This window comes from Barbus barbus (assembly GCF_936440315.1).
Source record: "Barbus barbus genome assembly, chromosome: 9".
Taxonomy (NCBI): domain Eukaryota; kingdom Metazoa; phylum Chordata; class Actinopteri; order Cypriniformes; family Cyprinidae; genus Barbus; species Barbus barbus.
Window position 1 is genome coordinate 31,699,310 of NC_136737.1, and position 72,089 is coordinate 31,771,398.

General features: G+C 39.9%; 1 protein-coding gene across 1 annotated transcript; it reads right to left on the reverse strand.

Annotated features, from left to right (window-relative positions):
• Window positions 1–5,336: 5,336 nt before the first annotated feature.
• LOC306875541 (voltage-gated delayed rectifier potassium channel KCNH1-like) lies at window positions 5,337–58,476 on the reverse strand. Its single transcript, XM_079426190.1, has 11 exons — window positions 58,325–58,476; window positions 56,839–56,962; window positions 54,603–54,709; window positions 54,390–54,518; window positions 53,965–54,083; window positions 52,141–52,533; window positions 43,847–44,276; window positions 24,832–25,031; window positions 24,261–24,513; window positions 19,953–20,149; window positions 5,337–8,247 (listed from the first exon to the last, which is right to left on the reverse strand). The coding sequence occupies exons 1-11, from the start codon at window positions 58,395–58,397 to the stop codon at window positions 7,453–7,455; spliced, it is 2,820 nt and encodes a 939-aa protein (XP_079282316.1). The 5' UTR covers window positions 58,398–58,476; the 3' UTR covers window positions 5,337–7,452.
• Window positions 58,477–72,089: the final 13,613 nt, after the last annotated feature.

Genomic DNA, 72,089 nt, shown 5'->3' on the forward strand with positions numbered 1-72,089 from the left:
TTCTTCCACTAAAAATAATGTTCTTCTTCTTCTTCTTCTTCTTCTTTAATTAAACTAAAAACGTGACACTGAGATTTCTGTTCTCTGGAATACTTTGTCAGTCACCAATGAGTTTTGACCCAATGTCCAAATGTCCAATGGACCAAATTTCCCCACAAGGATAGCAATACCAGTCATTTTTGACCTTGCAAGGACATTTCTTTTTTATTTATTTTCTTGTCCCCATGAGGAAAACAGTTTGTACATCGTTATTTGAACAATGCCTGAGACTTGGTATTACGAGCACTTCCTCTATCTGTTTGCCTCTATAAGATGAATCTTTTTAAGTATTCGGTAACACTTTAGAATACTGATCCTTTGTTAATGAATAGCTACACAGGAACAAGTGACTAATGCACTATTAACATTGTAGTAACTACTATTACCTAACAAGAACCTCTGATTATTGATTTAGTAAGTAATAGTGCTCATTTGAAACTGGTAGTTCACTATTAGCTAATCACTTCTATTTTATATATATTTGCACTTTTTCACACAGGGCCATGTGGGTTTGGATTTTGTTTTCCCTTCATAATAAAAAAAAACTCTTCATTTATAAACTGCATGTTGTGTTTACTTGTGTTACTTTTGATTAATATTTAAATTTGTTTGATGATCTGAAACATTAAAGTGTGACAAACATGCAAAAAAATTAAGAAATAATGTCTTATTATTTTATTTCAGTTGATTTCATCTGTGGCTGAAGTCAGTTGTAGTTCTTATGTTTCTCTTTTTCTTCAGGGATTCTGCTTGTTAACAGCAGGTGTTCATCACTAATGATCAATCACCATTTAATTAGTCACTTAATTATCTCATTAACTTTAACTCTGCTTCAGTGTTACTTTAACTCTATTTAGAGTGGGACCAAATGTTCTCTGAATAGAGTTAATTTTACTCTGGAGAGTTTACTGTGTAGTAGTTACTAGCGTGCTAATATTGCGTTGCTCATGTGTTCTTGTGTAGTTATTCATTAATGATGGAACAGTATTCTAAAGTGTTACCATATTCCTCAATTGTAAGGTGGTTTATGAGGACACTGCCTATGTCCCCGTAATTCAAAAGGCTTAAAAAACATACTAAATGGTGTTTTTTTGAAAATCTAAAAATGCACAAAGTCTCCTGTGAGGGATAAGTTTAGGTGTAGGGTTGGTGTAGGGCAATAGCACACACAGTTTGTTCAGAATAAAAACCATTACGCCTATGGAGAGTCCCCATAAACCACAAAAACCAACGTGTGTGTGTGTGTGTGTGTGTGTGTCTCTCTGTGTGTGTGTGTGTGTGTGTGTGTGTGTGTGTGAGTGTGTGTGTGTGTGTGTGTGTGTGTGCACTTGGATGGGTTAAATGCAGAGCACAAACTCCGTGTATGGGACACCATACTTGGCCACACATCACATCCTTTCCTTACCTTTCCTTTATATATATATATTAAAATGATTTACTGAAGTCCAAGTTCTCCAAGGGGAATATCTACTACAGTCGGCTAGCATATGTAGTCATAATTTGGCACTAGCCTGTTGTGAAAAAAGAAAAGGCAACCCAATTTTCACAAGATAACACAAGTAGGCTATTTTATGAGGCTATTGTATCTGACAAAATTTGAAGCAGTTTTTACCAGATTGAACAAATGATATTGTATGAATTCAATACGAGAGTGTGTTAGTGTGTTAACCAGCACAGCTATGTCAAATGTAGTTCAGCACTCATTACACACACACACACACACACACACTAACACACGCAGCCAACAGTGCTGTATGTCACAAGGCTATTAGCTCCGACTAAAACATCTGTTTTAAGAAGACAAATGAAAGGACACAATGATTTGGAAGTAAAATATGTAAATATGAAATATTATATAAATTAACACTGTGGATTGCTTGTCTTATATGTTGAGTTAATCTACATGCAAGATAAAATCATTTTAAAGTAGAATAATTCTTTATTTATTTTAATCTTCATTTGTTTGTGATAAGCATGCAGGATATAGGTTATTAACACAAAATAAATCCCCTCACAGCTGCTGAAGACCTGTCCTGACTCCTAATCACCCTTATGGGGTTTATTTTGTACATTATTACTTACATAGAAAATTCCCTCCAGAAGTAGGACTTCCCTCTAGAGAGAAGAAGTGAAAATGAATGTCTGGTTCAGCTGCAGAAACTGGTGAATATTTTGGTTTGACATTGAGAGTGGAAACTGGCCTCTTCCTCTTTTCAAATCTTGCAGGTTAAAGTCTTGCAAGTGGAAGTAATTACTAATTTTCCGATGTTACCACACTTTCACATGTTAGCATGTATGTGTTTGTATAGGCATTCTCCGTTATTAACAATTATTAACTTTGAGTAATATATAAAGTACCCAAGGTCCAAAATGTACCCCGCCAGACAAATTGAGTAGATTTATTAGGGATAAAATTATACACAGTTTGGAGTCAATTTTTTATTTTTTTCCCAGCATAATGTAAACTGAATTTGGGTGAAGATCCCATGAACATTGCAAGAAGAGTTGGCAATACAACCATGTGTAAATTGGTATCATTATTCTGTGATTCGAGTTATCTAGGGACATTACACCAAAAAAGTCACTTCATCAGTGTTATATTTCGTTCCCCTAAACTCTCTCAGGTTTTGTCACAATACATTAAAAAAGACCCCATTTTATGTCAATATGGGTGATTGATGTACATTTGATATCACTGTACTTGTTATGCTGAGGAATCTGTAGAAACTTCAAGATATCTAAAGAGTCTCATGATTTCAGCAAATCTCAATACCCTGAAAAATCTAGAAAAACATTGAAGCCTAAGTATAACTTTGACCTATAGGTGGCATTAGACGGTTAAAGCTAGAGACCACACATTTGTCACCAGCAATCTCCCCATTACTGTGCAAAAACCTCTTTCCATGCAGTTCAAAGAGCTTCTAAGTAATATTCAGTACAGCACTTGTCACAATGCATTTCAAAACAGCTTTACAGAATCTCATGCATGCATATATTATGCCTTGAAACAGCTCCCAAAGCAGCCAAAGGTGACAGTGACAAAGCAAAAACAACACAAGATAAAACTCCACAAGATAGCGGAAGCAGACTCAGGATGAGCCCATCCTCCTCCAACATTACATTACTTGCACTTAAATATTATATAGTGTGTGTATTACAATAATGTTTTAATACAATAAATTAAACTGATTTTATTTGATTTCATTTGTCAATATGCTAATATGGAAAACACAGACTGTAAGATCGACAGCAGTAGCTAGTCTGGCTGGTATAAACTGTAGTTGGTAGGTGTATGTTAACTCATAATCTTTGAGATCCACTCTAAATGACTGGAATGACTCCAGCGATAGGACTCGCAGTAGTAAATGGTTTTTGGAGTCCAGACTGGAGTGATGCATGCGGTGGTCAGTGAAGACCCTCGCTGTCTGGCCAAAGTTGGCTGTGGTTTGCAGTCGTCCCTCAGCAGCACAGAAGGGGAGGCAGTGGGATGCGAGGCGAAGCCTGGAATACAGAATACGGTGACCTTGGGATGGGTGTCCAGAGGTGGAAACATGGAAAAAAACAAATAGAAGGTATTCTGATGTGGAAACATAAAAGAAAATTGCCAAGCAACACAGTACCAGTCAATAGTTAGGAATAATTATAATCGCTCTCTCTCTCTCTCTCTCTCTCTCTCTCTCTCTCTCTCTCTCTATATATATATAGGTAATATAAATATATAACCTATATAAGAAGACTCTTATGTTCACCAAGGCTGTTTTCTATGTGAATATATAATAAAATGTAATATATTTCAGCATCATTACTCCAGTCTTCAATGTCACATGATCCTTCAGAAATCATTCTAATATGCTGATTTGCTGCTCAAGAAACATTTCTGATTATTATCAGTGTTGAAAACATTTGTGCTGCTCAATATTTTTGAGGGGGAAAAACAAAGAAATGAATATGTTTCTTCAGCAAGGACACATGAAATTGATCAAAAGTACCTATAAAGACATTAATATTGTTACAAAAGCTCTATGTTTCAAATAAATGGTGTTCTTTTGGACTTTTTATTCATAAAGGATTCCAGGGAAAATGTGTCATGATGTCCACAAAAATATTAAGCAGCATAATCTGTTCTCAAAGGATCAAGTGACACTGAAGACTAGAATAATGACTCCTGAAGATTCAGCTTTGATCACAGTAATAAATTACATAATTTTAAATATATTATTTATTTTTTCTTTAATTGTTACAGTATTTCACAATATTACTGTTGTAGCTTTGGTGAGAATAAGATACCTCTTTCTATAACAAACAAACAAAAAAATCTTAATCACAACTTTTCACTGATTACCAAAGACAATTTAAAAAATTTTTTTATTTTGTAGCCATTATAATTTTAGTACTCTCATATGCAGAAAAAAAAGCTAAAATATGTAAAAATATGTAAAATATGTATCATGTTCATGGATGAGATAATGTTAGCGTATTTGTCCTTGGCAGATCTGATCTGATGTTGCTGTTTTAAAACAAGCGTCGGCTTGCTACTGCCAATACATACACAGAGCATGCAAGACATGCTGCTGCTGCATGAATAGGCATAGCTAAATCCCATAGCAGATCTAGACAGGTGGAGCTGGGGAGGGGGAGGATTTCAGAGGAACTCTGATAGCAGACCGCAGGACCAGCTTACAGTGAACACTTGAGCCAGACTATATAAATGTTGAGCGATCAAGCTCATTGGCTGCAGAATCAGCAGAGGCCAATCAGCTTGCGCCGTGTTGTAAATGACGTGATTGCTAGTAGATTGAATGTCTATTGCAATAGCCTGCACCATGTGATTCCTGACTGAACTGGAAATGTGTACTCGACAGGTTAAAGCTAGCATTAGCTTAATCTGATACTAGCATGTGTAAAATTCTGACATCAAATGGTCCTTTGTGTAATAAATATTAATTGTGCATGTAATTTACCTATCAAGGAATTGAATTAAAGGTCCTGTAACTCAGCTTTAGTTGTGGAGAGAGCATTTTGGAGGTGATTAGCATAAGACATCAACTCGCACTTTAATTAAATATCTGTCCCAGAATGCTCTGAGGATCAGACGGGCTCTGTGGCCCTAATCAGATTATGAGACCCATCAGAGAAAGTAGACGTTTTTAATTGCGGCTGTCTGAAGGAGTCTGAGCAATAAAGGCAAAGCAAACCCATGAAGAACAGTGGCAGGATTCAACAGGCTATCATGAGCTACTGCCGCTTGTGCTGTGCTTGATGAGAGAATATGTTTCAGAAAATACACACTACCATTTAAAGATATAAATACTTTTATTCAGCAAGGATGCATTAAATTGATTTTAATTTCCTATTCATCAAAGAGTGCTGAAAGAAAAAAAAAATCATCATGGTTTCCCCAAAAAATGTGAAGCAGCACAACTGTTTTCAACATTAATAATTAGAAATGTGTCTTGAGCAGCAAATCAGCATATTAGAATGATTTCTGAAGGATCGTGTGAGTAAGACTGGAGTAATGATGCTGAAAATACAGCTTTGATCACAGGAATAAATTACAGTTTAACATATGAAGAGTTCATTTGCAAAAACAGACTCAAAAATCATGTTTTTTTGTTTGTGTTTTATCCTGAATTCCAATTAATATCTATCAAACTGCAGTTGCGTTGTTTCGATTAAATAATGATAACTAAAAACAAATTCAGCTAACTAACACAATAAAAAAATATGATTTATGAAAATTAAAAAACGGAATTATCTGTTTTTGCAAATAAACTCTTCATATATTCAAACAGAAAAAAGTTATTTTAAATTATAATAACTGTTTTTGACTACTGTAAATCACATAAATGCAGCCTTGGTGAGCAGAAGATAGTTCAAAAATATTGTTTAAATAACACTGTGTATCACAAACATACTTCAGTAAAATTGATTTTAGCAAGTTGAGAATTTAAAGTTTTGAATATGAATAATATTAATAAATGATTTCATATGAACATTTGAATCAACAGTTTAATTTCTTGTGCTTTCAAGTTATGCATTTATATAGATCAACAGGACACAATAAAAAATAAAAATAAGTACAAATACTGTAATTTAAATTCCTTTTAAGATAAGAAAATTGAGACCTTATCTTTGTGTTAAGGCCCATGACCTGATATGAGTGATTTTACATGAAGAACTCTGTGTGTGTGTGTGTGTGTGCGTGTGTGTGTGTGTGTGTGTGTGTGTGCGTATTCAAGTGGCTGTACTAGATTTTCCATCATACTTTAATAATCAAGTATTGTCCTCTACTTTAGATAAACTTGGATCTTGAAAAAAAAAATACAGTGATTGTTAATAGCTTATGTGAAGGTAAGACAACTAATATCAGCTTTAAAATATTTAGCAGTTCCATTTTTCTGATTATCTTCAGACTAAAATCAGAGTAAAAATAAAAGTACAATCAGTAAGTCCCATCAAGTCAGATTCACAGTGATTCACTGATTCACTCTGCATACAGGATATACATTGAATCAAACATTAAAGCTGTGCAGTGCAAATTTTTCAAAACAAGCGTTTAACACTTCATTGGGTTGGACACGCTATGATATACCTTTCTCCATCAGTTTCTTGGAAATGACATTTACAAAACAAAATGGACTTAACACTTTATAAAAGATGATAGATTTGTGGAAAGATTGCTAAAAATCACATAATAAATAACACTGCTCCTCCTTCATTTGTTCTCATATCACTCCAGACAATGACCTATGTCTCAGAGTTATGAAGCTGTTAAAAAAAACAAAAAACAAGTGCAACATATTTAACGTCCACCAAGGATTCACGGACAGGGGAATTTTGGTTCTTTTGAAATTGTTACTATTGCTATATTGCATATTGTCACATTATTAAGAGCACAGCATTTAGTCACATAAACAGACTACAGTATTTTATAGAATGATGACAAAATGAAAACTTATATTCATCATACAGTACGTTTTATCAGTCATACAATAACAGGTTGATGATTTTTAGTAAGACTTTTTGAAATGTGGCTTCAACAGTATGTGCATGTGCAAGGTAGCAAAATTGGCCTATCCATAAAACAAGAGCTGAGGAAATCATTCATAAATGGTCACATTTTGCTTGACTGACTTACAAATGATCAGACATATGATTTAACAATAAAAACTGAAGTTGATTTAGATGATCATACAAAAATGTCAACCATTGTACAAAAAAATTGACAATTGATTATAGTGAAATATTCCATAATATGTAAGTTCCATATATCCATATATTTATGTGTTGATTATCAAAGTGTGTAATTCTTGTTCCACTGAAAGCACAAGACGCCGTTGCATCATATCACTCTGAAAAATGATGGTTCCAAAATGGATTCCTTCACCCCACCGCATCAGATATGAAGCCCAGTTAGGAGAGCATGTTGTCCTCCTTTTCTGAATCTGGAGAATCTGGTCTTGACATGTCAAACAGGTGTGAAGATCCTGAGGTCTTTCTGTCTTTGAGAAGCTCGAGCATCTCGGCAAGCTGGCCTTCAAGCGCGCTCATTCTGCTGCTGAGGGAGAGGATGTCTCCTCGCAGCTCCTGCTTCAGATCCATAAAGCAAGCCTGGAGATTCTGCTCTGGAATGGGGCAAAAGGCTCGCTTGCCCTCGGCCTGCAAGGGGCTCCGATCCTGAGGGGTTCGAGTGCTCCCTTCGCTTTTGGTGATGCCGCTGTCCCACGAGTCCCACTTAGTCCTGTCTGGAAGCATCTCCATGGACTCGGCTTTGGACACAGAACACCAGGAGAGCTCAGACTTGGCTGTGGCATCTTTAAACCGCCCCCAGCCTTTGTTTTTGGGAGGTTCTGCTGACTTGTTTCTTGTACAGTTTCCATTAGGAGTGCAGAGTTTGGCTTGACATGGCTTTCTAGACGTTGAGGAGGAGGACACAGAGGTTATGGGTGTGGCTGGACTTTCAGTGACTGTGACGACGCTGGTGGTTGCAGTGATCTCGTGTACCACGGTCTCCGTTCTGCCTCTCTCCACATCCGGTTCTCCTTGACTTGCTTGCTCTGCCGCCAGACGGGCCTCTTTCTGCTGACGGAACCGCTGGAAGAGACGCCGCACCGGGTGATCTGGAGGAAGATTCAGAGGCGCTTCGTTCTTCCGTCGCAGCATCTCCTCTTCCTCCTGTTTGACGTCACTTATTTTACGGAAGATGATCTGTGTGATTCAAACAGGAGAGTATAATTAATCATGAGGAAGAACTCAGTTTTAAAAGAATTGATTTAGTCTCATTGAATGACCATAATGCACAAGATGCATTTAAATGTGCTGAATGCAACATGAATGAGATTTGAGAGCTTGCACAGAGGACAGAGAAGATTTTAAGCAAATGACTTTTGGCCTGATTTTGGACTGCTCCTCAGATAGACCTACACTATTAGAAAACCTGACATAGAGCTGGAATTGAAAAAATATATATATAGACAAACACACACACACACACACATATATACAGTGCCGTGAAAAGATTTTTGCCCCCTTCCTGTTTTTTGCATATTTGTTACACTTAAAAGATTCAAACTAATTTTAATATTACCCAAAGATAATGCAAGTAAATACAAAATGCTGTTTTTAAATGATGATATCAATTATTAAGGGAAAAAAGCTGTCCAAACCTGCCTGGCACTACGTGAAAATGTAATTGCCCCCTAAATTTAATAACTGGTTGTACCACCCTTTGCAGCAACAACTACAATCAAGCGTTTGTGATAACTGGCAATGAGTCTTTCACATCGCTGTGGAGGAATTTTGGGCCAGTTTTAATTATGGCAAGACAGCCCCAGACCATCACACTACCACCACCATGTTCGACTGTTGGTATGATGTTCTTTTTATGAAATATTGTGTTGGTTTTACGCCAGATGTAATCGGACACACACCTTCCAAAAAGTTAAACTTTTGTCTCATCAGTCCACAGAATATTTGCCCAAAAGTCTTGGGGATAATCAAGATATTTTTTTTAGCAAATGTGAGACGAACCTTTGTGTTCTTTTTGATCAGCAGTGGCTTTTGCCTTGGAACTCTCCCATGGATGCCGTTTTTGCCCACTCCCTTTCTTACTGTTGAATCATGAACGCAGACCTGAATTGAGGCAAGTGAAGCCTGCAGTTCTTTAGATGTTGTTCTGGGTTCTTTTCTGACCTCCTGGATGATTCGTCGTTGCGCTCTTGGAGTAATTTTGGTAGGCTGGCAAACTCTTGGGAAGGTTCAACACTGTTACAAGTTTTCTCCATTTGTGGATAATGGCTCTGACTGTGGTTCGCTGGAGTCCCAAAGCCTTAGGAATGGCTTTATAACCCTTTCCAGACTGATACGTCAAACTATTTTGTTTCTCATTTGTTCTTGAATTTCTTTAGATCGTGGCATGATGTGTTGCTCTTTAAGCATGCTTCACTTTGTCAGACAGGTTCTATTTAAGTGATTTCTTGATTCAACAGGTCTGGCAGTAATCTGGCCTGGGTTTGGCTAGTGAAATTTAACTCAGTTTCTAAAATAATGTGGTTAATCACAGTTCTTTCATGATTTAACAGGAGGGGTCAATTATTTTTTCACATAGGGCCAGGTAGGTTTTAACAGCTTTTTTCCCCTTAATACATGAAATCATAATTTAAAAACTGCATTTTGTATTTACTTGCATTATCTTTGTGTAATATTAAAAATTGTTTGATGATCTGAATCTTTTAAGTGTGACAAATATGCAATAAATAAATAAATTATTAAATAATAAAAAAGAAAGGGAAAAAACTTTTCATGGCACTGTATATAGTAATTGTATATTATTTATAAATACAAAAAATAAGTGTAGATAAATAGTTTGGGCAGTTGTACCATATGCCATTTTACAACCTAAACCAGACTTTCCTTGTCAAATTATCTGTTATTTAAAGGTCCACTTTCTTTGACATAATTTCCTGTTTCAAGTTTTTTTCATGTTGGTTGCACCACATGACTTTGATTTTGTAGGCAAAAAGTTTTTTTTTTTTTTTATTATTATTTTAAACAAGCAGTAAAGCTGTTGCAGTGTTATTTTTTCAAGTATCTTATTTTTTTAATGAGGATCTTTTCTTTATTATGATATCAGAATGGTTGTATTGCCATGAATTTTTTACTTTATGTCCCCCATAAATATCATAATGAATTTTAATACAGAAATTAAAATCATGCTCATTACAGAAAATGCATTTTTAATGAATAAACTAATGGTTGGGATGACATAAATGAGCAACACATCATTGACCCAGAAATTTTCAGAGCCACTGGTCACTGTGCACTTCACTACATCTGTCTGAGCTCTTGAGCCTTGAGCATCTCGAACGATGAGAAGCGAGTCACATGGTTCATTTTGAAGTGTTGCTAGAGGGGTTAGTCACTGCTATCTTTAGCTTCATGATGCATAAAATCAGGCGTTTTACAAGCAAGTGTGTACCGATTTTTGAAAGAGCAAATCCAACTTATACAATAAGCTAATAAGCTTCTGTACAAAAAAGGTTAACATGACCCATGTGTTTGTCAGTTGCCAAAAGACCCCCTTGAGGTATGTGACTCGCATGCTGCCATTTTTGCTCTTGGTAACTCATTTCCAAATACATCACATCACAGCCAATCATATGAGCTATGAGACTACAGAAACACATAGGGTTCCAAACACAAACCCTATCTAAAGCTGCAATATGAAAGGTAAAAGACAGGTCTAACAGGTTTAACTTATTTTTGTGCAGTTCCTTGCACAATACTATGTTATGACCTTAAAACACTTTTACATGATTTGTAAACTAATACATTTTAACCTTTGTCTCACATAATCAGCTCCATATGTATAGCTTTTCTTATTTAGTAAACTTGCTCGTTAGCGCACCTGGTAAAGCTCTGTGAAGCAATCAGGAATGAATCTGTGAAACATGAGCCACGATAAAAGAGCTCTAAGACTTGTAGAAGCTAATGGTTGCTTAAGCAAATGCATTTTTATCTCATATTTCCTTTTGTTAATGCTATCAGGTTTGAAGTAGGGTTTAGTACAGATGCTGCATTATTTTCAAACCATTGAACCTTTTAGCGCTACTCATTAGGAATTTATTTTCTGGACTACTGCATTACGTACAACAACCAGCATAATAAAGCATTTCCAGATCCATGTTCATCTGTTTTGGATAAAATTGAATAGGCTTTTAGTACCACTTACTGCACATTTCACTTCAAATTGCTTTTGTGTAATTTTTTGAAAAAGCATTGTAACATAATTTTGCCGAAATGGTCCTACAGGCACTTTTTTGAGCATGAGTTGAAAAAGAAAACAGTCACTGGTAAAAACATCTATAAACATAAATAAATATCTGTGATTTACATGTTGCTTGCAATGTCAATATGCACAAATGGCCTGTTGACCTCATCATGTTTTTTTGGTTGAATCTCGCAAAGCTCAAGGTCACCCATCGACCCCCACCACCAGCACCAGGTGCTAACTGGTCAATGTTAGGTGCTAACTGGTCAATGATAACCAGGCAATCCTTAACCGTTTGGGTATTACTGTGTTTGTTTAAACAAGAATATTGTCACAGGATCAACAAAAGATGCTGATCCAGAAATATGTCTTACTTGGAAAAACCTCAGTCAGTTTCTTCAAACACATCACATTGCTCTACATCCAAGACAAATTTATCTGGGTCTACATTGTGCCTTCAGCTTCTAGACATGGTGGTAATTGTCCAAGTCAATGTGCAAATGGGAGAAGACTGTAATATCCTGCAGATATTTTATGCTGTGTTCTTACAAAATGGTGGACAACAGCTTTTCATACCCTGGGGGAAATTATTATTATTATTTTTTTTACTTAATTATGAATGAACCTGGAGGCTGAATGAAAGCAGGATCCCTGTTTTCCTTCTTTATGTTGGCTAGTGCTTCATGCATTTACTTCGATTATTGCTACAGTGTAAGTAATTCCAGTTTTTTTCCACATAAATGTGATGCGATAAGATTCATGAGATGTCCCGGTATGCCGATTGTTTACAGTTAATACTGATTCTTAATAATTTTCTCATCCTCTTATTGTTCAAGGAGTCACCGACTCCCTGAAAAGAAAACACTCCTGTCTCTAGTGAAATCTTTCACAATTGAGAGAGAAGACTATTAATTTCATTTGTCTTATTTAGATTAGATTGATCACTGAAGGTGCTGGACACTGAATGGTACTGCATTTAAATGTAATACAGATGAAAATTAAGCACAGGGCGTTTAGAACTGACAAACATTTTTTTCTGCAAACCTAATTACAAGTAATATGTTAATGGACGCGGAAGCTGTCCTAATGTGTTAATGATGTTGCTTCATTAATTCATTCCTGTCTGCAGACTGACTCAGCGAGACTTTGTTCACTTGCCAGGTCACATGAATCTGCTTCCTGATGAAGCCACTTAAATGCATTGTTAGGTTAGAGAGGTTCATAGTTTATTGCTCGAATCTGAAAACTGACTGAACACAACAACCACATATTTTTTTAATGTCAAATCTTGATCAGCCATCTGTAAAGAATTACTGGAGTTTGAGATAACATGCTACTTACTCATCTGTCTGATAGTGTTGCATGTCCAAGACAAACGTGTTTCACTAGAGCTGTCAAAAGCACATTTTACATATGAAGAGTTCATTTGCAAAAACCGATAAATGCCACTTAAAAAAATAAGCTGATTGCCACGCATTATTCTCCACATATAGTGCGATCTTATCCCTAAACACGTTTTGTCAAAAAAGCCGGCATTGTCCACTTTCAAGACATCGTGAGTTCACGTTTTACTGCAGAAGTCGACAAGCTCCCTTGTTGTATTTGAACAGAAGCCGATAAATCCATTCTAGCGAATCAGCGTGCTGTATTCAGGTCAGGTGACAAGGCTACTTTCACTTTGAAAAGACATGCTAGCTGAGAGAAGTTTCGTCAAAGTTGACTAAAAGCGATCGAGGATGGATAATTTCGATAATCTCTGTGTATTGCATGTAATCACATCCATACAGTCTATGATCACAACAACAACAACGTTTGTCAGACATCTACATTGTCATTTGAACAGATTACAAAGATTAAACAAGTGTTAAAACATGAAATGTGGAGTTACCTGCTTTTGCTATAAAACAAACTTTTAATATGTAAAAAAAACATACTTTCAATTAACTTTAATTTTGTAAATTACCTGTATTTGTTTAAGATATTAATACTTAATCAAAACAACCCAACTGCAGCTTGATTGATATTACTTGGAATGCGCAATAAAAAAACGTGATTTCTGAAAAAAATAAAAGTTAGTTAAAAAAAACAAGTTATCGGTTTTTGCAAATGAACTCTTCATATGTTTATCGATGCAGTCAATAACCTACTGGTTTCAATGAAAAAAACTTTCAAAGTTGGCATGAAATAGAAGTTGCAATTGTCTTTTCTTCCTTATTTTGTGAGTGAAACAGCTTCTCGAAAAAGAAAAAATGTAGGCCGGGAATTGATTGGATTGTTGGGTCGTTGCCATTTTCTATTGCTGCGATCTCATGTGAGTGAATGGATGTCCCTTCCTTTTGCAAGAGGGAGAAGTTATTTTGATTAAAGATAATGAGGGCACATCTATTAAAAAAAAAAAAAAAAAAAAAAAAAAAAAAAAATATATATATATATATATATATATATACACACGCACATACATATATGTGCATGGATGCATCATTTATAATGAACACTGCAATGTTCCATAGAAAATAATAAGAATAGTTAGTTTTGACTTTAAGGTGACTTTAACATTAGCCAATAAGTGCATCATTTTTTTTTTTACCAAAAATATATTTTTCAAAAATATATTTAAAATTAAGATGACTAAAATGTGTCAATGTCTCTTTTTTAGAATTTGTAGAAAATAGAGTTTTGTTTTTAGTTTTTTGCATATTTTTGTATTTTGAAAACAGTCGTGTGGATTTGGAACAACATGAATGTGAGTAAATGATGGCAGAATGTTCTATTTTGGCTGAACTGTTTCTTTAAGACATTACCAGAAGGTTTAACAGTAATGATTTTAGAGTCTTTAAAGAGACGCAGTAAGATAATTGCACTTTCAACACAAACTCCCATGAGTATGGAAATGTATCCGGCTGTTACAGTATTTCATTAAAGCGCTCTAGCACACTTCCATCTTCATTTACTCGCCCCAGTGAAGGTGACCAGTGACAGTTTACTGCTCATGATGATCAATAGAGTCACAGGACTTAAAATTGTCTTCCATTGTTCATTATTAGCATAGAGGTGACAGGAAACAGTTCATTATTAGCATAGAGGTGACAGGAAACAGCTGGATGTCTCAAAGATGGACCATTCAAAAATTGACTGTGCAACCCTCAACTGACATAACAATTTAATATTTCAGAGCGACATACTATCCCAAAGAATTGGTTATTGGATATTTTTTATTACCTATTATCTGCATGCTGTGTCATGAGGTCGTATGACCACAATGCAGTGCAGTACATATAAGTTATCATGAAATAATGCCTACTGTTTTATTTACTGATTATTTTTAAACAGTAGGTAGCAAACAGTATATACTGCACTGCAGTAATCTAGTCTTCCATTATGAACAAACCTCAACAAATCAAACTGATCATTTGTGAGATTGAAATCATTTGTGCAATTAATTAAAGTCTCATTAGAGTCATTTGTTTGTGAATCAGACTACACTGATTATGCTAAATGTTTTGCGTGCAGCAATTAAAGACAATGTTATAGATAAATGAACACTCAATAATGTGTTAGGAAATCTGTCTATTTGATCTTTATGTGATGAAGGTGAAGTAATTTGTTGGACATATATTTATTAAGTGTCATTTTTTATAAAATTACATGCTCGAGATAGTTTCCAAACTTGCCCATCAGTCGAATCTATTCACAAGGTGAACATGCTTCTGTAATATAATATTTCACAAGCAGCCACTCACCTGAAACTGGTTCAACAACCTCATTAAGCACTTTTTGTGGGCAAACAAGAGACTAGATACTTTCCCCAGGGTTGGATGTGACCTAAATTAATGGTATGAAGCCTTTTGAGAGCCATGTATCACAAAGAAAACAAGACACTGTTGTTACATGTGCACAGGGCCAGGTTTGCCTGCACATGTTTTAGCTGTGTGGTGTGATTGTCATATACAGACAGACACAGTTATAGCACAAGCCCGGCCACAGATCAATGATAAGAGAGACACAGACAGGAACAGAAAACAGAGGAGAATATAAATAAAGGATGAGTCTGTGGGAGATTGAATTAAAATACCAGTGAAGATCATGAAAAGCCTGATCCGCTTGAACAAATGCTTGACAGAAATGTCTCAGTAAGATAAGCAGCTGTTAGTGAGCGGGTGCTGTGACCAATACCAGCGTCCAGTGCTCAGATATCTGTTGTGTGCCGCCCTCGTCCAGGGGACACTGAAGGATACAGATCTGTCCATTCCAGAACACAATCAAAACCACCGATCTGTGACCGAGAGCTTTAAGAGCACCATTAAGTCACTGTCCGTAAGCACTGGTGTTCAAGGTTATAGTTATATATATAGTGTGATTTTACATCTATCTATCTATCTATCTATCTATCTATCTATCTATCTATCTATCTATCTATCTATCTATCTATCTATCTATCTATCTATCTATCTATCTATCTATCTATCTATCTATCTATCTATCTATCTATCTATCTGTCTGTCTGCCAATCTGTCTGTCTGTCAATCTGTCTGTCTATCTATCTATCTATCTATCTATCTATCTATCTATCTATCTATCTATCTATCTATCTATCTATCTATCTATCTATCTATCTATCTATCTGTCTATCTGTCTGTCTATCAGTCTGTCTATCAGTCTGTCTGTCTGTCTGTCTATCTATCTGTCTGTCTGTCTGTCTGTCTGTCTGTCTGTCTGTCTATCTGTCTGTCTGTCTGTCTGTCTGTCTGTCTGTCTGTCTGTCTATCTATCTATCTATCAGTCTGTCTGTCTGTCTGTCTTTCGGTCTGTCTTTCTGTCTGTCTGTCTGTCTATCTATCTGTCTGTCTGTCTGTCTGTCTGTCTGTCTGTCTGTCTATCTATCTATCAGTCTGTCTGTCTGTCTGTCTGTCTTAAATCATATTTCTTTACAGCATTCATCACAGAAAACAGACAGCGAGAGACGATGAGGGTGGGACTGAAGGAGGGGACTGATGATGAAGATACGCCTGTATCGGGTTTCTATTTTCTGTTCTTCTAAGGTCAGTTTGACTTTGTTCTCCATTAATTCAGCTCTTGACTCTATGGCCATTTTCTGACCGTTACAAAACTAAACGGCCAGCTTTGATCACGGCTATCTAATCTTTGCCTCTGTCTCTCTCTTCATCCTGCACTCACACAGACAGCAGAGCAACGCTTAAGATTTGAGCATTAGTTCAATAATCTGGCTCTGATTAGGCTATACCTGGATAATACAGCCAGATACACCGAGCCGCTTACGCTACAATCTCACCTGAGCGAATAAGGCCATTACTCTGATGATAGCCATGCAATCACTCAAACACGCACACACACAGCACACACGAGATGATTGCTTTAGCCCTCAAACTGTTTCACATGCTGAAGCAAGACTTTAGGTTTCATAAATCACACCTATAATGTCAAACTAGACCAAAGAGAGCAACCAGTCATTCTTTATTCTTTTATGTCATTGGCTCACCTCTGATTTATCAACTGATCAATAAAATACAATCAGTTTCAATTAGGAATGACCTTGAGCAAACCTCAAAAAATAACACCTGCAATTATGATTGACCAGTATATATGAATATCATTTTTTTATTTAAATATATTTTTTTAAATATCAGCATTTTAATAATGCTGAAATTAGAATTAGAATGATTATTGAAACGTTATAGTTATAGTAATCATCCTTGTTGTGAACAGGCCTAGATAGATCATATTCTATATTGAATTTTCTCACTTTATTTATTTACGTGTCCAAACATTTACTGTAACATATGCAATCTTACATATGAAACCAAGATGTATTTATTTATTTATTATTTAAGTTTAATTGTTAATGATTTAATATGCTTTTTTATTTCTTTGTTTTTAAATACTATAGGTTTAATTTATTTTAATTTAATTTTGTATTTATTTATAGTTAGCACTTTTAATTTAAATGTATTTGTAAATATTTAATTACTTTGTTTTTAATCTAATATTGTATTTTATATTTTATAATTTTTTTTAAATGATTTATTTATTTTAGTTTAAGTTAACCATAATAACCATGCCAAAAAATGAAGGTTGACACAGTTATTTTATATATTTTTTTAGAACTATCCCTTTAAAAGTAACACATGTGAAGAGATGAAAAGGAAAGCACGGTAAGAACAGCAGTGCATTCAGTATTCAGACGTGTTCACTGTTCCTACAGCTGCCACATGAGTAATGGAGTGCTATAGGGATTGTGTCTGCCAGTGTTACGGTTGTGGTTGTAGGATAAAAGCGCACGACGAGGAGTGGAAGAAAAGGAGGTGTTTAATAATCATCAACACACTTTACCATTGACAAACTTAAGATCTGACAAAGACAGAAGGAGAACTGAGGACTTATAAAGAACAGGGAACAAAGGAGCAAACAAGATAATTAATACAACACAGGTGATGAGAATGATAAACTAACAAGGAACTTATGAGGAAAACCGGAACAAAACCAAATAAGGGCAAAACGGAAACTAAGCAGAAACCAAACCGTGACAGCCAGAGGGTATAGACCTTCCAGCTCAGTTGGCTTCATAATCACTTCACTGTAAAAAGTGCTTACACAGAGAAACAAGATGTGAATTTAAACGAAGCTGCAGCCCGGCTTCAGCCCCACCTCCACACAGACGAGACAAAAGCAGAGGAAACTGAACAGTGTTCACCCACACCAGCTTAAACATTAATGAAAAGCTGTCAAAATCATTCTCGGAAGAGCAGCAGTAAATGAAGGAAGGTCAAACATTTGACAGCCAACAGGAAAACAATACCGATGACACACAAAGCTGCAGGAATTTGATCATTCAAGTGCATTAAAACAAGGAGGTTAGATCATTTTTACAGTTTAGTCTTGACTAAACCAGCTATAGTTCAAACATGTACAGCCCTTTACGGAAAATTACCGTTTTTTATGAAAATGCATTTCAACACGTCTCCAAAATCACATGTGCAATTGAGGAAGAACAAACTTTCTTTGACTGTTAAAAAAATATGTTTAATATAGCATTAATGAATTCTGTACGTGCTACATCCAACATGTTGGGTTTGTCATGTGACCAACGGTGTCATTTACTTAAAGGTCCTGATTGACATAACAGATTTGACTAGTATTATGGTCAACCAAGGCTCATTGGTAATATGTGCTTGTGCAACATTTCTGCAATACCAATATTGCGTACCTTATTGCACGTATCGTGGCAGTTTCAAAGTGAAATGTCTAGTGAGTGGTGTTAAAATGCGCATTTAAAATGTGACCAAGCCACGCTTTTATTATGTTGGTACAGGCACATATCGCTGAGTTTTTATTATGTCGCTTCAAGTCCAGGGAGTGTGGCTAAAAGTTTAATGTGCTATCATGCTGGAAAATAACACTAACCAGTAGTGTCAATGTGATATAAACCCACATTCAGCTGATGCAACCGTGCTATTATTACTTCCTTATATGCAGGTTTGAGCTGTTTTGTCAAACCATAGTTTCACAGGATTTGAACCGGAGCTCTTCATCTTACAAGTGCAATGCCGTATCACGTGAGCTACTGAGCAAACCTACCGAGTTAGAAAACCCATACATATGAAGCGGCATATGTGACACTAACATTCAAAAGTATCAGTTTTCAAATCTTGCAGCATATAAGAATTGTGTGAAAATTAGGCTCTCTCTTTTCTCAAAATTCTGGCCCTGTAAGTGTGAAAAAGAATGAAAGTTGTTGGCATTTTACTGCCTCTAATGTTCATTTCAACTGCAGCGATTCATATGTATAGGTATGATCTGCAGGAATGTAAGTAGAGGCATGTATTTCCAATAAGCCTGGGTAGGATCTTGGTGCTGGTGGGTGAATGGTATCTTAAAGACTGGAAGACGTTGCTTGTGTGAACAGTCATACATTATGGTGCATTTACTAGAAATGTCAATCTGTAAATTTGTATAAATCAAAATAATTACCAAGTTTCATGTGTGAAAGCAGCTAGTGACTCCAGTGACTGGAGTGTAATAGAGTACCATGGTCAGTCTCAAGATATAGAGACCACTACTAATGAATTAATCAGTGTGTTATATGTGACCATGATCCACAAAACCAGTCATAAGGGTCAATTTTTCAAAACTGAGATGTACATCGTTTTACTGAATAAATATGCTTTCCATTGATGTATGGTTTGTTAGGATAGGACAATATTTGGCTGAGATACAACTATTTGAAAATCTGGAATCTGAGGGTGCAAAAAAATCTAAATATTGAGAAAATCTCCTTTAAAGTTGTTCAAATGAAGTTCTTAGCAATGCATATTACTAATAAAAAATTAAGTTTTGATATATTTACAGTAGGATGTTCACAAAATATCTTCATGGAATATGATCTTGACTTAATATCCTAATGATTTTTGGCATAAAAGTTAAATGTATAATGTTGATCCATACAATGTATTGTTGGCTATTGCTACAAATATACCTGAGCTACTCATGACTGCTTTTGTGCTCCAGGGTCACGTATAATGGTGACATCCAAAATGTGCAGAAATGGGGTTGGGATACATGAGATTATTTGTCAAACTCATTTGTAACTTTAGGGTTTAAGCTATTTTTAAAGTGTCTAGGTACCCACCCTTTTCCTCAGGTTGTAGGTGAGCACCAGGTTTCGTGAGAAGTGTCCGGCGAAGGCTGTGTAGAACTCCAGAACCTTCTGCAAGGCGTCCCGTTTGATGACGTGAAGATCGCAGTAGGTCAGCGCACGGACGTTTGCACAGGCCTGAGCTAAATTCATCTCTTTCCAGAACACATCCCCGAACACATCTCCCTTTCCTGAGAGAGAAAAATGAGAAGGGGACATTGAAGAATGAATTCCATTAGGCTTTCTAATACCTTCAGGGAAATGTCCCGGATTCGTGCATAGGTGGGCATTTTCATGGATCACAGGAAACTCAATATGCACTCCAGAATGAAACTGCTCAGGTTGAGAATGTCATTTCAGAGGAGCATTAAATAAGCTCATGCATACTGTAATTTGACTCAGAAGAGGGCAAAAGTGTAACACAAATAGCTTTGACATTATGTAACACGGTAAAAGTGCGGAGACAATTACCAATGGGAAATCGCATGAGACATGCAACGGGTTCAAGTTGGGTTCAAATTTGCAGTTTTGACAAACAGAAAGCTACTTGGTTTGAAAGCAACTTCTTTGGGATCTGTACTTCATACATCACTAAACTATTGACAATAGACTATGGACCTTTTTAGATAAAGACATTTAGCAGAAATGCCGCTAATGTAACACCGTAACTACAACCGGTGCAACATTGTGTAACATTAGACCAAAAATTAAATTCTGTCATCATATACTCAGTCTCATGTCATTCCAAAGCCGTATGTTTTTATTTTATTTTTATTTTGCTTAAATATATTTTGGGAAGTCATTTAAATCTTAATGTTTTTTTTTTTTTGTCCATACAGTGGAAGTCAGTGGGCTCCAATGTTATGTGAATGCTCTCCTTCAAAATATATTCTTGTGTGTTTTGCTGAAGAAAGACATGAAAAAAGTTTTGGATCAATATCAGGTTGGATAAATGATAACAGAATTGTAATTTTGGGGGTGAACTGTCCCTTTAACAACGAACCAATCAGCTGTGAGCTTTATGCTACTCTTTAGAAATGGTAAAATGAGTGAATTTGATTGCTTAGTCTATTTTAAACAGGAATACATGGGTATAAAAAACAGTATGGGATATTTTAAAGATAGTACACCTTATATACAATGTAGAGCTCCATATACTGTAGTGCATGTAGTTAGAAAGAAGATAATTTAAACTAAAAGAGCTGGCCAGGCACAAGATAAATCCCAAACCGACAGATTCATTGATTATAATGAAAGAAATCTGGTTCTGTTATGTTGTATTGTGCATTTCCACCTATTCAACACTGTCAAATGGTCTGTGTGATGATATGACACACAGTATTGACACATATTAATGAACATAGATATCAAGGGTTTTCATCTGCTTTAATATCTAATTACAATGATGTCACACATCTATATGCTTTATGGGATGGTGTGTTGAATCACAAAGCAGTTTAGCCAATTTAGCTGAAATGTACAACAAAAGAGATGTGTATATTTGTGGCTCAAATATCATTAAAATGTACAAAGATGACTCTTTGACAAGGCTTCAACTGCGCTTTTGCACAAAATTCACATTCCTTCATTCTTTTAAAGAACAATTCACACTCGGCTTCATGCTAGAGCAGATCTCCTCCCCGCGGATGACTCTGCTCTGTTTCTAGCTCTGCAATGACAGATTTACACCTCCAGTAAAACGGCACACTCTGCTAGAGACCTGCCGCCCCACATGGGCTGCCGTGCAAATATTTATCTCAGCATAATACTTGACCCCCACTGGACAGCAGATCTGTATCTGCCATGTCTGTCGAGATTTATACATCATCTGAAAGCTGAATAAATAACCTGTTTGTTAGGATAGGACAATATTTGTCTGAGATACAACTATTTTAAAATCTGGAATCTGAGGGGGCAAAAAAATCTAAATATTGAGAAAATCACCTTTAAAGTTGTTCAAATGAAGTTCTTAGCAGTGCATATTAAGTTTTGATATATTTATGGTAGTAGTAGAAATTTACAAAATATCTTCATGGAACATGATCTTCACTTAATATCCTAATGATGTTTGGCATAAAAGAAAAAAATATAATTTTGACCTATGTATTTTTGGCTATCGCTACAAATATATACCCCAGTGACTTAAGACTGCTTTTGTGGTCCAGGGTCACATATACATGCACACATACAGAAATGTAAGGCAGGTGCTATATAATGAAAATTTGACCAATAACTTATTATTATTGAGTGAATTTTTATGGTTTTTTGGATGTAATTACCATGTAATTACCATGTTATTACATTTACCTATATTTTATTGATTAAATACTTATTTTTCAAATCTTTTTCAAAATTTAAACTCTTCGGCCATATTGAGCTGTAGTTAATTTGTCAGTTACATATTTTGTCTGTTTATAATGTCCTTGCACATGGATATTAATTTGTTGTGTATTTTGATATTGCTAAACCATTTCCAAAGTTTAATCACCATACTAAACCTATGCATTTTTTTTCTTTTTTCTGTATCACTACTGAGACTAAACTGACCAGAATGCAGTAGGAAGGTTAAACATGGTCCTAACCCAAAGTATTAGCCTGCATGGATTGAATGCTTCCCCAAATAATGTTGCACTGAGATCAGATGTCTTCCCCCAAATCAGTGTCTTGTTGCACTGAGGTGTGCTATTACTTAACACACTGGAAAAATTGTTTTTCTCATAGCCAGGAGCTACTGTATTATCACTTCTGCTAGTAAAGACTACCAGCCATCCAAAATGGCCTGGTAACTGTGAAGTAACATGCTAACAACTATTCAGACCACCTTTGCAACTGCACAGTAATAAAAACTACTCCATATAACAGAGCAACCACTAAATAACTTTAGCAGTAGCATTTGCACACAAAAAAAAAACACACCGCAGCAAGAGTATATTGTCTGTAACGGTAGTGATGGTAATTCCAAGTAAGACAAGCTCATTATTGAATCCAGCAATCCTTTCAGACTAAACTTATCACAGGCACAATCAGACTAGACATGAGCTAAATTGAAACTCATGAAGCAGTACCCAAGAGACACCTTCACCTGAAAGCAGTACACAGAGATAGTGAGCCTAGTTTAGCCATCTAAGAGAGCAGCCCTGACTCAAGAAACACTATGAAATAATACACTAAGCCAATATCAACAGTACGAGAAACAAGGTTCATTCATTTAAAAAGATTCGATTTTAAGATTTTATTTTAAAAGTTCACATATTACATCACAGAATTTGGAAATCCAGAAAAATCACACTTACATTTATTTCCTTAGAAATTAAAAAGGAAATGCTCATCTTATTTTATAAGGACTTCACACATATCTAGATTTTGAGATATGATAAAAAAATTTAAAAAAAGATTCTCATCCAGGAGAATCTTGGAACTGAATGATTTTCATGACATTCTTCTTTGTTCTTCTGTCAACATGGATAAAACACTGTGCTAAAATACTCTGACAGCAGCATTATTCACATATAATGTCATAATTATATGTTCTATTATCAGGATTTCATCTGAGACTGTTTAAGCAGAACCCATCACGCCTAGTTTTTTCCCGATTACCCTCATTTTGTTCTGCACATTCACACCTTTACCAGCAATCGACATCTTATTCGGTGTGTGCATGTCTTGTGCACACACAATGGAAAAAAATGTAATTTATAATCTCATGAAAAACACTCTTTTCTTGCATTGTCTAGGTTTTAGAATGAGCTTGTTGATAGCTGTCATCGTATCGTATTGTTGTGCATGACTGAACTGACTGAATCAGCTGGACCAGTTCTTGATTTACTCAGTCAATACTTTCATCAAAATCAAAATGAGCCAAGAATTGCAATATCATCAGAGCTTGAATGTGCAACTGATGGACCGAAAAGTTACCAGTGCCAAATTTTTAATGGATTATTATATTATTAGGCAAAATAAAGGATCTGTGCATGAAACCATGCAGAGTAAATGCAGCATAAAAGAATCATTTTGTTGCCAAAATCTTTAAAAAAAGCATTCAAGCCAGAACCATTATCATTAAAGAATAGTTCAAAACCTATTATAAGGTAAACCAAGGCCGGCAAAACAGCAGAATTTAAATATACTGCATTATCAAATGTTCTGAAGAAATTTGCCGTTTTATTTAAGAGTGGGTAAAAATATATGAAAAAAATGACCAGCAGAAACCGATTGACTGACAAAATATTTATAATAATTCTATTCTCATGATGGGCTCTAGTCAAGTAGTAGACCTCAGAGCACTGGTAGAAATACACTCACCCAAAATAGCAACAACTTCATCGTCCTGGATGACCTCCAAAGACCCTGACACCACGAAGCAGAGACTGTCCACGCTTTCGCCCGCATGGTAGATGAGGTCTCCCGGGGCGCTGTGGATGGTCTGAAACTCCATGGCAAGCGCTCTCAAACAGCCATCGCTGGCCAGACGGAAAGCTGGGTGCTCTTTGAACACCTTCCTGTTGAGATGAACGCAGATGTCCGCTCGCATGTCTTTGGGGCAAATTTGCAACACCTGCAGTAGAATTTTAACAGTGAAAACAATAAATTTTTTCTTCATGGTGATCTAAAGCTTATTAGCATCGTGTTAAAACAAAAACTGGAGGTTCTCTGAACCTTTCAAGAATAATTTATGAGATTTTCAGAAGCTGTTGAAAGCCTTACGTAACACAGATAGACTGTGATCTTAAACATTAGAGGGACATTATTCACCAATGCTACGGATGTTATTGCAAAGACAGAACAAATGACCTTTGCAATGAATGAAGAGAATAAGCTCCCTGGATAAAGATCTTCAGTCTGCGAGACTCAGAGTGCACTCTGTGCCAAATACCTTATCTGTGTCAATTCCTCTGGACATGGACCACGTAGAGACGATATAGTCCATGACCCTCTCGCTGAGGCCCGTGGGAACCTGGTAGAGCTTCAGGAAGTCTCTCACACTGTTTAACATCTCGTGGTAGCGGTTGGTGTTGGCGTACATTTGCTGGAAGATGGTGGTTACGTTACCAAAGATGGTGGCATAAAGGAGAGCTGAAAGAACGAAAGACACTGAGTTTACATCTGTGACTCAAAACCTATTGAGCAGAAGAATTACACTTTTGCATACTTTTAAAAAAAGCCCTTCTTATGAATATATTGTACTTCATAAGAATATACTTAAGTGTAAATTTATGAAAAAATTGAATGTAAATTGCACTTAAATGAAAATGTATTTGTCAGAGAATCACAGTCACCTGCACCTTCATTAGCCAGATCCCAATCACCTGAGTACTGATTCCCCGCACCTGTCACCGGCTAATGAACAGCACTATATCCACTCACCACAAGCACTCCTTCCTCGTCCGGTCTACCGTTCACTACCCGAACCTAGCCTGACTACTAACCTTGTGTTACCTACCTGCAGACCTCCAGATTCCCCCTGTTCCAAGTCTCCACCGCTCCTAGTCTCCACCGCTCCTGTTCTCCACCGCTCCTGGCTCTTCCTGGTCCTGTTCCTCCCCGCGGCAGTGCGCACCGCCGACTTCCCTTCCTGGATCCTGTTCCCGCTCCTCCACTCAGCATTCACCCGTGCACCTTTCACAATAAACCCGGTATTGACCTTACTCCTCCGTGTCTCCTAGCCTGTTCGTGACAGAAGACCGGACCAACTACAGCACCGCGTGTCATGGAGTCCCGGCCACCCTCGGCCGTCGACACGCTGGAGGAGTTGGTCAATACTCTCCGGGCTTCCCTTCTTCCGCCACCTGTCCCACCACCTGCCTCTGAGAGTCCCGTGGCCATTCCATCCAAGTACGCGGGTGATGCGGCGGGGTGTGGCGGCTTCCTGCTCCAAGTGTCCTTGTACATCGCGGCACAACCCCGTAAGTTCACCACCGAGAGATCGAAGGTGGCTTTTCTTACCTCCCTCCTGTCCGGCAAGGCGTTGCTATGGGCGCAGGCTATCTGGGACGCGCAGAGCACCATCATCAACTCCTACGAAGCGTTCACCAGCCACTTCAAGGAGGTCTTCGGAGTCGCCGCGGGACGCATCTCTGTGCAGGATCGTCTTCTTCGCCTGCGCCAAGGAGAGGCGTCCGTGGATGACTACACCTTGGAGTTTCGCACTCTAGCGGCCACAAGCGGCTGGAACGAAGCAGCTTTACTGAGTGCCTACCGCCTCGGCTTGAATCCCCGCCTGCGCGCCCAGATGGTCATCTACGATGACAGCGTAGGACTAGAAACCTTCATGCAACGCGCTTCTCGCATCTCTCAACGCCTCACTGCCTGCCTCGAGGATGAGTCCGCCCCCCCGTCAGCTTCACCCGCTGCAAGCTCCCCAGTACCAGAACCCATGCTCGTAGACACCGCCCGCCTCTCCCGCATGGAACGTGCGCGCCGCCTCGCGGCCAACCTATGCCTCTACTGCGCGAAACAAGGACACTTCATCCGGGAATGCCCCGTCCGACCTCCACGCCCCGCGGTGAGTACCCTTCAACTTGAGCCAGATATTTCTTCATTATCACTGATGCCAGTGCAACTCCTCACCCCAGACTCCTCTCTTACAGTCTCCGCCCTGGTCGACTCGGGCTCCTCGGGGAACTTCATTTCCCAAGCCCTACTAACCCACCTCAATCTCCCCCGGAGGCGGCAACCCCAGGAGCTCCGAGTCGAGACCATCCAGGGAAAACCGCTGGGGCGTGGTAGAGTGAGGTATCGCTCTCCTCCCGTAACACTCCGGGTCGGCTGTCTACACGAGGAGTCCATCACCTTTCTGGTACTGGAGGGGCCCACGGTGGATATCATCCTGGGACGCCCATGGCTCAATCTCCATTCTCCAGTAGTCAGATGGGATCCATGCGAAGTCACTCGCTGGAGCGAGTTTTGTTCCCAGTCCTGCCTGCAGTCAGTACAGAGGATCCCTACGAACCCCGCCCCCCTGACAGTCTGTTCCACTCTAGTAGAAAGTCCTGAGCCCCAGGTGAAGTGTACCGTCCCATCTGACTACCAGGCGTTCCAGGATGTATTCAGCAAACAGGCAGCCACTCGCCTACCACCGCACCGGCCATGGGACTGTGCCATTGACCTGCTGCCTGGGGCAAAACTTCCTAAGGGTAAGATTTACCCCCTGTCCATCCCGGAGCGCAAGGCAATGGAGGAGTACATCAAGGAGGCTCTTCAACAAGGCTTTATCCGGCAGTCAACATCCCCCGCCGCCTCGAGCTTCTTCTTCGTGGGCAAAAAGGACGGAGGCTTGAGGCCCTGTATAGATTACCGCACACTCAACGAGCAGACAGTCAAACTCCCATACCCGCTTCCCCTGGTCCCGGCCGCCCTCGAGGAACTCCGTGGGGCCCGCATCTTCTCCAAGTTGGACCTGCGAAGCGCGTACAACCTCGTGAGGATAAGGGCGGGCGATGAGTGGAAGACGGCGTTCCACACTCCATCTGGGCACTACGAGTACCGGGTTATGCCGTACGGCCTCTCCAACTCACCGTCCGTCTTTCAAGGCTTCATGAACGAGGTGTTCCGGGAGTTCCTCCACCAATTCGTGATCGTCTACATAGACGATATCCTGATTTACTCCCGGAACCTGGCCGAACATCGCCACCACGTTGAGCAGGTCCTCCAGCGGCTCCGAGAGCACCGGCTCTACCTTAAACTGGAGAAGTGCGAGTTCCATCGCTCCACGGTGCAGTTCCTCGGCTATACCATCAGTCCCGAAGGAATCCAGATGGACCAGGGGAAAGTCCAAGCCATCCTAGACTGGCCTCTACCACAAACGGTTAAGGAACTACAGCGCTTTCTGGGCTTCGCCAACTTTTACCGACGGTTCATCTGTCAATTCAGTCGACTGTCCTCACCCCTCACCTCCTTGCTCCGTGGTAAGCCCAAGTCTCTGTCCTGGAACCCCGAAGCCCACGAAGCGTTCCAACAGCTCAAGGAAGCCTTCAGCACGGCCCCTATCCTACGCCACCCGGATCCCCAGATCCCCTTCGTCGTGGAAGTCGACGCCTCTACCACGGGAGTCGGGGCCGTGCTGTCCCAACACCACGGCGAGCCTCCCCGCCTCCATCCTTGCGCTTACTTCTCGCGGAAGCTGTCCCCTGCGGAGGTAAGCTACGACATTGGCAATCGAGAGCTGCTGGCCATCAAACTAGCCTTGGAGGAGTGGCGTCACTGGCTGGAGGGAGCCACCTGCCCCTTCACCGTCATCACGGACCATAAGAACCTCCAGTATCTACGAGATGCCAAACGCTTAAACCCTCGTCAAGCACGCTGGGCCCTCTTCTTCACCCGGTTTTCCTTCTCTATCACCTACCGCCCCGGAATCCGCAACACCAAGGCCGATGCTCTCTCCCGCTTGCATGCCCCAGAAACACCCACAGACCCCGAGCCCATTCTCCCTCCAGCCCTCATAGTCAGCCCCATCCAGTGGGAACTTAACGACAACATCCGTGACGCCACTCTCACCGAACCCGCCCCGCAGGGAGGCCCAGAAGGGAAAACTTATGTGCCCCGCTCCCAGCGCCTCACCCTTCTGGGCTCAGCACATGAAGTACCGGGCTCTGGACACCCAGGCAGCCAGCGAACTCTCTCACTTCTCCAAGCTCGTTACTGGTGGCCCGGTATGACCGCGGATGTCATCAGGTACGTTCGAGGCTGCTCAGTCTGTGCCATGTCTCAGTCTCCTCGCCATCTGCCCGCAGGCAAACTGGTTCCCCTGCCAATTCCCCAGAGGCCTTGGTCCCATCTCGGTGTGGACTTCGTCACCGACCTCCCAGAGTCTGAGGGCCACACCTGTGTCCTAGTTGTGGTGGACCGTTTCTCCAAGGCTTGCAAACTCATCCCCCTCAGGGGCTTGCCCACGGCATTGGAGACCGCCGAATGCCTATTCCACCATGTGTTCCGCAACTTCGGCCTACCGGAGGACATTGTGTCGGACCGTGGCCCTCAATTTGTGTCCCGGGTCTGGAGATCCTTCTTCCGCCTCTTGGGAATCACCGTCAGCCTGTCCTCGGGCTACCACCCCCAGACCAACGGCCAGACTGAGCGTAAGATCCAGGAGCTCGGACGCTACCTCCGGTCATACTGCTCCCCCGATCAGCACAGCTGGAGCCGTTTTCTCCCATGGGCCGAGTATGCACAAAACTCCCTTCGCCAGGCCACCACCGGTCTCACCCCGTTCCAGTGCATGCTCGGCTACCAACCCCCTCTGTTCCCCTGGACGGAGGAACCAGCGGAGGTTCCAGCTGTGGACCACTGGTTCCGAGAAAGTGAGAGGGTTTGGGACTCAGCACATATCCATCTTCAGCGGGCAGTGCGGAGACATAAACGCTTTGCGGACGTCCGGAGATCCGAGACCCCCCCAATACCAGCCAGGAGATCGGGTCTGGCTGTCGACCAAGGATATCCGTCTCTGCCTGCCTTGCAAAAAGCTGAGTCCCCGCTTCATAGATCCGTTTAAGATCCAGAGGCAGGTGAACGACGTCACCTATGAGCTTCAGCTCCCCCCCAGGTATCGCATCCACCCCACCTTCCACGTCTCACTGCTCAAACCCTTCTCCCCCTCTACACCAGGAACCACGGGACCGGACGCACCCCCTCCTCCGGAGATGATCGATGGGGCTGAGGTCTACCGGGTCCGCAACATCCTGGACTCGCGGCGACGGGGCGCCCGGCTCGAGTACCTGGTGGACTGGGAGGGGTATGGCCCAGAGGAAAGATCCTGGGTGGCCAGGGACGACATCCTCGACCCCCTGCTCCTCGAAGAGTTTCACCGCAATCACCCTAGTCGTCCCGCACCCAGAGGCCGAGGCCGCCCCCGTCGCCGTGGTAGGGCGTCAGGAGCCGCCCCTGGAGGGGGGGGTAATGTCAGAGAATCACAGTCACCTGCACCTTCATTAGCCAGATCCCAATCACCTGAGTACTGATTCCCCGCACCTGTCACCGGCTAATGAACAGCACTATATCCACTCACCACAAGCACTCCTTCCTCGTCCGGTCTACCGTTCACTACCCGAACCTAGCCTGACTACTAACCTTGTGTTACCTACCTGCAGACCTCCAGATTCCCCCTGTTCCAAGTCTCCACCGCTCCTAGTCTCCACCGCTCCTGTTCTCCACCGCTCCTGGCTCTTCCTGGTCCTGTTCCTCCCCGCGGCAGTGCGCACCGCCGACTTCCCTTCCTGGATCCTGTTCCCGCTCCTCCACTCAGCATTCACCCGTGCACCTTTCACAATAAACCCGGTATTGACCTTACTCCTCCGTGTCTCCTAGCCTGTTCGTGACAGTATTATAGTTTCAACTATTCCAGTTATCTTTGAAATATAGTTAGAGTGTACTGATGAATACTGACAAGCATTAATGGAAAACTAAAGCCAAACACTAATCCAAACCCTAACTATATAGTAAGTACATATAGTTAATTAATATTACTCAGTCCTAAAATGTATTATTACACTGTAACAAGGACACCTTAAAATAAAGTGTAGCCAAACTTATTACTGCTGGGCAGGGATTAATCGCGATTAATCACATCCAAAATAAAAGTTTTCTTAAATATATACATGTATGTGTGTGTGTTTATATAAACATAATAAATAAACACAGTAAACACACATCAATTATGTACACAAAAACTTTTATTTTGGATGCAATTAATCGTTGCACTAAAACTTGTGTAATGTATTTAGATACATTTGTAGTAGCAGTTTAGTACATTTCAATATCTAGTACATCTAAGTTGTCAGACTTGTTTCATGTCTTGTGTTTTGATTTGCTCCCCATGTGCCTTCCTTGCCCTAGTTTCTCCCTCTATATACTTATTTGGGTTTTCCTATTCCTGTCCTTGTTTAGGTTGATTATTATTTCTTTAGTCCCCAGCTGTGTTTTATTAATTATCTCGTTCTCCCCTGTATACTTTAGCCCTGTGTTTCCCTGTCTCCAGCGTCAGGTCTTAAACATGTTATATGTCATTCTGTATCTCCTACGTTCCCCGTGTTTTTGGATTTCCATTAAAGACTGTGTTTTGCACTACTCCTCCTCTCCTCGCTCCCTTACTCCAGCGATTCGTGACATAAGTGTAGTACATTTTTTTTACATTTAATATAGAGAAATATATTAATGTTATGTTGAATAAAACACATTACATGTGCTTTAGTCTGTTGACTAACATACTAAACCACAAGTAAAATATATAATTTTAACTGTAGATAGTAAATATATTTTCTAAGTCCTAAATCACAACTTCACAATTACAAATGTGTAACTACAAATGTATTTATATAGGTGACATAAAATGTCGATAGAAATGACACATAAGTATATTTTAGTTTACCATAAATGCTCATCAGTGCATTCAGCAGTAACATTTTAAACATATTTCAAAGACAATAGAAGTAAATATGAATCATTTATAAAGATGTACTGAAGTGCTACTTAAGTGGGTAAAAACACTCTAAAGTTCAGCTAATTGCACTTACTTTCATTTAATAAATTTAAACTGTAAAACACACAACCTATAAAATAATGCATAAAATATTACCTATAGAAAAATGTAATGTGCTGTAAATTAATTGGCACAAAAAATAGCAATAGTGCATTCTCCTGCACTGTATACTTGCGGTACATCTGTGAATGTCTCAAATCAGCCACTTAGGAGGATTCATTTAGGTAGTAATATTGTCTCTGTAGGCAGTAGAGTGATCCTACACGCCCTGGTCAAGGACAGACAATGGCGTTGCAATCTCAGAAACCGGACACTTGCTTGCTCTGCAACCAGCTAAACCTCTGACCTTAATGATCTCAGCTGCTACGCCCCAAAGCTGCTGATGTCTCTTTCAGGTCCATTAGTATGTCATATAGACAACTATATTGATCACAGTCCTAAAGCTGCTCTAAAGTGTTTTTCCAGGTGAAGCTGAAACGCTCAGCCTCAGCATATCAAGCCGCATGTGTCTACAGTTTCTCCAATAGAGCAATGTAGTTGTGCAGCCTTTAATATAAAGGGTTTAAAAAAATACAATGAATTTAATTACATTTAGAGTGAATAACCCAGGTATACGCAGCATAGTGCCACAATAAACATTTTTATGTTTACTGGTTAGCCTGCAGCATCTCACAAACACTACAGGCTTAATAGCCATGACATGTTGTTTTTGAATATCATCACTGCAGCCAAATGCGATTGTTGAGTCCTCTCACCTCTCTCCATCAGCAATACGACTAAATTACAGCCCTGCTTTATTGGATCAGTTACATTTCAGGCAATTGGCTTTCCAGTCAGCGGTTTTTTACCAGCCCGTAAACCTCTGCCACCTCCTGAGGCCTCCCTGCTCTCCAGAGGTGATATTAATCAATCCCAGCTCCACATGTGCAGAATGTTAAAGATGATACGCGTCTGGTGACGGGAAATATCCCGTGTAAGGCAGTGGATAGTTTTGATACTAGTGGTGGGCATCTATACTGTGCATTTACCCAGAGATATAAGTATTTGATGTTAAGTATTTGCACTAATGTTTTGTACTTTACATTTACATTTAGTCATTTAGCAGACACCTTTATCCAATGTGACTTACAAATGAGGACAATGGAAGCAATCAAAATCAACAAAAGAGTAATATGCAAGTGCTATGACAAGTCTCAGTTAGCCTAACATGTAGCAAGTTTTTTTTAATAAATATTATATAATAAATAAAAAGAAAACAGATAGAATAGAAACAGAATAGAGCAAGCTAGTTACTTTATTTTGTACAGAGACTGGCTGCAATTTAAAATTGAACAACTGAAATACAGTATGTGCATTGCTGTCATTGGAAAGACTGCTGCGCTGTTACATATAAGAGCGGCATGGTGGAACATAAAGTAATGTAAAAATACAAAGTCAAAATGAGGATGTCATTATTGAGGGGCTTTGTTAGAAACATTTGCCAAGAAATTTCACAACTTGCCACTATAACCTTGCATGTCACTTCCTATTCTATTAGAATAACAAAGGAATACCGTGTTTGATCTGTATAAAATAGACCGTCCCAAAAACACTCCTTCGGATCTACAAATGCTTCATAAACTTCAGGGGCTGTATTCTTAAAGATTCTAAGAATCATCTCAGAGAGCTCCTAATTTAGCTTAAAAAGGTGTCTTACACGACAACATTTTCAGCCAAAAACGGGAAACTTTTTATGCGTTTTGCCTGTTCGTTTACATGACAATGGCATTTTGGGGACTGAAAATGCATATTTTTGAAAACGGGTTTCAAAATGCAAGTTTTTGAAAACGCCGTTGTTGTCGTTTCCCAATATGGGATTCTTTGAAAATGGTGACGTTATGTGCGTGCGTAGAATGTGTTAGGTATGTTGACATGCGCAGTACATGTCGAATTTAAAGGCAAGGACAAACAAACATACACAGCAATGGCGGAGTACATGGTACTGTTGTTTCTGCTCAAGAGTTTGTGCTTCTTCATATATATATATATATATATATATATATATATACACATTCTTTATTTTTTTATTTACCATGCTTTCATACTTAACATATTTTATAGGAAATGAAAAGTGACAAGATAAGGTTCTGAAAGTGCTGTAATTGTTTGTGTGATCACTTTGCTTATGAAAGTTTGTGACATACCCAAATCATCACTGCTGCATAGTTCAATTTTTCCAGCTGCCAAATATGTTAATGTGGTTAATGTAGTTAATGTGATTACTTCCATTTCTGGCACGATGGTATTTCTGCGTGGTGTTGGAGATGTTAGCATGTCTCTAATAAGATCGGTCACAAACAATGTGTAGCGTCTTATTAACTCACTGTCATGCATTGTGTGCGACACATTTCTTCTCCCTCTTCAAGTTTCGTCCATTTTCTCCACTGCTAAAGAAACTCGTAAGCCTCTTAAAAGTCTGTACTCCTAACAATTTTGGAACTTAAGACCTCTTTTAAGGGTTAAGATGATTTCTGAATTACTTCTTTCTTTACTAGGATTTTTTTCTTTAATTTTAAGAGAAAACACCCACATTTCTAAAAGTTTTCTTAGGAGCAACTCTTAGCAATAAGATTTTTCATGAATGTGGGCGCATATTATTAGTAGTATCCTGTACATTAAATAATTCCAATCATTCACAATTAGCACTTGCTTAAAGGGTCTTTTCAGATACCGGCGGGCTACTGGAATCGAAAACTTTCTCCTCAATAATGGCAGAGATTTTGTACATTTCCTTCAGCCTGAGGTGTATTCATTTCACTTTTTTTGTGAAAGGGCTTTTACATTTGTAAAAGAAGGACTTTTTTATATTAAAAACAAACAAGCAAGCCCTGCCCAGATTTAAAAAGTAACTCAAAAGTAACGTAACGCATTACTTTCCACAAAAAGTAACTAAGTAACGTAATTAGTTACTTTTTACGGAGTAATGCAATATTGTAATGCATTACTTTTAAAAGTAACTTTCCTCCAACACTGTTTGTTATTATACATTATTAAAGTAAATAATGTTATCAACGTTATATAAAAACACAATATGCTTAAATGTTTTTACTTGAACAATTTACACATGGTTTATCTGTATTTATATTTATTTGTATTAACATTTTGAAAATGCGATTGTTTTCATGAATCCAAAAATTTGTCAGAATTTGTCTGTGCCAATAGCCTAATGAGAAAGTGTGCTCATATATAACGCCCTTGCGTTACAGACGTCCCGAGTTTGAATCCCAGCTCGAGGACCTTTCCTCCCACTTTGCTTCCTGTCTGCTCTCCACTTTCGTAACATAATAAAAGGCAAAACAGCAAAAATAAATCTTAATCTGTACTAACTGGGTGTGTTGTAACAAATCTACTGTGACAAGTAAACTGAATGTGAAAATGTAGCATGAAGTGACACAATCTGAGCCAATCGTTTCATGTCTGATATACATTTATCTGGAGCAGAATTTTGGATGAGGTTTCATGCATGGGCACTACACTTTTCATTCTATTGACTTCCATTTATACATATGCAAATGCGGGAGACAGAAAACACTGAATCTGTATGTGTTGCCAGTAGAAGATTGGAGTGGCCTCTCAGCTGAATTAAAAGAATGCAAACTTAAATCTGCAGGAGTACAGTAAGAATATTATATTTACATTTTAGAAGCATTATGTAAAATTCTGTTTTATAAAAAGACACTGGAGAGCATGACATCAAATTACGACTGTTGCAGTTTCCGCAGAAATCTTGCGTGCTCAAAGTGTGACCACAGCTTTACTCTGCAGTCACACCTGCCTGGTGTCCTCTCAGCATATAGCCTCAGCGGTTATTTCTAGAAGTGTTTTGTATGTGAGTGTGACAGTCTGAAAGAATGGCTCTGTGTGTGGACACTGATCCCTCATCATGCAGACCGCTGAGAGGAAGGCCTGTCACTGGGACAAAAGCTAGTGTTCATCACAGCCAGAGACTGTAAACTGCATAGAGTCTAAAAGAGAACACACTAATACACCTGTGATGACAGCATGCATTCATGACACAGGACTCGGCGCTAAACATCATGATTAGTAAAAGCATGAATAAAGAAATTACTTTGTGACTGTACTTCAGTATTGTACTGTATTTTATTTTCAGAATACTTTGCTTTTACTTCAGTACATTCCAAAGCATAATATCATACTTTCACTCCAATACATTTCCTAAAAACATAGCCTATCATTCCTCGTTGTTTTGAACTGAAGAAATCGCCATGATATATCTCATTTGTGAACAAGCTGATTCTTTCCAATGACCCTGTTGAACTGGTTCACAGATCGCACTGATTCATTGGCGAATTGAACTGATCAGACTGAAGCTGTTCTCAAGTCAACAATTCACAGAATGATCTGGTCAACAGGAGGAATTCAGGTTAGATTGGATTAGATCAGATCAGATTGGTGAACTTTCTTAAAAATGATATTTTGAAGTCAAGTCACCTTTATTTATATAGCGCTTTTAACAATACAGATTGTGTCAAAGCACTTAATAGTAGGAAAATGCAAAAATGCAAATGGGCAATAGTAAACACTCAATTTTCCGTTAAAGGCAGTTCATCATTGATTCAATGTCATCATCCAGTTCAATTCAGTTCGAGTAGTATCTGTGCAATCAAGTCGACGATATCGCTGGAAATTAAAGGAAAGTATGGTGACCCATACTCAGAATTTGCGCTCTGCATTTAACCCATCCAAGTGTACACACAGTAGTGAACATACACCCGGAGCAGTGGGCAGCCAATTAAGAACATTGGGCCACACTGACATTCATTGTGTGCATTTTTAATTTTCTCAACAGATAAGAACCTCAGGCCCATTTATCAGGAAATCCCTCATGATCATTTTCAATTTACACTATTTACCACATACTGTACTTTTCTTCACCATGTGGAAATGAAAATGACTCATGAGAGAAAACCACAGCTGAAGATGAAAATGCAAGTTAAATCTGTCATCTGTTTGATGGGAAAAAAGGAACTGATTTTTTTTTTCTGGTTGAACAGAGATAAATTCAACGGCCCACTTCCCATTTTAATAATATATATCTGTTGCAAAAACCGAAAACCTCCATGCAATTACGTGGCCTCTGATTTTAACAACATTTCGGATAACTTTTCTATGTGCATGTATTGTACCAATACGATAGAAACATCACAGGCTGGTGGTTTATGTGGAAAAGTGGAACCTGCGCAGAACCCCCTGTGAATGTTCCTGATCTCCTGCTGAGTCCTGGGGTTTTCACAGCAACACAAAGGGGTTTTGAGAAACTTTTTGGACTGTAATGTCCCTTGCATTTTGATTTTTCACAGACCTTAAGGGGAAAACTTTCCCTTTGAAGCTAGTATATATTTTGTCTGGGATTCATCGCATATTCCCTTTTGAGAGTTAAATTTAAAGAGATTTGGAAAGTGTTTCAATGATATTAGAGCCATTATACAACTTGCTACAACTTGCACATGAGCATTTTTGAGTTGTCATCTCTGGTAAATAGTGATTAGCATTTCATTTTATGAAATGCAGTTAATTAAAAAGTATATTATGCTTTGGCAGTTTCCAAAAATAAAAACACTTACCGATACACTGCAGATACTTGTAGCGCAGTGTACAGTAACAAAGTACAAAAACTCACTTGTAAATGCTACTTAGTAACTGTGTACTACTGCAAAACTCTATAGATACAGTTAGTTTTACTACAGCAAACCAATGGTGGTACATGTTGGTGGATTCTAACTAGATCAATTATGCCACAATGTTTCTGCAATATCAGCACTATTTCATCAGGCTTAAAACTACTTTAAAACACAGTGACAATCAGGTTTTATAACAGAATTCAGCAGCGAATTCAAACTCTTCAAGGATCTTGCAGCTCTGTTTAATAATGGTTGTGTAACTGAGATCGGTCAGTGAGTAAATGCATCAGCTCTGAGCTTGTGCTGTGTTGTCTATTGGATAAAGCTGATAAATGGCTTGTGAAAGTGTTTCAATGACATTAGAGCCATTATACAAATTGCTACAACTTGCACATGAGACTTGTGGAGTTGTCATCTCTGGTAAATAGTGATTTGCACTATTTGTAAGTTATTTGTTCAATATTTAACAGAAAATTTAGTTTTTACTATTGTCCTTTTGCATTATTGACACACTATTTTCCTATTTAATGCTGTAAAGCTGTTTTGACACAATCTGTATTGTTAAAAGCGCTATATACTGTAAATAAAGGGGACTTGACATATTTTCCAAGTTATTTGTTAAACTTGAATCTATGAACAAATGTGAGCTATTTTAATTTGATTTAAGCTAATTCTTTTCAGTGAACCTGTTGAATCACTGCAAATCACACAGAATGAATCAGTCGTAAATTGTATACAGCAGGCTGAAATAGCTCGCTATTTTAAAGCAGACTTCACAAATAACTGGGATTTATGACCTAAATATGATGTTCATTTACAATAATCAATACTAATTCAATCAACTTTGCAGTTACACCATTGCAACCGCTAACAAACTGTAGTTGCACTGCCTAAAAAAAAAAAAAAAGATCCCAAAATGCCACTATTAATCACAGTCTGGAGTCCACATTTTTAAAGTTAAGGTGTGTTCACACTTATCATGTTTGGTTTGAACTCTGGTGTGATTGCTCTGTAAGTGCAGTTCATTTGAGTAAGTGTGAATGCTGCCATCCCTGGTGAACCCTGGTGCGCACCAAAGTGCTGCGTTCTCAAAACTCTGGCCGTTTGATAATACCTAGAATATCAAAATCAACTGCGGGCGACAGATCCTTTTTCTATTTAGCACCCAAACTCTGGACCAATCTACCTAACACTGTTCGGGAGGCAGACGCACTCTGTCAGTTTAAATCTAGATTAAATACACATTTATTTAACCTGGCTTACACAAAACACACTAATACACTTCTATTATTCAAATCCGTTAAAGGATTGTTAGGCTGCATTAATTAGATCAACCAGAACTGGGAACACTCCCCATAACACATGATGTACTCGTTACATCGTCAGAAGAATGGCATCTACGCTAATATTTGTCTGTTTCTTTCTTATTCTGTTTCTCAGTCCGTGTCCGGATCAGATGGTGGATCGGCGCCGGGAGATGATGTCTCCCCGATCGTTGGCGGAGGCAGGGACACCTGGATGAGCCCCGGGGACATATCCCCAGTGAAGACCTCGACTTAATACTATTATTGTTAGAAATTGCAACAATATAAAAATAGAAATATAATACATTTATACATTTAAAATTTTAATTAAATCAATAATTAAACAATAAGTAAACAATAATATCCTGGCCAGAGGAGAACTGCCCCCCCGACTGAGTCTGGTTTCTCCCAAGGTTTTTTTCTCCATTCTGTCACAGAGAGAGTTCTGGTTCATTTCCGCTGTCGCCTCTGGCTTGCTCAGTTGGGGACACTTAATTTCTAGCGATTATCGTCGATTTGATTTCACAGATACTATATAAACTAAACTGAGCTAGACAATGACATCACTGAATTCAATAATGAAATGTCTTTAACTGAAAATTGAGTGTTTAATCTTATTATTGTACATTACTGACACTCTATCCTCCAATTTGATACTGTTAAGTGCTTTGACACAATCTGTATTGTTAAAAGCGCTATATAAATAAAGGTGACTTGACTTGACTTGACCAAACAAGCGGACCGAGACCACAAAGATGGTCTCAGTCCGCTTCCAAACAGACTCTGGTGTGGTTCCAATGAAATATAAACGCAACACGGACCAAATACTTCTAAAAACAAACCAAAAACAGGATGTAATGACAAGATGTGACGCTATGCAGCATGATCTGATGACGCGGAATGAGTGGTGTATCCAAAAATACAAAAATTGTTGTCCTTACTTTTTTGGTCCGGACCAAATGAAGCAAGAGAACCGAACTACAAGTATGAGTATAGTCTACCCTTTTTTCATCAAAATGTGCGGCAAAGTTTCTGCAAGACGGATATGAAGTACCTCACTGAACGTTTCGTAGCAGATTCAAAGTGAAATGTTCTGTTAGCTATGTTAATGGTTAGCTATGCTAACAGAGAGAGCTGTAGGGTTGGAGAAGAGAAAGAATGTGGAAAACGAGAGCGCAGGTAAGACAAAGCAGCAGAAATTAAGTTTCTTCCAGTCAGAAAAGTGAAGAGACTGGTGCTGTTGAAGATATGAAGCCTATGTCAACAGTAGATCACCCAATGCATGCCAGGTTTGTGCTGTGAACTTGAATTAAAAGAAAATAATAAAAATGAAAAGAAAAAGAGGTTGTGCATTTTGCTGTGTCATTAGGCTATAGTTTGCATTATAGTGGGCTCTAGGTCTATGGTGTCATAATTTACCAGACTTTCATTGTCTACTTTTGTTATTCTGACAGTGATTGTGCCATGAGCCTTCTGTACCTATACATTGTTATTAGTAAGTGTAATAGTTACTGTGTAGTTACTGATATTACCACAGTCAGACACAATCGGTTACAACATTACACGTCCTGTTCTGTACTGTATAGTAGCTACAGGTCATGTGTGATCTTGTGTTTTTACTCTAACCAGTTACCAGCAGCTACTGTACAACAAGTGACGAGTGAAAATTTTTCTAGCTCTTTTGGTATTTTTGTAGTGTAGCTCTGGGTAGTCCTGTCCACAATGAAATATTACTGATCTTGCTCTATAAATAGCCATATTTGAAACATCAACATCTTCCTATTGTCATGATTGTTTGGCTGTACACATCTTTTTTTTTTCTCACTGTGAACAGACACATTTGTTCCTGAAAGCCACCAAAAATCAATAAACTTCCTCTTTTTTATTCTCTGAAGCATTTTGAGTGCTTATTTAAACAAACCAAACAGCATTAATGACACACCACCCTCTCTCAGAGGGGCTTTGTTAATGAAATAATGACCACTTTAATGGTTTCTGTGTTCTCACTCAAGTGTAACAAGCCTCCAGGGTGAGAAGAGACCAAGAAAGAAGTAACAAAGAGAAGAGAGGCTGTCAAGACCCTATGAGAGAGCTCTATCTCTTTCTCTTTATAGCTGTCTTTCTCTCTCATAACTGAAACTACAGAACTGCCAACACAGAATCAAGTCATGTATTGGCAAAAAATTGTTACACTTTATTTTAAGGTGTCGTTGTTACAGTGTAATTATACATTTACTCTAAGTACTGAGTAATATTAATTAGCTGCATGCACTTACTATATAATTAGGCTCAGGATTAGGGTTTGGGTTTTGGGTTTGGTAGGGTTACTTGCATATAATTATTGATATGGGCAGTCGTGGCCTACTGGATAGAGAGTTGTACTTGTAACCTGAAGGTCGTGGGTTCGAGTCTCGGGTCCGGCAGGGATTGTAGGTGGAGGGAGTGAATAACCAACACTCCACCCTCAATACCACGACTGAGGTGAGACCCTTGAGCAAGGCACCGACCACCCAACTGCTCCCTGAGCGCCACAGCATTGGCTGCCACTGCTCCGGGTGTATGTTCACTACTGTGTGAACATACACTACTGTGTGAACACTACACTTGGATGGGTTAAATGCAGAGCACAAATTCTGAGTATGGGACACCATACTTAGCCACACACCACTTCCCTTTCCCTTATGCATAATTTATTGTTATTATAATAGTAAGTACATGTAACGTGTAACAAGGACACCTTAAAATAGAGTGTTACCCCCAACCCTCCAAAAAATAAATAAATAATCAATCTAAATCTAAAAATACATATGTTCTTATAAATCTGTTCTTTCTTTACAAGTTTCCATATTTACCAACGGTTTTTAAATAACGGTTCAAAAATGTCAAATGGCACAAACATTAAGGAAAAAGTAGGCTAATTACATAGTGATATATTGACATATCTCGAATGTACACATCATGATAATTTGTTTTACTATTTTAATTAATTTAATTCTTTTTGACCTTGATAGTCATTGATTTACCATTACCATAGATTTGTATTTCAAGTATTTTAAATACCATGTAAAATGGTTGTTGAATGTGATATTTATACATATATAATGTGTGTGTGTGTGTGTCTGAAAGAGAGAGAGAGAGAGAGAGAGTGAGTATGTATATGTGTATGTATCCATATGTTTTAATGTCATTCTTTTAATATTACTTGTTCAAATGTTATTTCAATTGCTATATTGTTCCTAATTACACTGTTCTTCTCCTATGCATGCTTTGGCAATGCAAAATATGCCAATAAAGCTAACTGAATTGAACTGAATTGAGAGAGAGAGAGAGAGAGAGAGAGAGAGAGGTTTTAGACCTGTCCTGTATTCAGACACTTCACTCCACTTGCAGTGGCCCAAATTTTGCTGCTCCCATTTACAGACTGATCATTATAATGCGAAAGGCTTCATTTCCTTAAACTGGAGTCTAATATTATCTTCTCCCTGTGCGTGTGTGTGGCTAAAGCGCTGTCACACTGACTGAATGTGTGCCTGCTGTGTTTCCTGTGCATCAGCAGGATCACACTGTGATCTTCTGTGTTTCTGTCAGTCTCCCCCCACTTTTATGACACTCCGCATCACCGTCACCCTCAGGCGGCCAGCAGCATCACTCACGCCTCGAATGGGTCAAAACCAAAGAGACCCAACACAACCACACTAACTGGGCATGTACACACTAGCACAGACTCTCACACACACTAAACAGATTTGCAGGGTGAGCTTGTCCCAGACAACAATTTGAGAAAAACAAACATTCACCTAAGAGACTAGTACAAACATTTAGGTTTTAAGCAGGTAGAATCCAGATACAAATATGCACCTACTTCAAGAATAGCCTACAGTCTAATAGTCTTTTCTCTGTTTAGCTAATGGTGATACGATGCAGCCGCATTCACAACATATCAGTCAAATTTTGCAAGCAAAAAAGGTCACCCATTGTCAATAGTGTATCAATGCATAAAAGTGCCACTGAATTCCACTGAACAAAGGGAAGTGTGACCATACCTCAATGTGTTATATCTGTAACATGAACACTGTAAAATAAAGTATTATCAGAACTAAATGAAACATCTCTCAATTTGTATTAAAAAATGAAGACATAAGTAAATAATAAATCAAAATTTATCAACACACTATAATGGCAATTCTTCACTATTTTACCTTTTGGAGAATTGGTGGCTAGATTAATTTTTACAATGTCCTTTCTCAAATTTCGTACATTCCCACATTTTCTTACACCCTACTGACCATTAGATTTGGGCTGTGGACCTTCATGCTTACTTTTTTACAAAACATTATATGTTTCCATATGAATCACATTGTACGAATGCATCCCCATCTCGTAAAATAATTACGTTTCCTCTTTGCAACTAACTCCTATTAAAATATTAGTAGATTAGGGTTAGAGTTAGTGTTATTAGAATAATTTGACATACTTGAAAAGTTATGGTAACACTTTAGTTTAGGGACCAATTCTCACTATAAAGTAGTTGCTTATTAGCATGCCTATTATTAACATTTTGGCTGTTTATTAGTGCTTATAAAGTATATAAGCACTAATAAACATATTCTACATCCCTAACGCTACCCAATACCTAAACTTAACAACTACCATACTAACTATTAATAAGCAGCAATTTAGGAGTTTATTGAGGCAAAAGTTGTAGTTAATAGCTAGTTAATAGTAAGAATTGGTCCCCAAACTAAAATGTGACCAAAGTTACTTAGTCAGTAAAAGGTTTGTTGGGGGAGCATCACAACAAAGTGTTAACAAATATTAAGCAGAAAGTCTATTCATACTCTAATGACTGCTGGCTGACATGTACATCAAATGTCTAAAGGAGACCATCAAAATAAATTGTTACCAGTACATGTAGTTAATTAGAATTACTCTGTAATTATGTATCCGAATACATGAACACTTAAATAAAGAGTGACCTTGTATTTACTGTGGTAGTCAAGAGCATGCTACAGATGCAGCCCAGTTGTATTTAATCTGGAAAATTGCTTTGAAATCAAGCAGAGCATCTCTGAATTCTGCCAGTGCAGGAAAGTAGAGCTTTCCCAGAACTAAGCAATTATGCAATTCATCACAGTGTTCTCCAGGCCGCTGTCTGGACAGAATGCAATCTAGATCACCACTGGCTCAATATACAGTAGAACTGATATTCTACTGAGAGCGAGAGAAAACACCTGCAGACCAAACCTTTACAACAAACACAGTGACCCTCGACATCTTTTCAGGGTGTTTTTCTGAAATATAATTGATAGATTGAAATCTTTTTCTGACTGTTGTTGTTTGAGGAAATTGATTCCTAGTCTTTAGTCAGTCTTTCTTATACTAAAATATACAGGTTATGTAGTGCCACAATCAAGAAAAATGGATTTTACTCACAGCCGATCATCATCATGGCCACGGCGAAGATCTTCTCTGCATCCGTGGTGGGAGCGATGTTCCCGAAGCCGATACTGGTCAGGCTGGTCATGGTGAAGTACAATGACGTGATGTAGACTGAATCTTTGCTGGGACCACCTTCCCACTTTTCCGTGCCGGTGACATTGAAGCGATACGGTGTGCTCCCGGCTTCTCCCAGAAGATACAGCCAGCTATTCCTACGGGGCAAGTTGTTGTCTTCATCTATGACCTCATAATCACCGATGCTGTACCAGATGCAGGCCAGCCAATGGGCGGCCAAGCCGAACACACAAACCAGCAACAGCAGCACTGCCGCACCGTATTCAATGTAATGATCCAGCTTACGGGCCACACGGCCGAGACGCAACAAACGCACCACCTTCAGAGAGCTGAAGAGGCTGCTGATGCCCTGCAAGAAAGAGAATTGGTTAACAAATAGCTGATTCAGAAGATGATTTTAACCACAGTGAGTTACAGTACTGTACAATTATTGTAGGTACAGTCCATAAAGAGTCTTAAACCTTCTACAGAATGTGAAATTTCAGCAATGGAAAGATCATTTAAAGCACACTGTTCTAATGTGTTCTAAAGCACACATGGTTCTAATAGGCTAACGTGGGTACAACTGAATGACACCTAATGTTACGATGTTATTATGATGACACCTAATGTTACGATGAAAGTTAGCATAGAAGAATAAACGTCATCAGTATGCACTAGTGGAGCTAGATGAATCACACTTCTTCTTCCATGATATTTAAGATTTAGAGCCATGTTATGTTGATCAATACGTCATTTCATGTTGTCAGTAGGCTACAGATAGGTCATAGCAGCAAATACGCAGTGAGATGTTCATCCTGAATTTGCGACACTGTCAGAAAATTTTCGCAAGCAATCTTTGGTTGCAATACTGTAGCAACAATCGCATTTTAACCTCTGTACGATGTAACCACAGTATGATGTAGGACCACCGATTAGGAGTCAAGACCTAAAAAAACTGCCACGACATTGGTCATCTTTCATCTGGGACAGATCATTATCGTACAGTGTATAGCGGCATTAAAGTGATTCATGGATGGCAACCAGTTATTGGTTCTCAAAATCTTGTTCTGTCATTGTATGCTAATGCACTGTGTTCCCATTTAAAGGGATCATGAACTGAGAAACCAAAATTCCCTTGATCTTTTGACATAAGAGGTCATTGTGCTATTAAAAACATACTGTAAGTTTCAGAACTCAAAACTTTCTTGTTAGTCTAAAAACAGCTTATATTGAAGCCAATCGACAGCTTGTGGAATGTTCTACTCTATGATGTAATACTATGGATGAGCACCGCCTACACAGAAGATCAGCGCCTGCTTCCACATCACTGCCTGTTTAGGCCCGCCCACTGATTCTACATTGCTGCCTGTTTAGCCCAGCCCACCAATTATATATTGCTGCCTGCTTAGCCCCGCCCACCAATTTTACATCACTGCTTGTTTAGCCCCCAGCCACCGATTTTACATCACTGCCTTTTTAGGCCCGCCCATCGATTCTACACCGCTGTTGTTTAGCCCCTGCACACTGATTCTACATCTCTGCCTGTTTAGCCCCGCCCATTGATTCTACATCGCTGTCTGTTTAGCCCCTGCACACTGATTCTACATTGCTGCCTGTTTAGGTCCTCCCACCGATTCTACACCGCTGTCTGTTTAGCCCCTGCACACTGATTCTACATTGCTGCCTGTTTAGGTCCTCCCACCGATTCTACATCGCTGTCTGTTTAGCCCCCGCACACCGATTCTACATCTCTGCCTGTTTAGCCCCGCCCATTGATTCTACATCGCTGTCTGTTTAGCCCCTGCACACTGATTCTACATCGCTGTCTGTTTAGCCCCCGCACACAGATTCTACATCTCTGCCTGTTTAGCCCTGCCCATTGATTCTACATCGCTGTCTGTTTAGCCCCCGCACACCGATTCTACATCGCTGTCTGTTTAGCCCCCGCACACCGATTCTACATCTCTGCCTGTTTAGCCCCGCCCATTGATTCTACATCGCTGCCTGTTTGGCTCCTCCCACGATTCTACATCGCTGCCCGTTTAGATCCTCCCACTGATTCTACACCGCTGTCTGTTTAGCCCCTGCACACCGATTCTACATTGCTGCCTGTTTAGGTCCTCCCACCGATTCTACACCGCTGTCTGTTTAGCCCCTGCACACTGATTCTACATCGCTGCCTGTTTAGGTCCTCCCGCCGATTCTACATTGCTGTCTGTTTAGCCCCTGCACACTGATTCTACATCGCTGCCTGTTTAGGTCCTCCCGCCGATTCTACATTACTGTCTGTTTAGCCCCTGCACACTGATTCTACATCGCTGCCTGTTTAGGTCCTCCCGCCGATTCTACATTGCTGTCTGTTTAGCCCCCGCACACTGATTCTACATCGCTGCCCGTTTAGCTCCTCCCACGATTCTACATCGCTGCCCGTTTAGCTCCTCCCACCGATTCTACATCGCTGCCCGTTTAGCTCCTCCCATCGATTATACATCGCTACCTGTTTAGCTCCTTCCACCGATTCTACATAGCTGCCTGTTTAGATCCTCCCGCCGATTCTACATTGCTGTCTGTTTAGCCCCTGCACACTGATTCTACATCGCTGCCTGTTTAGGTCCTCCCGCCGATTCTACATTACTGTCTGTTTAGCCCCTGCACACTGATTCTACATCGCTGCCTGTTTAGGTCCTCCCGCCGATTCTACATTGCTGTCTGTTTAGCCCCCGCACACTGATTCTACATCGCTGCCCGTTTAGCTCCTCCCACGATTCTACATCGCTGCCCGTTTAGCTCCTCCCACCGATTCTACATCGCTGCCCGTTTAGCTCCTCCCATCGATTATACATCGCTACCTGTTTAGCTCCTTCCACCGATTCTACATAGCTGCCTGTTTAGATCCTCCCACCGATTCTACATAGCTGCCTGTTTAGATCCTCCCACCGATTCTACATAGCTGCCTGTTTAGATCCTCCCACCGATTCTACATCGCTGCCTGTTTAGCCCCACTCATCGATTCTACATAGCTGCCTGTTTAGCCCCACTCATCGATTCTACATAGCTGCCTGTTTAGATCCTCCCACCGATTCTACATCGCTGCCTGTTTAGCCCCACTCATCGATTCTACATCGCTGCCTGTTTAGCTCCGCCCAACGATTCTACATCCCTGCATGTTTAGCTCCTCCCACCGATTCTACATCACTGCCTCTTTAGCCCCACCCATCGATTCACGCAATTAGTGTAAATAAGGAGAGATGCGAATGCAGGTCTATGCAGAAACCAAACAATAAAGATGCTCCGAAGACAACAAGATGCTGTGCAGTGAAAAGCTGTGGAAAAAACAGTGTTTGCATTGCCTTCCTTCTGATCCCAATGTTAGGAATGAGTTTTGATGTAAAAACCTTGATAACATTAAGTGGACCTAAGAGAACAGTACAAAATAAAAACAAAGGCAGTTCATGGCCCCTTTAATAATACATAGTCTGGTAACACTTTATTTTGATGGTCCTCTTTAGACAATAAGTAACTTTGTAACTACATGTCAACTAGCAGTCATTAGAGTATTAGTAGACTATATGTTTATATATCTGCTAACACTTTATTTCCATGCTCCTCCAACAGAGATTCTACTGTCTATAAGTAACATTGCCAGTACGTCAACTTATTCTACTAAATCTAAATTATATATATATATATATATATATATATATATATATATATATATTATTATTATTTTTTTTTTTACTCTAAACCAACCAGTTCAAAAAGCTTCACTACCCTGCAGAAGCACCTCAACCCTGTTTCAAAGTGGCTGGGCTTTAACTGTACTCTGCCAGCAGCATCAGCAGAGAAAGGATGGATAACTGATGTTGATGTGCTCAGCACAGGCGTCTTCAGCCTGGGAAAGAGGACTGTGTGTGTGTGTGTGCTGTAATCTCCTGCTCTGACACTCCTGTTTCGCTGCAGGCTCTGCTACATCGGCCTGACAGCTACGTAAAGCCCCAGAAACTACAGCTCTGAGCGTGCACTTCCTACCGAGGGATTAAATGAACAAGTCTGTGCTAAATCCAAGACCAAGGACAGCACCTGACAGGTTGTGCGTGGTGCTGTGCTTAAAGTTAACATGAAATTGAAAGTGACCCAATTTACTTTCTTACTACCAGTTCCTGCTCTTAGTGTGTATGATACACCTGTGCACATTATTTTAAAGAAATGAAAAAAAATATTTTCATAAAATCTAATAACTTGCTAGAATGTCTTTTCGGGGAGCATCAAAATAAGGTGTTAGCAGATATTAAGATGACAGTCTACTAATAGTCTAATGACTGCTTGTTTACATGTAGTTACAAAGGTAGCGGTAGAACAAATAATGGTAGCACTTTATTTTACAGTACGTGTACTTCCCTGGTACATACATGGTAAATATCTTGTACCTACAGGAAAGTTAGTGGTAACACAAGGTACTTTACCTGACGTGTATGTACATGGTAACAAATAAGAAACACGGCTTTACTTAACAGTTGTACATGCATGGTAATTAGTTTGTACATACAGACAAGTGTGGCTAACAATGGTCACTTACAGTTAGAGCCCTTACATGGCTACTATTTAAATACTTTACTGTACTTACTAATGTATATACATGGTAAATATGTAGTACTTACGGACAAGTGGGTACAAACAGGCACGTCCTTACAGCACCCGTATATGGTAACTAATAAGACACATTACTGTACATAATGATATGTACATGGTAAATAGCACCTATGGAAAAATGTGCTATTATGTGGTAACAAACAAAACATATACTGTACTTGGTATACACGTGGTAAATATGTAGCACTTACAAACAAGTGTGTGTTAATGTTAAATTGTTCTCCACAACAGTGCTTACAATGTTTGATGAATGTTTATGTAAAATGGTGCACTTTTTACAGTCCTATTTCAATATACTTACTATGTACATCTACCATCAGTTACTCAATAAGTACCTTGGTCCATGTTTATACCCCCAACTTGAGTACCGCATTACTTATTCTGTACATTAACTAATAGGTACATACACCAGTACGAACATAGTAAATATATGGAAATAGGACTGTAAAATAAAGTGCACTATTTTACATAAACATTACACAGGAATTACCAGTTCTTCAAACTTTGTAAGCACTGTTGTGGAGAGCAATTTAACATTAACACACATTAACAAAAATGCATTTTTTCTATTTTTTTACAGTCCCAATATAAAAATAAATGAGTAAAATAAGACTTGCATTAAAGCTGCAAGTTTAATATTTAAAACCTAAAATCCAAACTGTCACTCGCTGTGACTTCTACAAAGCTGGATTTATTTATAGACTACTAGACTATTCTACTATTTAAAAACATGACACAACCTGTAGCTGTTAAAATGTCAGTGGCACTTAGACATTTTACAATATACAGCTGTCAGTGCAAGAGTGTCCTGTTCCAACATCTCAATGTCATTGAAGTGCTGTTTGTACAGAGCGAACACAATCCACCCACAGCCACTCCTGAAAGAATCCTTTCACTCTAAGGATCCCGGGATTATGAGAATCTCTTTTCTATTCCAGCATTCAGAAAATGTCAATGTTCAATTCCAACATTAATTACTGCGTGGCTCCATACATTTGGCGTATTTCCAGTCTTCATTTGAAACACACATGCTGTTGCTGTGGGCTTCTGTACTGAATCCCAATACACGAGCCACTAATGAGCATGACTTCTACGTGACATTTCTTCTGAGTGGGGATAATGAGCCTCGTGGCTGCTGATTTTGGCCCACAGACACAATGTTCTGATGTAAATGGGCGTACACATTAGCAATCACATATGTCTTCTCAGCTTCTTCTATAGTTAAAGAAACAGCACATATGAACCTATTAACTGTGAACGTACAGGTTTCTCTGATTACAAACCCACTAATAAATGACAAGAAAGTTTTCACGCAGCTCGCAGTGCAGCAGAAACTGGAAGTGAAGCTATGCTTGAATGATCTGGATGCAGCACAGCACTGGTAATGATGACTGCTGGGACACCATAGCCATTAACGATGATGACTTCTGAGGGGCATGAAGTTACGAACCAATGACAGATGGATGTTAGGAGGGTGTAAAGCCTATGTCTCCTGTGGTGGTTTCTTTCTGTGGTAAACTGCAGCGATTTAAAGAATCTATGCATGATGTAGCAATATCACCAGCTTCATTCACAGATGTCCCGAGGGAAATACCTGACATGCTAGGATGAAATCAATCCTGAAAACACCGCTTCAGTACGGCAAAACCATCAAGACTGACTGTGAGGCAATAATGCAATTTCAGCAGAAAGATTGAGACTGACACGGCTTGCAGACACCACTTCAATATTCCTATAGTTTTTTTTTTTTAGTAGTTTTTTTTTAAAATAGCACAGCAGCCTTGCAACTTTACAGTCTCAAAAGAAAATCTTTAGATTACTAGTACTATCCTGTCACTGTGGCAGTACCTTCAGTGACATTTTTGTACCATATTTACCCCTAAAATATTCATATTAGTACATTAAGGGTATATTATTACTCTAAATTACTAATATGTTGAGTAAAAAAAATTGTTTGTATAGTGCTTTTCACAATACACACAGTTTCAAAGCAGTTTTACAGATAGTCAGACTTATATGTCTTTAATACCTTAGTGCTTTACAATAGTGCCAGTTATGATATTACGATATATAACAATTATGTGAGTGATTCTCTGGATTTAGGTCTAGTATCCATTGTATATCAGTGTAGTATAAGTTGTATTCAACAGTGTTTAGTATAAACTGTGGGTTAAATGGGCAACTTGTCATACTTCCAAAAAGGACAAATCATGGGAGCCCATAAGCAGGAGCACCTTTAGCAGTCCAGGTTTGTTTTAAGAACAGCTTTTATGTTTATGACTGCGTGCACAAAGCATGGCAAGACTTCATTAGAGAAGAAGAATAGTGGGCAAAACCCTAAAGTGAGTGATAGAGACTGTCAAACACTAAGGAGTGTTTAAATGTTGGTTGGTTGTGTTCTACCCAAGAGTAACTATTACTCAAAAAGTGCTGATGAATATGATCTCTCTGACAGACAATTCTAAATTTTCGTTAAGGATTTTCGATCGCCTGCTGTCCCCCTGAAGTGAGGTGTTCCCCAGGGGTCCGTTCTTGGCCAATTATTATTCACAATTTACATAATACCACTTGGTCAGATTTTACAACGTCATGGTCTTAATTATCATTTTTACGCTAATGACATTCAAATTTACTCTTTGACTCTGCTCTACCTACCCAAATTGATAAAATCTCTGCTTGTGTGAAAGACATAAAAGATTGGCTTAATTTAAATTTTCTGCAACTTAACACAAACAAAACTGAGATCATTTTTATTGGAACTCCTACAGTTACCAGCAGCGTTTCTACCAATTTCACCTGTGAGATTGCAGGCTCTCCCATCAAATCTTCCAGTATTGTTAAAAATTTAGGTGTAATCTTTGACTCCACACTGTCCTTTCAGTCTCATATTAACTTCATCACTAAATCTGCATTCTTTCATTTACGCCGCATTGCCCAACTCCGTCCTTTCCTCAGTACCATAGATGCTGAAACGATTATCCATGCATTTGTTTCATCACGCCTTGATTACTGTAATGCCCTCTTCATTGGTTTACCTGCCAGCTCCATCTCTAGATTACAATACATTCAAAACTCTGCTGCTAGAATACTCACTCATACCAAACGTTCTGCTCACATCACCCCGATTTTGTATGATCTCCACTGGCTCCCAGTTGCCTACCGTATTAAATTCAAAATTCTCCTGCTCGCTTTTAAATCCTTGCATGGCTTAGCTCCCCCTTATCTGTGTAATTTGCTTGTCCCCTACACCCTGACTCGTTCACTACGTTCCTCTGACTCTGGCCTTCTCGTTGTCCCTCGGCACCGCCTTTCTTCAATGGGGGGCAGATCATTCAGTATTATTGCACCCAAACTCTGGAATTCTCTCTCTCGCTCACTTTGCTGTATTAACAATATCTCAGAATTTAAATCCCTACTCAAAACTCACTTGTTTTCTGAATGCTATACATTTGATTACTGATACCATGCTTTGTCTAATGAACTTAAACATTAACAAGAAGTGCAAACTGTATCTTTTAGGGGTAGATTTAAGGGTGTTGACCCATTGACAAGCTTTTGGTAGTGTAGAGAATTCAACTCACCTCGTCAACGTTCTCAAAGGCATTAATGACGTCGTAAGGAAGACAGGAGAGGAGGTCAATGACGAACCAGGTCTTCACATAGTTCATCCGGATGAGCTTTGGGTCTGAAATCACTTCCCCAGCAGGTCCAACAAAGGTGGTGTGGAAGTTGAGCACAATGTCCACCAGGAAAATCACATCCACAATGCTGTCTACCACCAGCCAGGTGACGTTGTTTTGCTTGGTCTTGAAGGACACGTTGTAGGGGACCATAATGGCTGTGTAGAAGGTGAGGATGAGAATCACCCAGTCCCAGGTAGTTTTGAAGGTGCAGTAGTGCAGGATGATATGAGGAGGTGTTTTTGGAGCCTCTTGTTTGTACTGCGGGAGAATGTCAGAGCCTAGCTGCAATACCTGATGGGTAATAAGAAGAAGACATAACTGTCTGAACAGAAGTTATGAACATTATGGGAGACAGCAGGAGAACATTTTCTCTTTCAACAAACTGCATCCTGATGTATTTGAACACAAACTTCTAAACAGAGAGACTGTCAGGATGTGACAGTTTCCACACTTTTGTGACAATGACAGCATGGGAATGGAGATATTCACACGCTTGCTTTCTATCCAAAAGAACTTATGCCAAGTACAAACAAGAAGACAGCCTTTCAATTCTGCCACAAAAAGCCCTAGATCGTATCCAAGTCACAGTGCACCTAATAGTCTCAGACACTAGAATACATTTAAAAATCTTCTGAAATCCAACCAGTCAGACAAGTACAAGTGTGCATACTTCTCCAACAAGAAACAGAACCACAGTGAACAAAATGCAATGAAAAGCCAGAAGTAAGAATTGCTGCATCTCCTCAATTACTGTCTCAGCAATAGCTTTGCCTGTTTTTCTATCATGGTGTTTATTGACACAATCATTTCACAGGTTGCTTGGTGTTTCTACAACTGTGAGCATTTATATGTCCCAAGGGTTGATTTTTTATTAAAACTAACAGATACAAAGGACATTTTACAGCTTTTTACTATGACTTAGTCATTTTTGCTACGTTTCGAACATTGTTTGTGTAATTCTTGTGTTCAATCTTCAGTCTCGAACGAAGACTTTCTTAAAATCTAATAAAAACATGAAACTGAAGAAGCTGAAGAAACTGTATGTGTGAGTGTGCGTGAGAAAATAGTTGCAATTGCCACACCTAACTTATGATTTCACGCAGAATTCGTACAATGGTTTAGTGAATTCGCCCCAGATTCTGGTGTGATGAGCCAGTATCATTTGCCTCAGAGCATGCAGTAGGTAATAATAGCAGTATGCTAGCCAAACGTAAAAAATACTGTAGTCTACTAAAAATTTAACTAAAGCACACCTCTGCTTCATAATCAGTCGTTGCAAGTCAAAAAACGTGCAAAAGCAACTGAAAGACTCCTAGATTCCTTAGTAATAAAACCTATGTGCTGTGATCTATCAGTTGCGCTTTTGGAACAAGAATCTTTTTATTTATTGCCACATAACTGAGCACTTGACCCGCTTCTAAAACAGAAGGTTGTATCGTCTCATAAAACCATTATAATGTTATCCACTGTTTTCTCAGAATCAGAATGTGCTGTAGATTGTAGATGTAGAAACTAAAGGGAGACGTTCATGTGGCGTGTGTTACGTGAACAGCAGCCGCACATGTTGGAGATTTATCTCAGGACTGCAGAGGGGCTTCTGGGATTACAGCAGACACTCTTGGCCGAGAGTGCTCAGGTATAAATGGATAGAGCGGTCCTTTGATGAAAGTGCTTGAACACACAGACACACATGTAGCCACACACACAAACACATTTATTTACCTCGGCCAGACGGAAGTGCTTGTGGACGTTCTCGCCTTTGTGGACAGTCGGAGCCAGCTGCTGTAAAACACCACGGCTGCTTGTCAACGCCCGTGTCAGACGAGCAAACTTACCCCAGCCTTAATTAAAAGAGAAAAATAAAGGTGAAATATAAGGTCAGTGTTTATTAAATCAATATTATAAAATGGTTTCTGTCTACAATGAACAAATTAGTCTATGCACTCTCAGAAAAAAAGGTACAAAAGTTTGTCACTGGGGTGGTATCTTTTGTAACGTTCAGGTACTAATACACTTTATACTAATATGTACCTTTAAGGTACCAGAACCTTTAGGTACAAACGTTTATCTTTTGAAACTTTCACTTTCCTGATGCAATTTACATGTAATGAAACATCTGGGGTGATGGGAAGTGTGTCACATCAAACCTTTAGATGAGTCATCTTCAATAGGCTGCTTGAATGCAGTGATATCACTGAAGGTACAGAGGAAAAGGACAACTTTGTCCTGTTCGTTTCGGATGGGAGCAATTTTGACGAAGAACCACACTGGCATCCCTGCAATATCAGCAATATTTTTTAATTAAGTTATAGATATGATAAGCATGAACTCTTTTGAATTATTGTAAATTGTAAACTTACTGTTCTTCTTGTACATGAGTATCTCAAAGGAGTTCATCTCGTAGTTCTCAAAGGTCTGGCGGACTTTCTCCCAGGTTTCTTTGTCAGTGAGTTCCCCGTACATGAAGCTGAGATAAGGACAGAGAGGCATACATAACCAAGAATCTCTATAACAATAAACTCATGCTGTGAGCCATGTTGCCTTGTCATATTGGAGACTTCAGCAAATCCATGATTTAACAGCTTGAGGTTGCAATGAGTCTGCTTCACGTGGTTTAGGGGTCCTGATTTGTTCATTGAGACTAATATAACATACAGTGCCCTCCAAAAGTATTGGAACACCAAAGACAAAATTGCTCTGTTGGCTGTGGAGTCAAGAATTTACAAATATGATTAAAAGATGAATATGAGACAAAACTACAGAATGTCACATTTTATTATTGGGTGATTCAACACATACATGTTTTACCAGCTAAGAAGTTCAGCACTTTTAGAGTTTGATCCCTCTATCTGATGTGAGCATAAGTATTGGAGCAGTTGCCTCACAGGTCTTTCTAAGTGATCAGCTGTGTGCTGTTGCATTAATTCTTCAGATATTAAAAGCAGGGAATGTGTTGTATCAGTTATATCCATTACTTCTGCATTCTGAATCTTGCATTCGATGATGACACACACAAACCAGGATGAAGATGAGGGAGCTGACTTTGAGAGAAAAGCAAGCAATTTGGATGCTAAAAGAAAAGAGGAAGTCAATTAGCGCTCTAGCAAAAACAAAGGGCATGGAGAAATCAAGAGTTTGGAAACCACCAGCGACACCAGCAACCAACAACGACCTGATCGCCTGAGAAAACAACAGTAGTTGATGACAGAATAATCATAAAAGCTGTGAAAATTAACCCTAAAAGACGTGTCTGTAAAATAACCAACAACTTCCAGAAAGCTGGGGTGATGCTCTGACAATCTACTGTCCTCAGGACACTTTGACACAGAATTACAGATGCTACACAGCAAGATGCAAACCTCTGACCAGCACCAAAAATAGAAAGGCAAGATTAGAGTTTTTTATAAAGCACAAAGGTGAGCCAGAAGAGTTTTGGAACTGTGTTTATGGACCGATGAGACAAAGATGAGCCTTTATCTAAGTGATGGGAAAGCAAAAATGTGGAGAAAAAAGGGAACTGCAATGATCCCAAGCATACAGCCTCATCTGTAAAGCATGGTGGAGGTGGTGTCATGGCATGGGCATGCATGGCTGCCTCTGGAACAGGCCCTCTCATCTTTACTGATGACTTGTTGTATGATGATAGTAGTAGAATGAATTTGGAAGAGTACAAAACCATCATGGCTACCAATATTCAAGATTTGTATTCGTCACATACACAATTATACAGAGTATAACCTGCAGTGAGTCAGGTCCGCTCCAAGGACAGTGCAATTATATAGTATACAAATATTAAGAAAAAGAAAGTAGAAAAAATAAAATAATAAATAAAATAAAAGATAAAAAATATAAATATAAATGTGCAGGTCAGTATGTTGTTGACTTAAGTAGTAATATAAGAGGAATGTGCAAAAGAATATGCAAAAACGTTGTACAGAGTATTTAAATAGCAGCAAATATTTTCAATTTTCAAGAAAATGCCACCAGATTCATTGGGAAGTGCTTCATATTGCATCAGGACAATGACCCAAAACACCTTGCCAGTTCAGTCAAGGAATTTATAAGAGCAAAGAAATGGAAAAGCTTAGATTGCCCAAGTCAATCTCCAGATTTAAATCTGATTGAACATGAATTTCACCAGCTGAAGAGGAGAGTAAAGGCAGAAACTCTCCAAAACAAGCAACAATTGGAATTGGCTGCATTAAAGGCTGGGAAAAGCATTTCAAAGGATGAGAGCAAGAGTCTGGTGATGTCTATGGGTCACAGACTCACTGCTGTGATTGTGCTCCTGGGATCTGCAACTAAATAATAGCTTTTAATCTTTTATATCTGCCTTATGTTCAACTGTCCCAATACTTATGCTCACATCAATGAGTGGGATGAACTCTAAAAGTGCTGTTCTTTTTATTTGGTAAAACATGTATGTGTTGAAACGGCTAATAATAAAATGTGACATTCTGTAGTTTTGCCTCATATTCATCTTTTAATCATATTTGCAAATGTCTTGACTCCACAGCCAACAGAGCAATTTCGTCTTTACTGTTCCAATACTTATGGAGGGCTCTGTATATATAAAGGAGAAAAAAAGGAAAGAACCTGCATGTGCTGCTCTTCTGCATGACTTCAGCACGATGGTATCCAGACAGCTTGCAGAACCCATCATTGCTGTAGACAATAGGCCAATCCAGTATCTGGGCATTCCCCAAAACAAAATTGGTGTCTGCCAGGAAGTAATGAAACATCATTTTTCATTCTGATGCAAAAAAAACTCCCACATTAGCCTTAAGGTGCATTCACAATAGTGAAATTTCAGTGACATTTCTAAGGGCAAAAAAAGATTCATCGTCCATTACTAGAGTAGCAGTGGCTCGATCACGGCTCATACAGAAGTCACTACGAAATTAAATATAGGCCTAGCTTTCTGTTGGTCAACACAGCAAATTCACGTAATCAATTTAACATCTTTGGGGAAAACTTTCAACCTCATGCAACACGCGACCATGTTGATTCCTATTGAAATGACTGGATTTCGCCCACAAACATTCACTGAACAGGAGTAAATGTGACCACACCTTTACTCTTGAAAGAAATAAATAATTCCATGGTTGAATTGTGGAAACAACTGTAAACTATTTGCAATATTTTTTGGGCTCGTTACTTTAACACATAGTAAGCCATTGTGTTGGTGATTGTCTTTATTAATCTCAGGTTAAAAGAGATGTAAACTATTTTAATTTGGCTATTACCTTTTGTTAGCTTAGCCCTCTTGTCTTAAGCTGTTTTATTATTATTCTGAGCTGTGACGACAGATAGCGGAAAGTGATAAAGTATAATGTTTACGTTTACAGTGTAAATTCTACCAGGGACCGATAACTAATCACAGTAATGTATGAACAGTGTAAAAGAATAAACTCAATTACTTTAACCCAGGGTAAAAGAGTGATTTTTTGTATCCTATTCACCAGCAGGCACAATTATAGAATATAGCTTATCGGTTTGCAGAGAAGCAATTAATTGCAGAGAAGCAATTAAGCGATGATAGAAATCACTTCTGCTGATCTAGATCTACAAACTACAGATGTCAAAGCAAACAATGACACAAACAGAACCACATAGTGATGGATGGGACTGAATCACATTAAAACATGAGCTATATACCTGTCTGTCTATGAGAAAATGTCCAAACTGAAAAGTTGAAAGGAAAAAGTGAGTTACAGCAAAAAACAAGCATCTTTTAAAAAACTTATCAAAAGGATTGAGACTTTTTTCTTTATTCCCAAATTAATCAACCCTAAAACTTAAAATTGCATACAATATACATTATACATACAGAATATGCATTTACACAGACAGAAGCACAACAGTCTCAATAAATAGATAATTTAATGCATGAAATTCCATATAAAACATATGAAAGAAATCATTGGAATACAACAGATTTGTGAAACCCAGAGAACTGAAGGGTTATATGTGAGGTTATGATAAACCCCAAAGGCACAGCTAAAGCACATGGAGTGAGTTGATTGTAATGTTGCAGAATAAATTATTTCACAAGTAAAAAATTGTGAAAGGCTTTTCTCACCATTAGAGCGGCGGACTATATTCTCCAGAAAAGTGTTCTGAGGGGCCACCAGTCCTTTGCGTCCCCCAGCCATCCCTACTCCTCATACGGTCTGAGATCAGTGTGAGGATGAGGCTGGCTCCTGCCTGAACGCAGCCTACATGATTATGGCCAGAGTAAAGAGCCCAATTCAGGATATAAGCACAGACTGCTCGAGCCCCACCTACTGTTGAAGAGCCAACCAGAGTCTCCTATGGACAGCATCTGAGTAAAGAGAGCAAACATGTGCTGCATCTCACAATCAGTGATCAACAGAGACATCTGTTGGTGAGAGAGAAAACTACAGAATACCAAGAAAAACCAAGCAGAGGTCTTACTTTTTTTTTTTGTTTACAAATTAGGTCAAAACACTCAAATCCAATTGCCTATTGTGTATGTTGAAATTACTTTCTTCAGCTTGCTAATCTAAAAGTGTCTGGGCATCTCACATGTTAATCACACAATGGTTGAGTTACTAGTGTTTGTTCAGGCTCATTCGAAAAGTTTGGTGGGCGGTAATCAGTGTTGGGGAGTAACTAGTTACATTTAACAGAATTACGGAATTTAATTACAAAAATAAATGTAATTGTAATCAGTTACAGTTACTGAGAAAAAAATGTAATTAATTACAGTTACTTATGAAAATGTTAAGGATTACAAAAGGAGTTACATCTGAATAATTTCACACACACACATATACAGATTTAATTAATTTCTTTCATAAATTACATTGACTTCTCTAAAATATGAGACACCAGTGTTTCAGGGGTTTAGGACACCGAATAGGACACATGTTTATTCGATAACTGTTTCATTTCCTATTTGGGTTCATTTATATGCTTTATATTTCAAGATTAACTGTTTTTTTTCCAAGGCATTGTTAGATGTCAGCATTTCCTGTCAGAGACATGCAAATATTTGATTTCAAATCAGTATCATAGCTATTAAACTATACCTTGTTATGATTTTATTAGTGCTGTCAATCGATTAATCGCAATTAATCGCATCCAAAGTAAAAGTTTTTGTTTACATAATATGTGTGTGTGTACTGTGTATATTTATTATGTATATATAAATACCGATCCTCGGCTGCAGAAGCTAGCTCTAGGGACGTGGAATGTTACCTCTCTGGTGGGGAAGGAGCCTGAGCTGGTGCGAGAGTTGATATAGTTGGACTCACCTCGACGCATGGTTTGGGCTCTGGAACCAGTCTCCTTGAGAGGGGTTGGATTCACTTCCACTCTGGAGTTGCCCATGGTGAGAGGCTTCAAGCAGGATTGGGCATACGTATTGCTCCCCAGCTTGGTGCCTGTACATTGGGGTTTACCCCAGTGGACAAGAGGGTAGCCTCCCTTCGCCTTCGGGTGGGGGGACGGGCCCTAACTGTGGTTTGTGCCTATGCGCCGAACACCAGTTCAGAGTACATACCCTTTTTAGAGTCCTTGGAGGGTGTGCTGGAGAGCATTCCTTCTGGGGACTCTCTTGTTCTGCTGGGGGACTTCAATGCTCATATGGGCAATGACAGTGGTACTTGAAGGGGCGTGATTGGGAGGAATGGCCCCCCTGATCTGAACCCGAGTGGTGTTCTGTTATTGGACTTCTGTGCTCATCATGGTTTGTCCATAACGAACACCATGTTCAAGCATAAGAGTGTCCATATGTGTACTTGGCACCAGGACACCCTAGGCCGCAGATCTATGATTGACTTTGTAGTTGTTTCATCGGACTTGCGACCGCATGTATTGGACACTCGGGTGAAGAGAGGGGCGGAGCTGTCAACTGATCACCACCTGGTGATGAGTTGGCTCCGCTGGTGGGGGAGGAAACCGGTCAGACTGGGAACGTCTGGCGGAGTCCCCAATCAGAAGGAGTTTCAACTCACACCTCCGGCAGAACTTCAACCACATCTCAGGGGAGGTGGGGGATATTGAGTCTGAGTGGGCCGTATTCCGCGCCTCCATTGTCGAGGCGGCTGACCGGAGCTGTGGCCGTAAGGTGGTTGGTGCCTGTCGTGGTGGTAATCCCCGAACCCGCTGGTGGACACCGGCGGTAAGGGATGCCATCAAGTTGAAGAAGGAGTCCTATCGGGCCTTTTTGGCCTGTGGGAGTCCGGAGGCAGCTGACAGGTACTGGCAGGCCAAGCGGAAGGCGGCTTTGGCGGTCGCTGAGGCAAAAACTCGGGTGTGGGAGGAGTTCGGAGAGGCCATGGAGAATGACTTCCGGACGGCTCCGAGGAAATTCTGGTCCACCATCCGGCGTCTCCGGGGGGAGAAGCAGTGCGGCATGAACACTGTATATGGTGGGGACGGGGCACTGCTGACTTCAACTCAGGACGTTGTGGGTCGGTGGAGGGAATACTTCGAAGACCTCCTCAATCCCACCAATACACCTCTCACTGAGGAAGCAGAGTCTGGGGACTTAAGGGTGGATTCTCCCATCACCGAGGCTAAAGTTGCAGAGGTGGTTAAAAAGTCCTCTGTGGCAAGGCCCTGGGGGTGGATGAGATCCGCCCGGAGTTCCTTAAGGCCTTGGAGGTTGAGGGGCTTTCTTGGTTGACACGCATTTGCAACATCGCGTTGACATCGGGTGCAGTGCCTCTGGATTGGCAGACCGGGGTGGTGGTCCCCCTCTTTAAGAAAGGGGATCGTTGTGTTCCAACTATTGTGTTCCAACCCTGCTATTTGCAGATGATGTGGTTCTGTTGGCTTCATCAGGCCGGGACCTTCAGCTCTCACTGGAGCAGTTCGCAGCCGAATGTAAAGCGTCTGGGATGGGGGTCAACACCTCCAAATCCGAGACCATGGTCCTCAGCCGGAAAAGGGTGGAGTGCTCACTCTGGGTCAGGGATGAGATCCTTCCCCAAGTGGAGGAGTTTAAGTATCTCGGGGTCTTTTTCACGAGTGAGGGAAGGATGGAGCGGGAGATCGACAGACGGATTGGTGCGGCGTCAGCAGTGATGCGGGCACTGCATCGTTCTGTCGTGGTGAAGAAAGAGCTGAGCCGAAAGGCTAGGCTCTCGATTTACTGGTCGATCTACGTTCCCACGCTCACCTATGGTCACGAGCTGTGGGTAGTGACCGAAATGAGATCGCGGATACAAGCGGCCGAAATGAGTTTCCTCCGTAGGGTGGCTGGACTCTCCCTTAGAGATAGGGTGAGAAGTTCAGTCATCCGGGAGAAGCTTAGAGTAGAGCCGCTGCTCCTCCGCATCGAGAGGAGCCAGATGAGGTGGCTCGGGCATCTGGCTAGGATGCCTCCTGGACGCCTCCCTGGGGAGGTGTTCCGGGCATGTCCCACCGGGAAGAGACCTCGGGGAAGACCCAGGACACGTTGGAGAGACTATGTCTCTCGGCTGGCCTGGGAACGCCTTGGGATCCCCCTGGAAGAGCTGGACGAAGTGGCCGGAGAGAGGGAAGTCTGGGTTTCCCTGCTTAGGCTGCTGCCCCAGCGACCCGATTCCGGATAAGCGGGAGATAATGGATGGATGGATGGATGGATATAAATCCACACACATGCATGTAAATATTTAAGAAAAATGTGTTACGTTTACATATTAAATATGTTTATATATGATATAATTTATATGAATATAAATATGCATGTAAATATTTTCAAAATATATGCTGTGTAACGACACGTGAGTCATGGGGATCCATTTGCAAGGCTTTATTAAAAGGAGTGGTCGGAAACAAGCATGGGTCAAACATTGGCAAACAGGAATATATATAGCAAGACAAAGAGTAGTCCTAGGGCAAGCGTGGGTCTTAGATCGGCGAACAATATCCAACAGGGGCAAGGCAAAGAGATATAATCCAGGTACACAGCAATAATCCAAACAAGGTGCAAACAAAGTCCGAATGGCAAGGCAAAGGCTTAATCCAGGAAACACGGGCAGGTATCAAACACAAGAAAACTAGCATGGAAAGAATAATAGCTGAGTGGGCTCCGTAGAGTAGCTATCGCTAGGATATACGCTAAACCAGTGGTCGCCAACCCGTCGATCGCGATCGACTGGTAGATCTTTATGACTGTCCCGGTACCTCCCGAAAATAAAAACTTTTTCAGTTTTGCAAGCATCTGTATTTCTTAATCCAACTGCTTTATTTATTTTCAATGAAGTGACCAATCAGATAAAAGAAGAGCACCCGTAAATTAACTGTCGCAAACGTCAATATGGATCTCCATGGTGATAGCCCGTGGCCGCGAGGTAACAGTCAAACTAGAATGGCGGAGGCTCCACAAAGAAGGCAAAAACATACAATTTTCATCCAGAATGGGAACAGGAATTTCTGTTTACCTTGGTAAAAGATAAGTGTGTATGTATGTTGTGCCACCAAAAACAAGCATTATGTAAAAGAGGGAATCTGGAGCGGCACCACAATACCAACCACCCGAAATTTAAAGACCGCTACCCGCAAAAGAGCGCGATTCGTGCACGGAAAGTTGACGAGCTGAGATCTGAGTTGAAGGCCAGCAATCACTTTTTACAAAATCTGCTGATCAAAATAAGGCTGCTACTGAAGCATCGTTTCGTGTAAGTCACTTTCTGGCTAAAAACAAAAAGCCTTTTACCGATGGCGAATTATTCAAGGAAGCCATGCCCATTACTGCAGAGACTATTTTCAAGGATTTCAAAAACAAAGACGACATAAAAGCCTCACTCCGTGCTGTACCTCTCGGCCCTGCATCAGTGGCAAGGAGGGTCGAGTCACTGTCAGAGGATGTGGATCGACAGGTGTTAAAGGACTTGTCACTCTGTGAATATTTTTCACTGCAGTTCGACGAATCTCTGGATGCAGTGGACACAGCTCAGCTTGTTGTTTTTGTTAGAATGGCTTTCCAGGATTCTACAACAAAAGAGGACTTCCTCACTCTTTTGCACTTAAAGGAGAGAACGCGAGGAGAGGATATTTACAATGAGTTTAAAAAATATGTAAGAGAAAATGATATCCCCATTCATAAACTGGTAGCAATTACCACCGACGGAGCACCGGCGTGGCGTGCGCATTGGTTTTATAGCACTGTGCCTTAATGACCCTGATTTTCCCGAGTTCAAGAATTATCATTGTGTCATTCATCAGCAGGCCTTAGCAGGGAAAGTCGTAGACTTTTCACACGTAATGTCATTGTTGGTCAAACTGATGAACTCGATACGAGCAAAAGCACTTCAGCATCGCTTATTCAAGGCGTTACTGGATGAGCTCGATGCCACGTACGGAGACCTACTACTTCATGCTGATGTGCGGTGGTTGAGCCACGGGAAAGGGCTCCAGCGGTTTGTTGACTTACTGCCTGAGATAAAGACATTTCTATCTGCAAGAAACGAGGAGCACAAGGAACTGTCAGATGATGCGTGGCTGTGTGACCTGGGGTTTCTGACTGACTTGACCGCAAAGCTGAATACACTCAACAACGAGCTCCAGGGAAAAGACCGACATCTGCCACACATGATCAGCACAGTGAATGTTTTTAAGTCTAAACTCTGTGTTTGGATCACACATCTTAAAAACGGGAGACTAACACACTTTCCCAACGTGGAAAAAATGTCACAGAGCATTAAAGACAAGGACGTTTTTCACCCTGAGAAATACTGTGCTCACCTGGACAAAGTTGCAACAGAGTTCAATATGCGTTTTGGTGAGTTAAACAAAATGGAATGTATTGTTGCATTTGTCTCAAACCCATTCATGCTCATTGATATAGAGCAGGTTGCAGCCAAATTCCAGCAAGTATTTTCTTTGTCAAGTGGAGTTGACATGGAGATGGTTGATTTGCAAAATGACATTGAGCTGAAAGCCAGATCAAGGGACAGTGACCTTTGGGGACTTGTCAACAGAGAGAAGTTTCCGCTCCTCACTGCATGTGCACTAAAAGTGAGTGCCTTCTTTGGATCAACTTACCTCTGTGAAATGGCATTTTCACAGATGAAAATAATCAAATCAAAATACAGGAGCCACCTTACTGACAGACACCTCACAGACTGCCTCAAACTGGCTGTCTCTAGCTATGAGCCAGACTTCAGAGGACTCACAGACAGTATTCAGTCACAGCCATCACACTGACTTGAGTGAGTAACATTACTGCAGCAGTTTTGCCTTCTGGTGGCATTGAGAAAAGTGATGTTGCATAAGATGGGACATAACTGCACTTAGCTTAATTGAGATTGTTGATAATTTTTGTTTCCACAGTTCATTTATAAAATGTTAAAGGTAGTACCTTCAGAAACTTCAGTGAATAAGCACTTTCCTGCTGACAATGGCATTTTTCTTGAGTTCAGTGCCACTTCATATGATCTGATTATATGATGGTTGCACCCGGGTTAAGTAAAAAAAGAAAAGAACATTTAATGTATATAAAATTCAAATACAATTCAAATACTAAATAAAAGGCCTCAAGTTGGAAGTACAATCTGCGCTGTCTTTTTCTATCTATTCTTCGATAGGTAGATCTTGCCTTTCATTAAGGCCGAGGTCAGGGATCTTCAGCTTGAAAAGGTTGGTGACCACTGCGCTAAACAATACTCGGCGATGACAGAGAGGAAGTCTAAGGCTTATAAAGCATGTGTGATCAGTGAAATCAGCTGTGTGTGTCGTCAGTGCAATGGATGATGGGAGCTGTAGTCCAATGGTGAAGTGCAACAGTAGTGTAGTGCAAGAGTCCATGCGGTGAGCGGGTGACCTCTGGTGGTGAGCGAATGGAAGTTCATGGCCAGGATTCGTGACATGCTGTATGTGTGTGTCTTTATATATACATAATAAATATAGGCAGTACACACACATATATTATGTAAACAAAAACTTTTATTTTGGATGCCATTAATCACAATTAATCGTTTGACAGCACTAGATTTTATATCTGTATTTGTCAAAGAGATGGAATAATTTATGTGTTGATTGAGAACCTAACAGCCAATGGAAAAAGGGGGGTGGGGAATAAGACAACGCACGTATGTCGTATGTCATGTGTGTTTGGAGATTGACAGAGCGATTTGTTCTGATCGCTATAGTAAATAAGTTCTTAGCAACAGAGTCGTTGTAAGAGAGACTTATTTGACATGGTGCCAGAAGTTTTGAAGACTTCATCTTTGATAGACCTCAAGATTGGGCCACATGGCGTCAGCGCTTCACGAGGTACAGGATAGCCACGAAGCTCACAGAGGAAGACGGCGAGGTACAAGTGAGTACCCTCATATATGCCATAGGACCAGAGGCAGAAAATATATTCAACTTGTTTGCGTTCGAAAGAGATGAACATAAAAAAGACTTTGGCACTGTGATAGAAAAGTTCAACAACTACTTCATCCCAAAGAAGAATATAATCCACGAGAGGGCGTGCTTTTACCAACGTGTACAAAGGCTGGGAGAAAAGGCAGAGATGTTCATCTGGGCACTTTATGAGTTAGCAGAGAGTTGTGACTTTGGTGGACAGAAAACCGAAAACATCCGAGATAAGCTCGTGGTTGGCATCAGAGATAAAGAGCTGTCAAGAAGGTTAGAGTTAATGACAGACCTTACCTTAGACACAGTGGTGTTAACGGTGAGGCAGGCAGAGGACATCGTTCAGCAGGTGAGCCAACAGGAGGAAGTGTCAAGCAGTGTTCAGGATGTTACACGCAGATGACCTGAAAAGAAAAATACCTGGGTTGAAAATAGATCGGCGAGAGAAAGGAACGAAAGGATGATCAGCGGCAAGAGGTGTGGAAAGTGTGGAAAAACGAAACACAGAGACAGAGCGAAATGTCCAGCAGCAGAATCTGAGTGTCGGAAATGCAAAAAGAAAGGACACTGGGAACGTATGTGTTATTCAAAGACAGTAAATGAGGTAACAAAAGAAACAAACAAACAGCCAGGTGAGGATGATTCATATTACCTGGGTACTGTAAGTAAAACCAAGACTGAGTATACAGAGACTTGGTTTGTGAAGTTGAACGTGGAAGGCTCCCGAGTGAAATTTTAAATTGATACCGGAGCCGACATCACAGTCATCTACGAAGAGACTTTCAACTCACTTGGAAATAAAGTGAAATTGAGTAAAACACTGGCAAGATATGACAGTCCAGGTGGAAGGATAAATTGTTTGGGACAATTTGAAACAACCACAGAGTATAAAGACAGAAAGTTCAAGTTCACAGTTCACGTCATGGAAGGTGACACAGTAAACAATTTGCTAAGCCGAGAACAAGCAGTAGAGATGGGCTTAGTAAAGAGAATCAAGCAAGTCAGCACAGCATTCGGTGAACAAGGAACGATGAGAACAGAGCCAGTTAAAATAAGACTAAAAGACAATGTAGTGCCTTACGTGGTTCACACCGCAAGAAGAGTGCCTATACAGTTACTCCCAAAAGTCAAAGCTGAACTCCAATGAATGGAGCAGAACGGGGTGATTGAAAAGATAACGTATCCTACGGACCGGTGCGCCCCAATGGTACCAGTAATGAAACCTAACGAGAAAGTGCGCATCTGCGTAGACCTAAAAAAAACTAAACTTACCTTACCAAAACCTTACCAAACTCGCGGGATCCAATGTATTCTCGTCACTGGATGCTGCTAGCGGCTTTTGGCAGATTCCCCTGCACAGTGAAAGCAGCCTCCTCACAACGTTTATAATGCCGTTCGCAAGATATTGCTTCAAACGCCTCCCATTCGGCATAAGCATAGCGCCCGAAATATTCCAGCAGAAAATGAACGAACTCCTTGGAGATTTAGATGGAGTAGCTGTCTGTATGGACAATCTAATTGTGCACGGAAAAAGTCAAGAAGAGCACGATGAGCATCTGAGGCACATTCTGGAGAGGACAGAACGAGCAGGACTTTAGCTCAACAAAGAGAAATGTATCTTCAGACAGAAAGAGCTTCATTTCCTGGGGAACGTTATAAACGAGAGAGGTGTCAGGCCTGACCCAGGGAAAGTAAGAGCTATTGCAGAGCTACAAGCGCCGCAGACTGTGAGCGAGCTGAAACGCGTCCTTGGCATGATAAACTACATGGGACGTTACCTCCCAGACTTGGCAACAGTGGGCAGTCCGCTGTTTGACTTACAGAAAGAGACAGTGGCCTGGACTTGGGATGAACCTCAAGAAAGAGCGTTTCAAAAGCTGAAAGAAACTTTGATGACATCATCTGTTCTCGCGTACTATGATCCAGGGAAGGCCACAGTGGTGTCGGCAGACGCAAGTAGTTACGGACTGGGAGGAGTCCTACTACAGCTGCACGGAGACAGCTGGAAACCTGTGGCATATTGTTCAAGGACGTTAAAAGATGCAGAAACCAGGTACGCACAAATTGAAAAAGAATGCTTAGCTGGGCTTTGGGCGTGCGAGAGATTTGAGAAGTACCTCATAGGCCTGGACAGATTCCGCCTTATTACTGACCATAAGCCTCTGGTACCTTTGATTAATAAAAAAGATCTGGACACGGTGTCTATACGTTCCCAAAGACTTTTAATGAGGCTGATGCGATTCACAGTAACTGCTGAATACGCACCTGGGAAGACATTAGTAGTAGCAGATACGTTGTCGAGAAGCCCAGTAAGCGGCGATACGCCGAGCAGCATGGCAAATGAGGTAACCTGTTATGTGGACGCAGTCTTAGCCAGCTTGCCTGTGTCACAGTCAAAGTTGAGCCAGATCAAAGCAGCGACCGAAAGATATGAACAATTACAGTTAGTAAGCAAGTTCATAAAGCATGGATGGCCAGAACATGTGAGAAATGTACCAGAATCTGTCAGAGATTTTTATTCGGTGAAAGTCATGTCTGTTATGTCTGTGAGTCAAGGATTGATAATACTGGGCAGACGCATCTGTATTCCACGTGAACTGAAACAGGACATTCTAGAGCGCATCCACGAGGGACATCTAGGGCTGACAAAATGCAGAGAAAGGGCAAATTCGTCTGTATGGTGGCCAGGAATATCCTCGGATATTAGAATTGAATTGTGCACTTTCTGCCATGAAAATAGGAGAGCGCAAAGGAAGGAGCCTTTGAAATCAACCCCGCTACCTGACAGGCCATGGCAGCGGGTGGCTATAGACATTTGTGAGAACAAGAGCCAGATGTATCTGATTGTTTCGGATTACTATTCGTGCTTTATAGAGATTCTGCATCTGCCAACGACAACAACGGCGCAGGTGATAAATAGACTGAAAGCCACATTCGCTAGATTCGGAATACCAGAACAGATCTTCAGCGATAATGGTCCGCAATTCACTAGCGAGGCATGGGCAGAATTCAAGGACAAGTATGACTTTGAACACGTCACATCTAGCCCGTACACCCCGCAATCAAACGGACATGCAGAGCGAGCGGTCCAAGTAGCTAAACAGGACGACCTGTTCCTCGCTTTGATGTGTTACCGCTCACCACCACTGTAGTGAGTGGGGTTGGGCCGAGAGCCGTGGGAACGGAGCGAGGCCGGTGGAGTTAATGATAATGAGCGACACCTGCACCACTCACCGGTCTCGAGTCCCACGGAGTAGCTCCGGAAGGATAAAAGGAGGAGTGACGACAGTGGAAGACGAGAGAGGACCAGGCCTGAACTTTATTTTGTGTTTTGTGTGCGGCAGTCGTCCGTGAGGGGCTGCCGCTTTACTTTTGTGTTTGTTTATTTTTATTATTAAACTCTTAAATGTTTGCCGGTTCCCGCCTCCTTCTTCCCGTTCTATGAACTTTGTTACAACCACATTCATCTACAGGCGTAAGCCCTGCCGAGTTGTTGATGGGTAGGAAAATTCGTACCACACTTCCTAAAACACAACAAGCCTTCTACTTCAATCGGAGACATGGAGTGCGAGAATTGCCGGAATTAAAACCAGGCGATGCGGTACTGATGAAACTGGATAGTGAAAAGCTGTGGAAAAGCCCCGTACAGATAAAATCAGAAGAGATCGCTCCAAGTTCTTTCATGATACAATCTCCGAATGGGGAGGGAGAGAAGAGTCGGAACCGAAGGTGTAAGGGTTAAGTCCCCCCCCCCCCCACAAATGTATTATTGGATTTAATGTCTCTGGGTTTAAACATTTACACAGTTATTTAATTTTTCTGCATTCTTTTAGGTCTTGTGATTTATATTCAATGTTTCTGTTCTTTTCATGCTCTATCTGCACAATAGTATGTATGTATGTATAAAGTCTGTCTGTGACTTTTAATCTGAAGCTTGGCAGACGAGATTTGTAGAAGACAGATGTGTAGAATCGCGAGATTAAGAAAAAAAAACCGGAAGAGAGAGTAATTGAGAGACAGGTGGATAATCATGTGTTGTTGATGTTCCCCCGGAGTGTAACTCTGTGTTGAAAGTGTAACATAGTAAATACATCGGTAAAACAGTCCATGTGACATCAGTGGCTCAACTTCAGTTTTGCGATGATATGAGAATACTTTTTTTGTGCAAAGAAAACAAAAATAACATAATTTACTCAACCATTCTTCTCCCCTGAGTTATGTCGTCCGCCATTTTAGAGAGTATTACAACGTATACACACGCTTTCCCCTAAGTGTAAACAACGCAACGCAAAAAAAGTATTCTCATAGCGTCGCAAAACTGAAGTTGAGTCATTGATGTCACATGGACTGTTTTAACGATGTATTTTTTTTTCCACAATATTTTTATTTTATTTTCATTTTTTAAACACTTTGAAACACAGCTTTTTACAATCGTACACATTTTTCCAAGTTCCATACATCCGTAAGATTGCTGCATTTACTTTACAAAGGTAAATCAACACAACAAACAAAAAGAAAAAGAAAAAAACACAACACCGAACAAGAATGCTCCTCTTGTTTTAGCCCATGGTAATCTACTCAAAATTGACTTTTATAATCATACTGAATACAAAATGAAGCAAATATTTGTTGAACAATTTATCAATCTACAAGGTCGGAACTGCAAAGATTAGTCATCCACTTCTTCTTCTGTCAAATCCAAATCTTTAATATAAGTAATGAAAGGACTCCATATGTTTTCAAATACATACTGTTTAGCCTTTAATATGTAGGTTATCTTTTCTAATGGAAGGCTTGACAACATCGGTCTTATCCATTGAGTAGTACTTGGTCTGTGTGTCTTTGTCCACATCAGAGCTATACATTTTTTGGCATAAAGCAAGCTGAGGTCTATAAATGTTTGTTCACTTCTACTATAATTTTGTTTCTCTGGGTATAAGCCCAACAGAAAAAGCTTGGGGTCCAGTAAAATTTGTTTTGAAATGATCTTTTCAATTATGATTCTTACATCTTCCCAAAATAATTTAATCTTTCTGCATTGCCAAATACAGTGAAACAAAGTTCCTCTAGCTTCCATACATTTTGTGCATATGTCTGTTTTTGTATGTTTTTATTATATCTATTTAATTCCACCGGTGTTACATACGTCCGCATTAACCACTTATACTGTATAAGTTTAAGCCGTGTATTTATTGACATAGTGTGAACTTTAGTACAAGCTTCTTTCCAATTCTCATCCGAAAATTCAAATTGCAAATCTTCCTTCCATGCATTCAACTTATACTGTGAATTCTCAGACGAGTTCGTTGTCAGCAACTCGTAAAATTCAGATATGATACCCTTCCTCAGATTATCCGTTATCATAATTTTTTCTAAAGATGAATGTGGAGGTCTATTAAGAGCATTATCTAGATTTGCTTTAATGAAGCTTCTCAGCTGGAGGTATTTGAAAAAATGTTTCCTATTAAGGCTGAATTTAAGCCTCAACTCCTCAAAAGACATCATAATATCAGAGTCTCTCAAATAAAGATCTTGAATTATTTTAAGTCCCTTCGATTCGCACAATTTGAACGTTGCATCCGCTCTTCCTGGTACAAAAAACTGATTCCCCCATATCGGACTATATTGAGATAATGGATGCAAGTCTTTTAAGTAATTTTGCACATCATACCATACCTTTAACATATGTCTTACAATTGGGTTTTTAGTTTGTTTTCGTAGTTTTTTTGCTGTGTCCGAATATATGTATGAGGGAAGAGGTAAAGTGAGATTGTGAGATTCCATTTCTGTCCAATGTGGAGACTCACTAGATGAAAAATAGAACATAACAGACCTCAGCTGTGCAGCCCAGTAGTACCACAATAAGTTTGGACATTTTAAACCTCCTCTATCAAATGGTAAGTACAACAAAGACAAGCAGAGTCTTGCCCTCCTATTGTTCCATATAAATCTAACAAACATAGTTTTGATTTTTGAGAACAAATCTGAAGGTGGCGGTAGTGGAATATTTTGAAATAAATAAAGTAGTTTGGGTAATATATTCATTTTTAAAATATTAATTCTCCCAATTAAAGATACTGGTAGTGGCATCCATCTATCAATTGACTCATTAATTTCTATCATTAAAGGTTTATAGTTAGCATCAACAATGTTTTCTAATCTTGGCACAATCTGTACACCTAAGTATTTAAACTGCTCAACAACATTAAATTGAATTACCTCTAAAATTGGATTCCTTCTTTCATTTGAATTAAGCAGTAATATAGAAGATTTTGTGTTATTTACCCTATATCCCGAAATATCACCAAATGTTTTAATTAGCTGTAATAGAGCCGGAATTGATTTACTTAAATTTGACATGAATAGAATGGCATCATCCGCATACAAAGATATTCTGTGTTCTGTCTGTCCTATTGTTATTCCACAAAAATCCTGATCTGAACGTATTCCAATTGCAAGAGGTTCAATTGCTAGTGAGAATAACAAAGGAGAGAGTGGGCAACCTTGTCGACATCCTTTACTGATTTTTA

What these genes read in the sequence shown, in the direction of transcription:
- LOC306875541 (XM_079426190.1), bottom strand. Translation starts at nt 58,397, where the DNA reads ATGGCTGGGGGACGCAAAGGACTGGTGGCCCCTCAGAACACTTTTCTG. An exon ending in CAGAAGAGCAGCACATGCAG is followed by an intron (nt 54,710 to 56,838) that starts GTTCTTTCCTTT and finishes TCCTTATCTCAG; the next exon opens with CTTCATGTACGGGGAACTCA. An exon ending in TGAAGATGACTCATCTAAAG is followed by an intron (nt 54,084 to 54,389) that starts GTTTGATGTGAC and finishes CTTTTAATTAAG; the next exon opens with GCTGGGGTAAGTTTGCTCGT.